This window comes from Primulina tabacum, chromosome 12, assembly GCF_025594145.1.
Source record: "Primulina tabacum isolate GXHZ01 chromosome 12, ASM2559414v2, whole genome shotgun sequence".
In the NCBI taxonomy this organism is placed as follows: domain Eukaryota; kingdom Viridiplantae; phylum Streptophyta; class Magnoliopsida; order Lamiales; family Gesneriaceae; genus Primulina; species Primulina tabacum.
The window spans coordinates 38,574,603-38,636,018 of record NC_134561.1 but is presented as its reverse complement, the minus strand read 5'-3'; the positions used below and the strand labels follow the sequence as shown (position 1 = coordinate 38,636,018).

Sequence of the window (61,416 nt, the reverse complement as noted above, 5' to 3'; positions counted from 1 at the left end):
CGGACCACTCTCCCATAAAAATAAAAAATTAAAAAATTAAAAGTTTAAAAGTTTAATTGAGCAGTAGTAAGTCGCTGATAAGATGTTGGTACGAAGAATTTCGTCGTTATTATTCAAAAGTAAAAATTTGTGTGAGATGATCTTACGGATAGTATTTTGTGAGACGAGTCTCTTATTTGAGTCATCCATGAAAAAATATTGTTTTTTATGCTAAGAGTACTACTTTTTATTGTGAATATTGGTAGAGTTGACCCGTTTCCTACTCTTATTCAAAATTTCATTTCCATAAAAAAAATTAAAAGTTTAAATATCTTGTAATTTTTTTAATATTATAAATTTTAGGTGAGATATTATAACATGTAAAATATCTTACAGAAGATATAGTAAAATAAGAGTATTATATATATATATAAATAATTCTTTGAATTATTCTACTCAAATTAAAAACTGTGATATATCATGATTTGATCGTGTCGCCAACTTCTCAATAAATATTGTATAAACAAATAATTAATTAATTGAGTAAAAAGTAGAGCCATGTTTTGTAAATAATGATGCAACACCTAATCTCATAAATTAAATGCTTAATTATGTAAAATTTTCTTGATTATCTTTTAATTTCTTGCTTGAGTCACGTAATTGTGATACACAACTACGAAGTTTGGTAAGATGTACTTATCATCTATATACCAAAATACAATATTTAATTTAATTTATTTTGTGCTACTTTTGGGCAAATACCTTGTTCTTGACATATGCCAAAACTCTATATTTTATGATAAGAGAATTCACGACCGTTATTTTTTATGTGAACATGGTCGTCTTCATAAAATTGGAAGACCCTAATCTAATTTTTAGAGTAGTAGGTCTCTTCTGAGACGGTCTTATGAATCTTTATCTGTGAGACGGGTCAATCCTACCGATATTCACAATAAAAAGTTATAATACTCTTAGCATAAAAAGTAATATTTTTTCATGGATGACCCAAATAAAATACGACTAGTGAGACCGTCTCACAAGTTTTTGCCTTTTTGTTTTATGTACAATTTATATATCAATACACGAACACAATATATGTTGAATAATGCTAAATATTTAGTAATTTGTAATTAAATTTTGATAAATTAAATTTTTTGTGGATAAAAATTATAGATATATTTGTTTGTGTATACTTTCGAAAGAAATTGTCTAGATTTCAAATATCAACACACAATATCTTACAACATATGAATAAAGGTTCCGGGCATGTTTGGGCCAAGATAAGCCGATGCACATTATTAATACGTGCAAGACAAGTTTGGGATTCCAATATCTCTGAGAATGAACGACTCTTGTCACTGTTTTACATATATATATATATATATATATATATATATATATATATATATATATATACGACTCTTGTCACTGTTATATATATATATATATATATATATATATATATATATAAGAGATCAATAAGTATTTTAAAATACATTAAAATATTTAATTTTATAATTAAAATTTTTATCTTATTAAAATTTTCCTCAAATTAATTTATATTTTATATAAAAAAATCTAAACAAAATTTGCATGGGACCCGTAGATTCAAACAAGAGATTGGTTTCTTAGAATTGGCTCGGAGATCGCTTCGTCTTCTTCCTCCAGCATAACTTCTTCTATGAGTCCGCTGCCGGAGGATGCTTGAGTCGATACCTACCGCAAGTTTCTCCCTCAGTAGCCAGCTTTTTCCTCAACTACCTGGGTAAACCTATTTGTTTCCTCTTATTTACTTGCGGATTGTTTTAACTTGTAGTTTTTGAAGTCGTCTGATCAGTTTGATGGAATTAGTCAGCTGTGTGCAATTTTTGTAAATGTGGATTTTGCAGATTTTCATTGCCTGAATACGTATATGGCAGCTTTTCTTTGTTTATTTGGATTCTCGTGTTTGATAAAAGACTAATATTTTGAGCCCGTGACTTGCATTATTGCTACAAAAGTCAGATCTTGTTCTTGGATAAGCTTGAATGAGCTTGTTGGAAGTATTTCGTTTAGTGGAATGAAGGATAGAAACTCACCACTGCCTATGCAACAGCATACCCATATGGATTTTGCTCATCATCTTAAATGGAACATTAGGCAGTACGATGCCATTCAATGCTTTAACATGTTAAACTTTATTTTCATATAGAAAAAATTCATGTTTTGAAATTACCTCGGAGTTCCTTCATTTGTGGGTTCTTGAATTGGACATCAATGTTGGAAGAAATTATGAAACAAGGCATCTTAACTGTCCGAAAAGTGAAAATTGAAGGCTAAAATTGATTTATCAATTACCTTGAGCATGGCCATTCTCAGGAATATGCTTATGAATGATAATTTTCTGTAGAAATGATTTTTTTTTAAGATTGAAACTTGGACCTAACTCGACCCCAGAAGCTAGCTCAAGGTGGAGGATTGTTCAAGTCCATATATACAACTCACATGTTATTTATCCAACTGACGTGAGACAATTAACATACCCCTCTCACGTCCAAGAGGGTTGTTCAAGATTGGAACTCATAGTCCGGGTTCCACCGTTATGTGTTGGACTGCCTATAATTAGGCCACCCGTTCTGCCCATAATTGGGTCATTTATAAACTCCACGCTCCAGATGTTCATTCCTTGGTGTGAGAGGTGTGTGTTAATTGTCCCACATCGGTTGAATAAATAACCTGGGAGTTGTATATATGGGCTTGGACAATCTCTCCGTGAGCTAGCTTTTGGGGTTGAGTTAGGTCCAATTTACAATCTTTTAACATTTTTATTGTTTCCTGCAACAACCATTTGACATTGAGTATTTTTTCGAAAATTTAGTGGTTGTTATATTTAGTTGAGTCTTTGAGCCTCTTGCTTTTAATACTTCAGTTTACATGCGCTTGTACTTTGTAGTTAGAACTGGGCTAGAGGGGCCGGGATTAAAACTCATACATATCCTCTCTCAAATTTGATACCCCCTGAGAAATTGTGATGGCAAACAAACACCACTTCAGCTATGAGGATTCTCATTCCCAAATCATTGAAAATCTTATGCAAAGCTTTCTTGTGATATATCTTTCAAAGATTTTATTTCTATAAGCTTTATTATACAAGTTAGCCTAAGGAGTGTTTGCTGCTAGTATTGACTCGTCATATATACACAGGTACAGAAGTCTCATCGAGAGATCCCTGAAAGCTAGACTAGTGTATGGAAGTCCTCATATGAATCGATCTCTGAGCTTTGAGTACATGAACAGCCAGCTGGTGTGGAATGAATTCTCGGTGATGTCCCGCTCCCCTTATTCCATTCAGTTAAAAAAAGGAAAAAAAAAACACTCTTTTAACGAATCGATATACAATATGCTTCTCCATAATCCCTCTCTACCTTTTTTATGGAAGTCGCTGGTAGTTTTTCACTCAGATTATGTATTTTAACTAATTTATGAAGGATTTATGAATTATGTTTCATGGTGCACTTTATTCTACTGTTTTTAATTGTTTCATTATACGTTTAGAATCCCAAGAAAAATGGTCATTTGTGGATTGTAACTGCAAAAAGATTTTAATTAGCTTTGTTGTATTATATTTTTCGTAGATAAAACATGATTTGTTTATTGATGGGTTTTTCTGATCATATGAATGAATTGAGTGTAGATATGCTAGGAACGTCTGTCTCCTTCACGTTGGCTATAGCCTTTAATATTTACATACTGAAGCGTGAAATATTATGCAGGAAATGTTGTTGTTGCTTCTTCCGCTGCTCAATTCATCGTCTGTTAAAAATTTTCTCCGTCCATTCTCAAAGGATAAATCATCAAGTTTAGAGAGGGATGAAGCTCTATGCCCCATTTTCCAGGCCACCTCAACCACCCCATTTTTAGCTCTCCCATGTCAGCACAGGTAGGTTGATTTTGTTAAAGATTTTTTTGAAGTATATGTCACAATCTCTCGCAGAGACCGCCCTTCTCAGGGAACACTACGTTATGTTTCGCACCTTCCAGTACGGCTACCTTGTTACGACTTCACTCCAGTCACTAGCCCTGCCTTCGGCATCCCCCTCCTTGCGGTTAAGGTAACGACTTGGGGCATGGCCAGCTCCCATAGTGTGACGGGTGGTGTGTACAAGGTCCGGGAGCGAATTCACCGCCGTATGGCTGACCGGCGATTACTAGCGATTCTGGCTTCATGCAGGCGAGTTGAAGCCTGCAGTCCGAACTGAGGACGGGTTTTTGGGGTTAGCTCACCCTCGCGGGATCACGACCCTTTGTCTCGGCCATTGTAGCACGTGTGTCGCCCAGGGCCCACATTTTTTCCTCTGGCTTTCTGGTGAGGGATACATAATCTTTCTATTTCGTTCACATGGTAGAAGTGAGCCATTACAGAATATAACCTGAATGTTAAAAAAAAATCACAGTGATTTGCTAATTTCTAAATGCAATGCTCAGAATCTCAGAAAACCACTGCTTCAATCATGTCTAATAACTGCAACTTGTTGTTTTCTTTTATCACTTTGAACTATGGAGTTGTAATACTTGTGGTTATTTGTGAGATTTTGTATTAAGTTGGACACATACACTTCGATCTCTTTCAGATCCCTTCGTTTTTACCACTCAAATCCATGCTGATGTGATCACTGTTTCCATTCTGGCAATCTAACCTGCTTATATATCTTCTGTGTTTTTTTGCTAAAACTCTTATGCTAATATAATCTTGCCGATAGGTACTGCTACTACTGTCTATGAACTCGCTGCTCTGCTTCTTCGGCCTTTCGGTGCTCTAGTTGCAATGAACTTGTTATTGCTATAACTGCATGGGGTTACTGTCAACAAAACTACTAAGAATTCCCAGTAATTATTACTCAAGGTTAACGAAATATCAAATATTACCACAACTAAAAATGCTCCTTCAAAAATACCAGAAACTGACATCATATTAAAGTTCATTCACTGATCGTACCCAGGAAGGATCAAGTCGTTCCCCATCATATTTGTGTTTGTCGATGCAATAAGTGTCCTTTTGTGTGATGAATCCGTGTTCTTTTTTTTTTTGCTTGCCATTGTATACAACTTGTGGAATTTTTTCCCTGAAATTGGAAATGAAATGCCAACAAAAAGAATCCAAATTCAATGATGGATCATGTTACATATACACGTTTTCCCATGATTTCGATTCGTCCAATGTGTGTTACATGTCCATTATCGGGTAAAAACCAAGCATCTTTTTTGTATCCGAAACATGTGGCGTGTCCTATGAATTCCTATTCGTGAAAAAAACGATATAATCCCATTATGCTCGTGGATTTGTGGTCAACTTCTTCTTTAGTTTGAGATACCATTCAGCCAAGATAAATTCATCATTACATCACATATCATATTGGGCTGATACATGTAACATGTCCCATGTATTCCTTATTCTTTACAAGACTCACCTAATTATTTTATATATTTTTTTTCTAAAAAATAATTATTCCATACGCCCCAAAAGCTATTCAGAATCCACACAACCTTTTGCAAGAGGTTAGACAACTCTTTGGAAAAAACACATAGTTTCATGATGTGTTTTCATGAAAGGATGCATTGTTTCATGAAGAGTCGCGTCCGTTCTGAATCAATGTTTCATTTCTATAAATATGACATCATTAGTTCAAGAAAAGCACTTCAGATTCTGATTTGATTTAGTCACCTAAAAAAATTCAGAAAATCTCCATTGTATCCTGAGAAAAGTTTTTCGTATCCCTGTGACTAAAGCGAGAGAGAAAACATTTCTTAAAAGAAAGCGTTGCAAACGTGCCTTGAAGTTCATTCACATACTTTCGGAAATATTCTCACAACATCTGAGCTTTCTCGTTGGCATGGATGATTTAAGTTAGATCTGCTTCAACTATCGGACTTTCAAAGTGATTCTCGACCGGAGAATTCTGGCTATTAAGGAGGAATGGCGGTATTAACATATTTATGCTTATCAAAATAATGGAAATCTAAATCGAATTATTATGGAACCTATCTCCGTTTTCCCCTACCCAATATTATTACGCAAGAACATATTTATTTATTATGTTTAAAAGGGAGGAATCCAATGAAAGAAGCCGACGCTCCAATTTGATTCGAATTTTTTAAAATGCAAATTCGGACATAAAAATTATTAAAAAAAAGAAACTGATTTGTGTCAAATCTAACTTAAAAGTAGGTTCACATAAAATTTTAACACAAAAACTCTTGTGAGACGGTCTCACAGATCAATTTCAATGGTCGAATATCTTATTTGGTTCATTCATGACAAAATATTACTTTTTATGATAACGATATTATTTTTTATTGTGAATATCGATAGGGTTGATCCGTCTCATAGATAAAAAAATCGTGAGACCGTCTCACAAGAGACTTGCACAAATAATGAAATTTAAATGAAAGAATATGTATTTTTAGAGGAAAAATGAAAAAATCAATTAATTTTTTTTACAATTAATATCTCAAAAATTTTGAGGGGGAAATAAATTCTTAATTCTTGAATCCAACATATATATTACTGGGGAAATTTCTTCATGGAGGAGACTAAATTCATATCGGGAGTGGCTGGTGGGTCAGCCCAAAAAGAATGTTACATTTTCCTTACAATAGTACAATTATAAGTTAATAATAATGCACTAAGTACTATAATATAAAAAAAATACAACTTTAAAATTGTAATAATTAAAATAATCTCAAAATCCCCTTTAAAGATTATTCTCCCTCAATATAAAAATATACACAGTAGATTGGCAACAACGAAACTTTATTGTTGTTTGTTTAATCTTGTAAGGTCAACAAGAAAACGACTCCCAACGACATAGAAAACTATAAAGCTAAGCTTTTTTCTTCATTTAATTACTCAAACCTAATCTTGTTCCATTTCATTTCAAAACTTCTCTACTTAATAATGATAGGAAATTAAATTCTCTCCGTGACACACACAATCACAATTAGCCACTCACGCTTCGATACTATTCACAAGGGTGTCCGAGTTGGTGTGGGTATGTTAGTATTTGACTAATGTTTATGAGTTCGGATATGTCACTCGGAGTTTGCCTAATGTGGTTTACTTGACCAACATGATTTGTATACTGCTACGTTAGTACGGGAGTTTATCCGGCATGTACAGATGTTTGAGACTGCGAATTCCATCTTCGTAAACAAAATATTCATAAATCATCATAAATTTTGAAAATAACAAAATATTTATGCTTCAATAATTATTTAAATTAATATCAAAGAATTTCATGTTGTATTTGGATCGATGAATTTCATGTTTAGGATTTCAAATTTCAAGTTTCAAACTAATTATTTTTTTTGAGTCGTGTGGTGGATTTCAAATTCATAGTTTTTTTCAAATACTCTCTCAAATCCAAATTCTTCGTTAATCCAAACGCAAACTTGTAGAAAATCATCTCTAAAGTTCTTAATTTTAATAAAATGTCTAGTTTTTTAATACAAAATTTAATTAGCACCAAAAAACATGTCAAATAAAAAGTAATTTACATTCAGAAAAAAATGAGGAAGTAATTACATTTTTTTTTGTATATGCACGCGCGCGTGCGCGCGTGCGCATATATACACACGAAAAAATTGTAAGAAACTCGAAAATTTGGATAAACCTAAACTGAGAGAGTGAGACGATAGACATCTTTCTACTTGATTAATCGAATTCCTTAAAATCCTCTAGTTATTATCAAAGAACGATGTTCCGTGGGAAGAATAAATTCTGTAATTTTCTCAAAGTAATAATCTTTTCTACATATATGGAAATGTTTTATCGTTGTTACTTTACTAAACTTATGGGATTGTTACATACCCATTTCTCCCAAATACAATTATTAGTGAGATTAACAATTTAATACAAATACGAATAAAACTTATTTCTTTTATTTTAATTTTTTTCTTATTACAACAATATGGGGTGTGCGATCTGGTTTTGGCAGGGACGGAGCCAGGAAATTGAATTAAGGAGAGGCGAAAATAACTTTTTATCGGATGAGATAAAGTCGAGGAGGGGTGTGTGCAACCACGGCTCCATCCCTTAAGCCGTGGGATTCGAACTCCAGCCTCTCTCACGGTGGAGACGGGGAGAGGCCGGATTTTATATATATGGAATTTAAGATTTTTCATTGAAGTAATCTGTTAATAAAACATTATATTAAATGTGAATCTAAGCATAAATTTAACCTATATCACTAGCAATTCATAGTTAGCACCCCAATTCAAGGAAATAAGCTCCAAGGTCCTTTGTTTTTTGGCCTGAAAACACTCCCCATCAGCTTTTTCTGTCCCACTTTATGACAAAGTTAAAGCAAAAATATATAAAAAGACAACATATATATAATAAATAGACTAATAAAATCAAAAAAATAAAGATTGAAAGGTGAGGAAACAAACAAAAGGCTTCCCCAACCCCACAAGTATAAAATACTCTTATTTGATAAAGACATGGGGTTTCTTCAACCTCTTCTGAGAAAGCATACCAAAATTCTGAAGCTTCAAACAAAGGCTCGTTTTGGTGCCAAAACAAAGAAGCTAAGATGTCAGAGAGATGGAGAGAAAAAAAAATAGATAGATTTTGAAGAAGATAAAAACAACAAAGAGAGTGCTAGGTTAAGAAAAAGGGTTTCATTTTCTTTTAAAAATTTGAAGAATTTTGGTTAGTTTTGGTGGTGAGTTTTGCCAGTTTTTAGTGACAAATGATGGCCGGAAACCCTAACTGGTGGAGCATGAATGGCATGCATCCACAGTTTTCTCAGTTTGTATATGGCTCTAATATTTCCTCAGTTTCTTCCAACCCTTCTGAATCTGATCATCATCATCCTGAACAAGATTTTCCTGTTAGGTCTTGGAGCCAACTTCTTCTGTAAATTTCTCTACTTCTCTTTTTACACGAACAATTGAATAAATTTGTGAAATATCGATCTCTAAGTTCTGTGGATGTATAACGTATATGGATTCACAGAATCTTATTCTTTAATTACTAATTAGCTAGTACTTCTTTGCTGGTATCAGCTTATCCTATTTGCACACACATATTTTTAAATCTGCTGTTTAGCTTTAACAGCTTTTTCATGTGAATCTTAGCAGCCTTATTATACGATTTTTTAATATTTACCCCATGTATCCATGCTTCTTGGCTGTAGTACATATCTAATTAAGAACAAATTGTTTAATTTTTACTGGTACATGTATATGTATGTATTGGTGATGTTACTTGTTAACTCCGGTGACTTTATGTATTTTGAACATGGTCAGAGGTGGATTATCTGGTAATGAAGAGGAAAACAGGTTTGCTGGAAGTCTTTTTCTGCAGCAAAAGAAGTTGGAGAATTGGGAAGACCAAGTTTTGAATTTGAACCCAACTTTTACAAGGGATTGTGCTATTAATCTTGATGTGAAGCAAGAAGTTTCTCAAGCCAACAGTTGCCATCTTTTTCCTGGGCATCTAGATTATGATCATTTTCAGGCCAATAATTCACAGACATCTAATTCTAGTTGGGCACATCATCAAGTCATGCCTGTTTCTTCTCCCACGTCTTGTATAACAAATTTGAGTAACAGCTTGTTGAATTTCTCCGGTGGAAAGGGGTCAGCAGCCACCACGGAGGGAAAGAATAATCGGCATAATCAAGAGCATTCATCTGAGGTAAGAAATTAAGCAAGATGGATAGACATACATATAGATAGATACGCACACATGAATGAGACTCTCGAGTAACGTTAACCACCTGATGTAACAACCTTATGCATGTTTCTAAAAATATCAATTAACGAAAAACGTAAGGAATCCATAAGATCAACTCAGGATTCAAAGTCTTTAGCTCGATTTTAATGTCTGTGCAACCATTATGATTATGTGTTGATTATATACATGAATCCTCTATTTCTGATCATAACTGGAGTGTGTGTATGAACACTTGGGGTAATAAATTGTAGAAAAAAAGAAGAAGAGATCTTTAATGTCCAAAAACTCGTTATTACCACATGAAAACACATAAAGTAACAAACTTTATGATTTTCTTTGCACGCTTCTATGATTTAATTATTAAACACATGCTTTACTAAGAACCCTTCAAAAAAATTTGTATTATTCTGACGCGAAAATATAGTTTTTTAGCTGTAAGATTCTCCTCCATGGCTTGTCTTCTTGATTGCTATTCTTTTATGTTTCCTTTGTCAAAAGTGCAACAGCACTGGGACTGGTGGGGTATCTAAGAAGGCTAGGGTTCAACAGTCTTCATCTCAACCAGCTTTGAAGGTCAGGAATCTCTCTCTTTCTCAAAAATACACCATCTGATTGCAATGGAACAATAATGGTTAAATTTTAATTCTTGGTTTCATTTATAGTTAATCCATCAGATTCTTGAGAAAAATACCAAACTCAAATTCTATGCAAATTTCACAAATTTTCCACAGGTGAGAAAGGAGAAGTTAGGAGATAGAGTTACAGCCCTCCACCAAATTGTTTCTCCATTTGGAAAGGTAAATGAAATCCCACCAACTTGTTTATATCTCTACTGGAAAAAACTCATTATCATTTCATAACAACATTCATTTACTTTAAAGGCTGTTAAATGAATACTAATTAAAACATAAATAAAACTGTGCAAAAGCAAAAAATCTGGTTTTATTAGCATAAGCCCATAAAGAAAACCAGATCACACTTACAAAAATAACCCAAAAATACCAAAAATATTCCTCTTTTCTTTAAACTTTATTTCTCTCCCCATCTAGGGTTGTCTTTTGAAATTAAAGTAGAGCTTTGATAAAAATAACTTTGGGGGTGTTGTGGCATGTTTTTCTTTTGCAGACTGACACTGCCTCTGTCTTGTCAGAAGCCATTGGTTACATTAGATTCCTTCAGAGTCAAATTGAGGTAATATTATTTCACTCTTTCCATTACTCCTTCTAATTATTCTTAATTTTAGCTAATAAATATCATTGAATGCATGTTGTTTCATTTCAGCGAATTCTAGTACCAACCTTTCTTGGAACTATTTGTTTTTCTTTCATATTAGAATTAAATTGGAATGGTAACATCCCATTGAACAGCTAAAAGTTTTAGAACAAATTATATAATCTCTTTCCCTTTCCTTTTTTTTTTTGGGAAATACAGGCGCTAAGCTCTCCATATCTGCGCAGTACTTCAGGAAATACCTCACAGCATTGTGCAAGTAATCTTAGAATGGTAACATATTTCATGATTCAGTTGAAATGACTATTTAATATATTTTTTAAAAAATAAAATTTGTAAATCCGTGTATATATATATATATTATATCGTGGCCGGTGATGTTTGCTCATATAAAAACATTTTTACACATTTTCCAATGCGAGACAAAGATTTTTCACACGCACAAATTTCACAGCACACACACTGTGTTGCTAAATAGGAATGGGAATGTCGAATAATGTGAATTTTTTTCCCCGAATATAATAATATGATTTTCAAGAAAGTTGATTTTTTTTCGCTAGGTTCAAGAAAGGAATTGTTTATTTCACGAAGAGCCTAGCCAGGTATGCTTTATTGGATCCATAAATTCCCTAATAAAGAGGAATTTAATTAATTAATTATTAAATTAGTATATTACTTGTTCTAAAAGATAAAATTGTCTGTGAAAAAACAAGCATTTATGCTTTTTATGCTCCGGTTTGCTTAGAACAATACGAAGATTATTGAGGTTTATTAATTTATTGACATAGAGTTCGTATATATAAACTTTGGTTTTTTATTAAAATTATATTAATCTATTTTGCGACATTCAAAATTAGATTAATCGATTCATTTACATACAGGAGTCACAAGACCGAGGAGGACTGAAGGATTTGAGAAGTAGAGGGCTTTGCCTGGTTCCCATCTCTTGCACTCAACATGTTGGAAACGACAATATCATCGGAGCCGATTACTGGGCCCCGCCGCCACCTGCACTTGGCGGTGGCTTCTGACTTTCCGATCGATCGGCACTGCCGGAAATGCATCGTCGAGTAGTACCCCTTTTGATTTTCTGTAACATCAGAAGCAGTCATTCTCCAAAACTCCTATGGCTCTGACTGCTTCTGATGCTACAACTCGCTGTATTACTATCAATGTCTGTGTATTTTCTTGAAAATTAATTCACCTTATAAATAATCTGTTTGGTAGCTAACTTATTAAACATACATGCATGCATGTTTAATCTGCTAGCCTTTTCATGTACTAATTGTGTTTCGAAATTTCACGAACGAATCAAGAACGCATACGTGCATGTATGTGTGTTTTTAATTTGAATAATTATTTTCCTTCTCTAAATCATGTTTAGTATACATATATATATGTGTGTGTGTGTGTGTGTGTGTATATATGATCGTATATATATTCTTCAGGTGTTCGGGGCAAATTATCGAACTACTGAGTGAGTTGAAATTTATGGGAAATTAAAGATAATTAATATAATCAATATTGTACACCAATATTATATATCAATGAATTCACGAAATAAATCTTTTACACCTTATTTTCCGAATGAAATTGTTTAGGAAAAAAATTGTTGCGTACGTACAAAGTGAATGTGTTAATTTATATTGCTTAAACTCTAAGCAATATTCTTCCATAAATATACCTAACATTCTTTACTCACCATTCAACTATTAAGTTTGTACTTTGGGATTTCCATGGAAGCAGCAATTATATATATATATATATATACTATTTTATTAAGTTTGAGATACTTAGAGTAAGTAACTTTGGTGTCATGGTCTGTTTTAATAATTATATATATTAATAAAATGTTAAAAATTTAATGCAAGTTATATGTAGTTCAGTGGATAGAGTTATTGTTTTCTGGGTTTAGGTTGTAGGTTTAATTCTTATTGAAGTCATTTTTTATTCTTTTATTTTTCAATTTATTTTTTAATATATATATCAAAATTACAGTGTAGTTCCTTATTATTTCTTATAATTATATTTTTATCCTCATTTAAATATGAATCAAATGAATTATAAAAAATATTATACAAACACACGCAACGCGTGCGTCGGTGTACTACACATATATAGATAAGACAGTCCTTGTTGCACATTTTTGGGGGTGTCCAGGAAATTCTACTTTCTCAGGCATGATTATGAGATTTCCATTTTTCTCTCTTTGTCTGTGAATCTATGTATTTCACAGCTAAGTTAGTTTACTATTTCTTGACGCAATCCTGACGGCATTATTTCATCATCCCACTCTTTAAATTTAAATTTTGGATTTGTTTTTCACTTTGCTTTGTCTATACTATTTAATAATCCACTTGTTCTCCACTCGCTGAAAGGCTATTATTGATACGCAAATGCCATTTAGATTTATGTATAAATTAATGATAAACATAAGAAATTATAGTTTGGAAGAGATATCATTTAAATCAACCAAAATCATGTCCATTGCGCTAAAATATCAAAAACTAAAACAAAAATATTGTCTTTAGCATTTGAGATGAACATAAATTTGATAAATTATTTCATTTTGATTGAGACGATCGATCGAGTCATTTTGTTTAGCAAAATGGTATATGGTTAAGAAAGTGGATAGGTAAGGTTGCTGATGGTTTGTAACACATCTAACGTTAAGATCACAAGTTTCGAACGAAGTAACGAGTTTGAGATCCAATTATTGTAACAATCTATCCAAACTCAACCAAAGAAGAAAAGAAAGTGGGTAGGGTCAATGGGAAAATAAAATTTGTGGGTAAGCAAAGGTCAAACACAATCATCCATTCATCATCATATACTAAAATAACAATAAGATGGGGTTGTCATTTTTTGCTTTTCAAAAGAACTCTTACATCTTTGTTTCATTTTTGTATTATGGTAAATGTAGAAAGTCAAATACATGTTAGGACATTGGGAAATGGTTAGAATTATGTAGTAATAAATTAGAACTTAAGTCTATTATATTAAAAACCGAAAGTAACCATTTTCTTAAAAAAAATTATTTATAAAATAAGAATATTTATTTGAAATGACATATCATATCGGTTCCTTTCTTGTGGAAGCCAAGGTGTAGGACTAATTGGTCGGGCCAGTCCACTTTCATTATGGCAAAGAAAATATATTAAGAAAGGTCCAACAAAGACACAATATTGGGCCTAAAGGATGATGGTTCAGAGTACGAATTTGGGCTCACACACCCAAATTAAGCCCAACCCAACATAATATGTGGTTCATATTTCAAGTATAGAAAGTGAAGTGCTAGAAAATTTCAAGAAACAAAAATATTGTCTAAATTTTTTAGCATAAAATCGAAAATGATTCGCTCGAATCACGGTTCTTTACGTGTTAGTAGACGTAAATGATAATGAATTAATCAACTTTTTCAACATATTATATCGTTGAGCGACACAAATAAGATGCAACGAGTGTGCGTCGATCGCTTGTTTTGCATTTATTGAACACACTAGACAAATAAATAACTATCATGAACATACATGCCATGAAAGGGGAAAAAAAATAGAAACACACGAGAGCTCGTAAGATTGAAAATTCGAGATTCGTTTGTTCTTAAGTGGACATATTTTGAGCTGGTGGAGGAGTGTTCATCGTCTGGTTTATGCGTTGCATTTCCATTTGAGCAAGGATTCCATTCCATCCTGCAAATAATACCCAAAAAAATAAACCTTAGTTTTCCCATAAGTCGGTGTAGTGAAGAAATATAATGTTAAAATTTGAGAAGATGTTGGTAATATACTGATCTATACATGTCACAAATATCATATATATATATATATATATATATATATACATATATATACCTTGTGAGGGATCGAGACCTCTAATCTTGAGCTCTCTATACTCTTGACAAAGAGAACAACATGCGCAAAAAATGTGAGAAATCACATCTTGATATGGAGCTTCTACTAGATGATATCTTGCCCTTAGTTTATTTCTGTACTTTGCCCCCATCAGCCATTGGGAACATAAAGCAGGCATCATTAACAGATATATGAAACTTCCCATCGGACAAGCTGCAATCATTCATTCCCTCAAGCTGTTAGATCAAGATAAATAATCAAGAAATAAAGGATTATCATCTTTGAAACCCGGAGAAAGTTTGAGCTAAGAAAGTAGAATCTAGCCCGTCGTCATAAATTATCGATGAGAAAGGTGTATTATTATGGGAACAGCTCAATGAAGTTACATCTTCCGGGGACCGGACAGTGTAAGAGAAATCATGGAAATATGAATTCTTGATCAGATGCCTCAAAATACTATAAGAAGTTCGAAATGGACAAGGAAAATAAGAGCATGCATGTGAATTAAGCATTAGAATATGAGGGTTTACTGAGTTCTCCTTGATCCATGACTTCTGCTATCTGTCCGAATGTCACGCAGGGAAGAAATGCTGTCATGATAGCTGCAAAAACAAGTCTTGCGTGGTAAGTATCTAAAAAAGTGGAGCAAATGAACTTAAAAAGAATATTAAGTAAGAAAAATGACTAAAATTACCATTAGTTTGATCCAAATGGCAATCGAACAATTGAGTGCTCCATGGGAGTCCAACGAATGCGGGTTGTCCTGTCTGATAATTTTGAGGATGAAAGGTCGGCTCCTGTTGAGGTGGGTTCTCCACTCTAACCATTTCCAACAATTTTCAAGCTTTGGTAATTCTATTCAAGAATCAAGCTGATCTTTAACTTGTTTATAATTTGTAATCTTTTTAATACATATATAGACACACTCACACACACACACACACACACACAGAGGAAAGGAAAGGAAAGGAAAGGGAAGGGAAACTTAGTAGTGGGCATTGGAAACTAGGAAAGGTCAATTATTTTACAACTGGAATTTCCAAATTCAACCACTATTTTTTTCTTCGTATTAACGCGTAAACGTACACAAACCTTGGAGGAAGATTTTGTCGTGATGTAAAGTCAAAATGTATTTAGCATATAAAGCCGATGCACACTGAATTACTTTGCAATTATATTTTGTCGTGTTAGGCTAGTTGAGTGTAGACTTCATTTAAATGCATGTGCACGAATTAGCAAAGATCTCATTCATATTATCCACCGGTACCCAAGTCTTAATTTGCAGCCTTCACGTCAAAGATCTTACGTTTAATTTCTTCACTGGATTTTTATAAATTGCAAGATTTTCCAGTTGCCCACTTCGTAAAAAGAAAAGAAAAGAAAAGAAAATGTATGTCACATAATAACATATTGTATGTTTTTGGGCTAGATAGGCAAATTCCGGCTAGATCTAAATGAAACACGTTGAGCCAAAGAATTAAAAGTGTATTGGATAAAATTATTTAAGTGCATTCAAAGCAAATCTTTAGCCAATGATTACATGTTAGTCTATGCCACTTCGAGAACATTTCTTTCTATTCCGATACATTTGATCATATCATAAAGAGATAAATGTACCATAAGATAATCCAAGTACTTGAGAAAAAAGTGAGAGGGCTTTACCAAAGCTAAGTCGAAGAATATGAAAACTAAAACTTGAATAATAACTACAATTTTTTCCTCCTCGATACGTGGTCAACTTAAAATCAATGCAACTCTATCAAAATTACGGACACGCTTGATTAATTAATATTTGGTGTGAAACCTCGAACTCAAATTTCAGCAAAAGCAACTAAGGTCATCAATTTCTTTCACGTTGAAATTAATTTCGAAAATCTGGAAAAGAAACATGCTAAAACTCTCTCTTTCTGGGGTGGGTTCCTCGGGGGTTCCAGCAATAGCACCCCTGCTATACAACAGTAAACTATAAAATTACAATACTTTTAGTTGATGCGTGAGAGGCCCCTTCTGTTGCCAAAGAACATGAAATATCAGGCAACGCCAACAGACGAACCCAAAGTTTGAATCTGCGAAAAGACTCAATTTCTTTCAACTTCGTGCGATTAATTGAAATTATCATTACCGGATGTAAACATCTTTGGAAAATATTAACTTTGTACCTTATTCACAAGTAAGTTTACTTGCTCTCTGTACATCTCTTTTACATCTGCAATATCGGCACGAAGCTCTTCCAACTTCACATAATATCCAGTTTTACGGGTTAGAACTGAACAGCTAATAAAAACCAGAGTATTTAACAAGCTCGAACTCTAGGCAGTTTTGGTCAGTATTGCACGGATCAAGGGCGTGCATGCTTTGAAGTTAATATTCTTTTGGTTGCTTTCTGTTGTTAACTATAACCAGAGACTGGGGAAAAAGGAAAAGGTATACCCCATGCAGCTGTGCTCGGGGGTATCTATTGGGAGGAAGGAGCGGAACCTTGAAGAGAGGACACTGTTGTAAGCAAGGACAGTCACTCAACACCTCTCACTGAAGAAATTTCAGAAGTCATGTTCAATTATTCCTAAAATCTCGGTTCGACAAACAAAAGTACATTAACTCACCTCCTCATATGACAATTTTAAAATTTCATGTTTAATAGTTCTTCCCTTCACCCCAACAAAATCCTTGGGTCGAAGATCACCATCGAGAGATGTGAGGAAGGTAAGATATAACCACCACAGCATTGTTAAGCAGAGGGCTATTTCCTAGACTTTACCAAGTTAATTCTAATGCAGTAATGCCAACGTTTTAAAAATTTCGGCTAAGAAGGAGAAAATGAACTACCTCTTCATCACGCTCCCCCATCAATTCCAGTGCTGCAGAGTGTCTTTGTCTTAGTGCTTCTAGTTCTGCTCGTATTCCAGGAAGAGTAGCTGCTTCTGCCTGTAACTTTTCACACTGCAACATGTACGGCAAATCAATAGGTAAATATGTACCATCATAGAAATTAGAAATGGAGAGCGCTAATATCATACTTGAATAGTTGTCACAGTTAAATTTCCTAAAGTAGCATATATATTTGTGATATTGCAACATGCAAACCAAGTAGGTAGCATGAGAAAAAAAAAAGAGGCATATATCCTCTAGGTGTCCAGGGGGTGAGAAAGCCCACAAATCTACCTGTGCAGTCATTTTAACCAACTCCTCGGCAAGAGAGTCGCGAATAGATTCCATAGATGCCTGAAGAGAATAAGAAACCATGATTATGGCACTTGTAACATAAACATGAGCAATGTTGGGATGCAAGAATCGTCTCCAAGGGTTACTCCACGAATTTGAGTAAATTAATTTCAATGAGTCAGAAACTAACCAATCTAGACATATAAGACGCAAGCTCCCCCTCCTTTTGGCGTAGGGCAGCTTCAAAAGTACTTGATGTCACACTCTTCATATAATATGGACTCATGGTACCTTCTACAACACTTCTACGTTCAGCGAAATTCTCAGACGAGTCCAAAGTTGATTGCAGAAAATAGCTTTCTTCCATACTGCTCAAGCTGCTTGCACTTGAAATCTTACGAGACAAGTTTCCTGTTAAGGTAGATTATCATATGCAGCAAGAGGATAAACATGCGAATCAATAGAACACGTGGGAGATGAAGAACCGTTTTCAAATGCAGCTGATTTTTGTCTTGCTATGAGGATTTGATCAGGTACAACAGAAGATGGAAGGCGAGCAGCCCTTTCCTGTTCCAAACGAGTAGCCTTTTCTCTCTCCAGTTCCTGTGACATTATTAATGAACTTACTCAATAAACTAGGGGATTATTCATAGAACTATAACATGAAAAGATTAATGGTGTGGACAAACATTTGGCTGAAATGAATGGGAAAACAAAATCATGCACGCTACCTGTTGCAGAAACTCTTGATGCATCAATGCTTCATGCAAGTCATCCTTGTGTTTTCTCCTGAGTTCACTAATTTCTTCTTCAAGCTGTTTAACACGGCCTTCACGAGTGTCAGATTCCTCCTTTAAAGCAAGATATTCCTGCCTATTTTCAGCTGCCCTCTGTCTCTCCTTCTCAAGAGATCTCGTTAGCTGTGTCTGCTCCGCTCTCAGGCATGATAACTACAAAATATTCATGGCATACACGATCACTAAAGTAAGACTTATATCAATAACAAATTTAAGTAAAATCATTAAAAACCTGAGCTTCAAGAACATTTATCCGTGAAAGAGTTTGTGTTAGACGTTCATTGATAGAAAGCTCTTTTTCCTCTGCTGCTGCAGCTTTGGCTTCTGCTTCCTGCGCAGTTAATAATCAAGATGTCATTAGATGTCTAAAATGCCAAATAAGAGAATAAGTTCCAATAGAGACCTGAAGTCGTGAGTTTAATGATCTTTCAACAGCAGCCCAAGCTTCAGCCCTTCTAGCAGCAGTTTCCTATAGTCAATGGTCAAAGCATAGCAGTGAAGTATAACCAAACAAAAACCAAGAAATAACACTATCGAACCTGAATAGCTTCAATCTGCCTTAAAAGAGGCCTAGTAGATTCAGGGACTTGTGTAATTAACTCCTCGCACCTTCGCTCACTTGCCTAGGAACAAACAATTTTGTATGACAACAAAAAATCAAAAACTTAATTTCAAAGAAAAGATATTGCATCGAAGGGAAAATACTACTTGATATCGCTTTTGAAGATCCTCAATGTCGCTGCGAAGCATTTCTTCTCTAAAAACTGCCTGCAACAGGATGACAGATGCTTTCGTAGAATTAATACGTAAATTAGAAATTTAATATATCACAAAAATAACCTGCTGCTCTTTTCTGCTCAGAGTTTGCCTTAATTCTTCAAGTGTTTGAACTAGCATACTTTCGCGGTCTTCGGCCTCTCTTAGACGACTTTCTAGTTCAGTTCTTGCTTCAGTGTTTGCACGCGCCTCTGCTAACGCTTCAGCTTCCTTTGCTGCGTTCAGTGCATCAGTGTAGTATTCCTTTTGAGTTGCAAGTTCAGCTTGGTGTTTCTCCACTGTTTCTTGAAGCAATTTTTCAGTTTCTGCCTTATCTCTTTTCATGCTTTCTACTTTGTTCTCTTCTACCTGAGCATAACTCAACATATCATCGTAAATTTCAAAGGCTAGCAAAAACAAAAGGCACAAAATCCCAAAAAAAGAAACAGTAAAAGCAAAAGATTGTATAATTAGGTATCCAACTTCCATGAGTGATGAAAGAATGAGCATCATTATATTATGGAGAAGAGAAAAAGCATTTGAATATATGAATGACCACAGCCAAACACCATTAAAATAGCTGTCAAAACCTAGAGATAACATGCATCAAAGTCAAGCCTGGGTACTTCTACCACTATTCTTACTATAACAATCGTGAACATCAATGCTAATTGCCAATGAAAGTGGAAAAGTAATCAGGTTCTACGGAGCAGGGGTTTGCAGTTTCAATGGAAAATGTCAACATGATAGAGATCCAAGACCTGATTACCTTGGAGAGAGGATAAAAATGAACACGCAGCTGAATCATCTTGAAGTGTGCAAAATAAATGCAGAAGGGAAAATCGTGAAAGGAATGATATAGTGCAGTCAAGAATCTGTGCTCGAATCAAACCAAATACAGGGGAAAAAGATCTACCTGCAGTTTGGTAAGCAATCCTTTCTTCTCTTCCTCAAGTTCTCTGATCTAGCTTCCAGGAAAGTAAAGATGAAGGTAAAATAGAACAGACTCATGTTAAAAATTTAACAATGATATCAGGCTCGAATATAAAATATTGATCATTATAGATGTGCATACCTGTGACCTTAACTTTCTAATTTGAGATTCCTGAGCAGCTTGCTTTTTTGAGAGCTCTTCACCTAAAGTCATCATAGAATGGGGAAAATAGTATCACTTTTCAGCCTAAAATTTGAGGATCCATACAAGTCAAGAGGACAAACATGAAATATAAGTTTTCTACAGGAAAAAAGTCTTCCTAGTAAATTTTGAATTTTGTTTTATGCCAAGACCATGTAATGGCAAAACAAATCAGCTGTTCAAAGTAAATTATCAGAACCAATTCATCAGTAAAGAACATAGCCAATAAGTATGCTTAAGGTTGTGTTGACAATCCATCCTTTACCACTGTCATTTTTTTTACTGCTTTTAGTTTATATGTCCTCGTTTCCTACTTGTAAACGTGAATTACAGCATATTAAGCCACTGGTTAATGCCTAATCACTGACTAGTGCCATGAGTCTATACAGGAACCTGAATCCCCGCAGACACATCCTAGCTACCCCTGTACTGCTTTCTACTCGAGTGAATGCACATTAGTGGAAGATCCATGACTGCAGCAAAGACGACACACATTTAAAAAAGGAATCTGTAATGACATCCAATATATTTACAAGAGAATATTGATTCAGGTCCGGCCTCGGTTCCAATTTGTTAAAATGGATCTAAACCATTTGAAGTAGTTCACATCCTACCCATGCTCAAAGAAGCTCTAACCTGGTTACTCACAATCTTTTCAAACCATCCTGCCTAAATGAAGTTTTTGTTTTTAAAAAATTAGAAAGGTATTATGACAATCCTGAAACAATAATCAACCATCATAAACATCAAACTAATGACCTCAAACTTCTCAGTCAGTTTTTTCACGTCAAACAACTTTTGGGTTGCTTAAAAAAAAACTTATTGTTTTGGATGAATGTGATGTGAGACATGAAGAGATGGGCCACATTGATCCAGAAAGGCCCATGGACTTGTTCTTTCTTCTGGTATATACTGATGTGATAGAGGGGCTTTCTAAATGTGGCCCATGTCTTCATGTCTCACATCAGGATGCTTAATGAAGAAAGAGTTACTTGGCTAAAAAATCAATTAAAATATATCACCCTAATATACAAAATGGAGTAACTTGAATTGGACAAATGTAGGTTAACTATAGCATGACTGCAGGTTTATTTTTTGGATAAGAACTGTGTTATGCTTGTTCACCTTCGGCCATCACTTGGCTGATTATTTCATCCTTTTCCTTCAAAAGAGCAGCAGCATCACTTTTTTTACTCTGTTCTCTTCGCAGTGTATCCCTCTCCTTAGTAAGAGCATATACCTGAAAATATACATGTGAACCACTCGAATTAATCACATCAACCTGAATAAGTCGGCCAAATAAAGACACTTTTGAAGTCAAGAACTCAATAAATCAGCCAAAATTCAGTACGCTGGTCGCTGTTCAAGAAGAGATTTTAACATCCCTGTACGATATCAGTCTTTTAAACTAAAACAGAAATCGATAAAAAATGTGTATGCCTACTCATCAGGATTCTACATTTAAATTGATTTTTGAAAAAAACTGCGCTGCTACTTGTAGTTATAAAGATTCATATCATTGATAAGATTCTTCAGTTTCCCACCAAGCTTGCCTTTTGCCAGAGAAGAAAGAAAAACTAATTTATTACCAGAATGGGTGGTTAGAGTTAAAAACGGATAACATGCCCTCATTAAAGCAAATTGATGAAAAGCGCATTCAAGACCAGACCAATTATTTCGAGCTGTTTGCCAAATCAATAAGAAGGCAATATACACTGCCCAAATGCCTAAAATCAAGGCATGTACCTGTGGCTTTTCATTTCTCAATCACCAATTAGAACAAACAGGATATCATCAATGCATGAACAAACAGACAAGTTGGGAAAACAAAAAAAAATAAATAAATCACAAGCACATAGAAAAGTTCCACGGAAGCACTTCGAGTTGCTTGACAAGTAGAAGGGACATGCATGTGTTAATATTACAACTCGAGTAAGTTTGATAAAATAATGCATAAAAGTACTTCGAAGCTATATATATATTTCAATGAAGTCGATGATGCAGCTACTGGAAGGAACTTCCAAGGTTATACAATTCATGCTTGAATTTTTAACAAGAAATAGCACCTGCAGAGTGTACCTTTCTCTCAAGTGCTGCCACCCTCTGATGATATTCCTCCCGTAGAGACTCAATTTCGGCTTCATTTGTCTTTCTCTGAAAATGAATCCCCCAGTTAATAATTTTTATACAAACAAGTATATATGTTTATGAATAAAAATGGATCAGAGAGCATTTGGGTCTTGGCATATCATCTGTCCCTATAGATGCACAAACAAAAGATCGAGATATAAGCTTATACATTCCAGCATCCTGTTAATCATTTGTGGTAATGCCAATTTTCATAGTAAAAATTTTGGATGCTCTCCTAAAAAAGAATTCAATTGTTTCATCCACGTTAATTTTATTTTACAAAAGTGAATTTTAAAATTTCCATGTCCACCAAGACCCTCTTTCTTCGTGAAACAATTTATTTTCATTCAAATTTGGGTTAACCATTTCTCAATTTGCAAAAAATAAAACTCCTTAGCTGGTATAAAACTCAAATATTGTTCCTTTTCAACAGCGAGTAACAGATGAGAACAAAATTCGAAGTTCAAACAAATGATTGAATCTTAAAATTACTGTTCAACCATCAACTTCACAAGTTCCACTATGTCACTGCCATCAGATCAGACTATAATCTAAATGAAAAAGGACAATAAAAAAATAAAATAATATAGCATGAACCCACCCTAAAATCATCAACCAAAGCTTTTAGCTGCTCATTTTCATTCATCAGCTTTGCAATTTCATCAGCCTTTGCCTGGAAGGAAACAGCAAAAAACAATCAGATTCACACTTCCTTCAGTGTTATAGAAAAAAAAGGTTCTCACAAGCATGACTCTTAACAAGGAAACTTATCATAAATTACTGTTGCTCCTTATATAATTTATGTATAGATAAAAGGTTCGATTAAACAATGAACAGCAATTGACGACTACGTGCCACATGATTGCTATCAAAGGAACATGATAAAAATATAAAATATAGTAAAACAACAGAGAAATCTAATCCTTCAATCTTCTCACAGTAACGGTACTAAACCCGTTTAACTAAGCACTTTTCCTGAGACACTCTGACTCACTCAGTAAAAACTAAATCTATGACAGCAAGTCTGTTATATTTTGATGCAACTCTTGAACAGATAGGCCCCACTATTTTCTACATGTTAAAAAATCTACTGGCAGAGAGACACAATGGCCGTACTCAAGTCCAAGGTAAAGCATCAAAACTTAAAATACCTGAGCTTGTCTAGCAGCTCCTTGCAATGCAGTTTCCATCATTTTCATTTCCTTCTTCACTTTCTCCACTTCAGCTACAGAGTTAGTAACATCAGAAGAGTTGCTTCCAGTGCTCAAACGTTCTTTTACGTCAGTATCATTCATTGAGTGCTGCTTTAACTCAAATGGTTTAGTGAAAGGTTTAGCAATAGCCTCAAAGGCTGATTCTGATGCCTCGGCATTAGTATGCAGTAAAATGGTCGAGTTGTCTCCAGAATCATCTCCAGTTTTTTTAATAGGAGAATCAGAAGCAGATGATTCTCTGCGTTCAATTAGGCCTTCAGGTGACATATCCTGAGCTTGAGCTGAAAAAACTTCGACGACATCTTCTTGTGCCTTCTGTTCGTCTACTCTCTCAGGCAATTGATTATTATCCTCCTTTTTAGGCACAGAAGCAGTATGTTCAACTTGATCTATAGGACTTGTTGCTGCTGGTTGTTCTGACTCCAAAGAAGACGTAGACTCTTCTTCTGATCTCTCCTTCTCCTGAAGTTTTTTTGAAGATTCTGTTTGTATATGCCCAGGATTTTGTTCTGAAGCTTCAACAAAAGTCGTAGATAAAACCCCCTCTTCTTCATCTCGATCTTCATCAATGTTATCATTTTGCTCCTTTCTCCTATATTTTATTTCCTCCACTGGTTCTGCAGCTACACCTGCTTTTTTAATTTCTTCATTAACTACTTCTGCAGAATCGTTTGCAGAACCATCATCCTCAACTTCTTGATCCTTTAAGGGAGACGAAGGCTCTAAGGAATTGGGATGTTCTAATGATGCAGCAGTGCTCCCCTCACCTTTTTGCCCCATAAATCCCATGATGGGCTCAAATAATGCCTTCCGATCTGTCGTGGATGGCCATAATGCACCTGATGCTGTAAAGCAGAATTATTAGTAAATATTGTTTTGATCAGCACATATGCTCCATGGTGAACATAGAGATACGACTGCATTATAATTACCTTCATGAGCTTTATAACTAGGAGAAAATTTCAAGAATCTACCTACATGTACATATAAATGGATAGTAATCACAGACAGAAGTCATCATGCTCCTAAAAACCACTTAATGCCTAGAAGGACCGAAAATTATGATAAAGGTATTGACCAAGACGAGTGCCACTTAGAAAGTCACAACGTCCAAGTCAACACCCTGATTGGCGCAAGATTTTGTGATGAGAGCAGAGGCAATGCAATAGAATTGGCATGAGCAAGAAGCAGTATGCGCTCTCAAAGTTTGTTAGGATCCAAAAGCTATCGAATTTATTTAGGAAACTCGTTTCTCTAACACTTTATATTGACTTTGTGTTACAAGCAAACATAATTTTGGGGTATGGACTATGGATACATTTTAACAAGCATCTTATCTTATCTCCCCACACTCTGCATTACTTCCAAATTTTGGAGCATTATTCAAGCTCTAAATTGCTTAGCCGATCCCCCATCACTTTAGGTTTCGTGACACATTTTGGTGAATTAGTATGCGGTTAACTAACATCACACGAGTATTTAACTGAATGCAGATGCCAGACATTCTTAATTATTAGGCAATTCTCAAACTTTTCCACGAACATCAAAAGCACATTGTAAATCACATCCAAAAATTCTATTTCTAAATTCAAGGCGAGCAAAAGTTATTATATCGAAGAATCCACATGCGACAAAAAGAAAACAACACTGGTACCTTCACTGCCGCTACTGGTAGCATCTGATTTCTCCTCAAGCCCAAGGGCACTATCAAAATTCTTCTCGATATTTTTAACACTCTCACTCAGCTTATTCACCGCCCCTGCAAAATCCGGGAAATTCCCCAACGAAACTTTCCCGCTAAACCACGCCATTTTCACAATCACCCAGTTTGATCCAACGATAACCAATTATCACATACCCCGCACATGCAACAAAACCCTACCAGATTAATCAAAATCCATCATTAAAACCACTCCCGTGCTCAATTAAGCTCGTTTCTCGTAACAAAAGCTCAAATACGAAATTTTGCAAATTTTTTAGATTTGTGAAACGATTAACTGTTTGATTGAGAGATGATAGAAGCTTTCAAACCTTGAAGATCCGTGATCTGCAATGGGAATGAAAGGGATTGATCTGAGCTAGGATTTCGATTTGGATTTGCAGGGAAGAATGAATAATGGTGTATATATGACCTGAATTGTTTGTTGAACTGTGAGAGTCTGGGTGACTAAAATGGAAAGACACCGTCTCACGATTTTTTTCAATGATACGAGTAAATTTTATCGATTTTTATAATAAAAATAATATTTTTAACATAAAAAATAATATTTTTATAGATGACTCAAATAAAATATCTATCTCACAAAATATTATCTGTAAAAACATCTCACACAAATTTTTGCTCATTTATTATATATATTTTGGATTAAGACTTTTATTGTGCAATTAATTAATTTTAAAATTATTTGAAAAAAACTTTTGCACATTAATAAAATTATTATTATTTTCATCAAATTCAAATATTTTTAGTAAAAAACTATATTTTTTTTAAACATACTTACTATCGAAAATAATTTTAAAAGAAAATATTAGATTGTAATCGAATAAGTTTCTAGATATTATAATATAATGAAATTATTTTTCCAAATATAATTCTTTTTTATTTTATTAGGAGTAAATTTTTGTGAGACTATCTCGATTTATATATATGTGTGAGACGAGTTTATTCGATCTATATCTATGATGAGAAGTGACAATTTTGACATAAAAAAGTATTACGTTTTCACGTATAAGGTTGAGTTGGATATCTGTTTTCTTAGAATTGACAGTCAAAAAACGATCTCATAAAAAATTTGTGATATTACAGTTTGTTTTGATATTATTATTATTATTTAATGATGTGATAATATAACTATTTTAATAATTAAGCATAAATAACTTTATTAAACTTTCAAAAAATATAAAAATTATTTTAAAGTATTTTCCACATATAATATTTATTTTTCTTATTTAAATATTTTTCTATTTCATTTATCAACTGTCAATAAAACAACTAAAATTCAATTTTTAAAATATAACAAACAAAAACACCGAATTACCATTTTGTCTAGTATGCGACAAAGTTGAAAGGGCTTGATTTATTTGTATGGGTTAGTATTACACTAAAGCCCATCGGGTTAGTTATACACTCACGAGGCCCATTCTAAAGCCCATTGTAGTATTTAACTTGTTAAAAAAAAATTAGTTCGAAAAAAAATTATTAAATAATATTTTATTTATTGCATATTCACATTTTACTTTGTAGAGACAAAAGGGGAAAATATCATTTAGCACACTTGAAAACCAAAAATAATTATATATAATTAATTTATTAAAAATTTCAAATATGATCAATATTTATATATATATATATATATATATATTTTTTTAGTAGGTCTCTTGTGAAACGGTCTTACGAATCTTTATCTGTGAGACGGATCAACTCTACCGATATTCACAGTAAAAAATAATATTCTTAGTCTAAAAAGTAATACTTTTTTATAGATGACCCAAATAAGAGATATGTCTCACAAAATACGATCCGTGAGATCGTCTCACACAAGTTTTTGTTATATATTTTTAATGGTTATCGATATTTATAATTGATTAAACCAATCCGTACAAACAACTTTAGCATTTATACGTAAAAGTTAAATGAATGAAATGTGCATATATAATCTAAATAATGGACCCCGTCGCCCTTGATATCATTTATTACTTGACATTATATGTCCCATTTAGTCCTTCTCACCTAATTTAATTGCTTTTTTTTTGCAACAAGTCGACAAGATTTTTTTTATTTTTATTTTTATTTTTTACTTGATTCTATTTCCATTTATTATTTTCTTATATAATAATAAATTTAATTGTATGATTATATTTATGAAAGAAATCATGGAATTATTTAGACCAATTATAATATTATGGAATTGTTATATATATGTATAAATTTTATTTAAAAAAAAATAGAGAAGTATATGTCTAATGTGAGACGCTCTTTTATATATATCTATATAAAACGAATTGACATAATACATATTTTAAATGAAAAATAATATTTTATATAAAAATTATATAAATTAAGGATATTTTTTTGTTGTAGTAAAGATGGCCGATGGATAAGAATGACACCGTTTCTCTGAAAAATGTGACAGGCAAAGGTTCCCACATAATAAATTTCAGACCCCCTTATTCAATAAATGCATAAACGTATGTATCATTATTATAATTCAGAATATACATACATACATATATATATATAATATGTCTCACATGTCTGTTTTCATGAGATTAATCAACTCGATAAATACTTAAAATAAAAAACAATATTTTTAGCAAAAAAAATATAATATTTTTTCATGAATCGAGTTGGGTTGAAAATTTGTATCACGAAATTGACTTATAAAATCGTTTCACACGAGTCTTGTGATATTGTCCAATTTGACGGTGCCTTGTGGTTGCCTCTCCTCCACAGCGGTACCGCCGTACATCCCATCCCTCCTCCACCACACACACAGCGGTCCTCTGCCTACGAAAGTCGTGCTGATCAATTTGCATGGAAACAACAAAGCTTTACAACTCATTCTTCACTAGTTTTTTGTACGTACAATGGCCCCCACCAATTATATATCTCCATTAATTATTCCAAAATTTCTATTTTATTTTATTATTTTAATTATATACATTGATAGATAATTGCTCGACTGAGTATTTTTGTATTAAATTCCAAAATTAAATACCCATACATCATTTATCCATTAAAGGAGAAACATTCTTGAGATCCACGGACTGGATTTGCTTACATTACATATACGATATATAATTCAACCTTAATATATAACAGATAATAATATCAAAACCTTGTTTCTTATCGCGAAAATGGATATGTGATCTAAAACGAGTTTAACCGCTCTGTCGATCGAGTTCGAAACGAGCACCTGCCGACGAAGGGTAGAATGAGCCTTCAAACAATCGGAACAAGGGAACGATATTGATTTGGTTTGTTGATTGGAGCCAATATATTATCTATTAAATGTTGTTATTTTTTTAACTTATTTCATTGGCTGTGGACCTTTTATTAAATAGAAGCAATTATCCCCTTGAAAACTTATATATTTGGTCTATTAGTTTGTATTTTTTTTTTTATTTTAGTCATTAATCGGATCAGACACTCTACCAATATATGTTGTCGTATCATCATTTTTCGGTGATACACCATCATTTTTCTGGTTTAATGTTAGTACTCTAACGTGAAATGACTAAAATAAAAAATTTACAATTTATTTCACCGATAACATGACTAACTCATATGACAAAAATATATAATTTCCCCTTATCCACTCCAATTGAATTTCTTGGTATCAAAATTGTAAAATGGAAATTTATTGAGCTTTTAAATGTGGAATTTATTTTCATATGTTTTAAAGAAAATCATGACCTACGTCCGACGAATTATATAATTGCGTACCTGATTTTTTAAGAGCTAATTGCAACGGACTCTCACGTGAAAAATCCAATAAAAGACAAAATCCCTTAAAAAAAATCAATAAATTTAATGAGTCGGTCTGTTGTGATACGGTCACACGAATATTTATCTGTGAGACGGGTCAATTTTACCGATATTCACGATAAAAAGTAATACTTTTAGCATAAAAAGTAATAATTTTCGTGAATGACCCAAATAAGATATTTGTATCACAAAATATGACCCGTGAGACTGTCTCACACAAGTTTCTACCTAAGCTAATATATCATCCATTTTTTTAAAAAAAAAACTCAGACACATCTATCCAATTTTTCGTTTCTGAAGCACAAATGCAATAATTGCGTACCTGAAATTTGAAGGGCTGTATTTTTAAATTAATGTAGAGTGTAAAAAATAACAACTCACTGTTGCGAAAGATGTGGTTACGTAGTTTTTTTTATATAAAAAAAAAAAAAAAATGCACGTTTTTGTTGCATGTTTTGAAAAATGTTAATGTATGTAATAATGTCCACATATTGAAGCGATCCTTTGAACTTTCAACTCTTATCTTCTTTTGTTTTTATATCATTAATTTTAAAGACACCCCACCACTTTTGTCACGGCATGCATATACATAGTAGTACCATACACAAAAAACTTATTATTATTATTATAAATTTTATAAATTGACAAAGCGTTCGATCATATAAATATATTTTTATAAATTTAAAAAATGTTAATTTTTTATTTTTTGTATCATTTTCTCCATATGAAATAATAATAAAAATTGAGTGAAATAGGAACTAATTTTCAAAATTATTGAAATTAATTTATTTCATTATTAAGTAAGAATCGATGATAATAATAATTTGATATTAATACAAATAATAAATAAATAGATTACTAGTATTAATAATAAGTAAAAACTTGTGTAAGATGGTCTCACGGGTCATATTTTATGAGACAGATCTCTTATTTGAGTCATCCAAAAAAAATATTATTTTTTATGTTAATAATATTATTTTTTATTGTGAATATCCGTAGGATTGACTCGTCTCGCAAATAAAGATTCGTGAGACCGTCTCACAAGAGACCTACTCTAATAATAATATGAACTAGTTGAAATAATAATATTTATCACATAAGAATAAATTAATGGTGATAATAAGTAAAATAATGAATGATAAGAAATAAATCAATATTAAAAATATTAATCATAAAAAAATAAATTAATAATAGGAAATGATAATAATAAGTTATGATGATGATGAGAATTTCTACATTCAACCCGGCTATATTATATTCGTACGATTTTTTATCTATATATACTTATAATTGTATTGGTCTTTTTTTTTATTAATTTGTAATAAGACAAAATTTTAATTTTGGTTGTGATATATATTTTTATATACAATTTATTGGGTCAGAGAAAATAATGATATAATTCGTTGGGTAACTGGGTAATCAAATTAGTTGAATATAATTATTTAATGATTTTATTATAAAATATTATGAGGGTGAAACTAATATATTTACTACATGACAAAAACTTGTGTGAGACGGTCTCACGTGTCGTATTTTATGAGACGGATCTCTTATTTGAGTCATCCATGAAAAATTATTATTTTTTATGCTAAAAGTATTATTTTTATTGAGAATATCGGTATGATTGACACGTCTCACAGACAAATATTCGTGAGACCGTCTCATAAGAGACATATTTTTACTATTGTTATATCTAGAATTTTAAAATATGTTCAAATATCTTTATTTTCACTAAAATTACATTATAATATTTATCATTTATTTTTACTATTAATTTAAATTATACCTACAATTTACAATGTGATATTAAATCTAGGTTTATATAGTTTGTTATCGATTAATAATAATATTATTAATTTTTCTTATTCATATTATTATTATTAATAGAATTTCAATTAACTTTAATATTATTTATTTAATTATGTTTTATTATGATTATTTTATTTTAAATTTAATTTAGTAGCTTAATTTACAAGAATTGATGTGAGGAAAACTTCAAATTGAAGCGATCAATTTAATACTCTTTCAAATCCCCAAATCACATCAATATCTTAATTTCAAACGTCAATTATAATTTTTTCCACTTTACTTTTCTTAAATAATATATATCTATTTATTTATTTACCAATTTAACATATATACCATATTAATCTTGTCATGTACATTAATTTTTTAATTTAAATATAATTTTATGTATAAAATTTTTTTTATGAGAACTTAATTACGATGGACTAATTTATTTTATAGCAATTATATTGAAAATAATCGGTTGATATATATTTTATTTAGTCCAAATTTCATTACACATTTGCCTGTGGGGTGTATGTATATATATATATATATATATATATATATATAGGGTTTCCACGTGGCTGAATGTTATTTGGTCTATATATTTAAGGATACAACGTAAGTAATATATATTTATTATTAAATAAAAAAGTGAATACATTTTCATTGGCCCACAAAACAAATTGATTGAACTTTATTCTCAACATAATTTATTTATTTGCATTTTAATTCTTTCATTTTCCTTTTTTTTTTTGTACAAAAAATCTCTTATTGTTAGAAAACAAAACAAAAAAAAAAAAATTAAATGGGGAAATACAATCATAGGAAGGATGAAAATATTAGAAAAAATGTTGTGAAAAATTGATCGGATAAAATGAAAGTAGCTCGACGTGCCTGACATCGTAATACATTGTAATTAAAAAAAATCAAGTACTGATATTGGAAGCTTACCCTTTTTTATTTATAAATATCCGCACACATATCGTGGAAGATGTGGAACAAAAACGGAGATAATCATCGGAAGGACGCGCACAACTCATCATCAATAAATCAAATATGAAATTATCTGCAAAATTAGTTCTAGTTTATCAATTACATCGTTCAAATTCTAGTCGTTTCTATCTTTTAATTAATATGAGAATAAAACTTTAATTACGTTCGATATGACATGATCAATTTCACGTCATTCGGGATTCACATAACTTGCTAACGATCGACTTAATAGGATGTAAAACCGATTAAATTATAACTAACGATCGATTCGGAACTCACGTCATTTGCTTTAGAAGTACCATTATTCGTTTGGCACGATTTTGTGCTTGCACGCTGTCACTTTTTTAAAAAAAAAAAACATTTTTCTTTACTCTACTAAAATCGAAATTAATCTGATCCAAATGTTAGATGAAAATGATGCCGATATTTCATAGGGTTGCTCGTGGGATGACGAATAATTAAAAGTCGGCAAAAACTTGTGTGAGACGGTCTCATGGGTCGTATTTTGTGAGACAAATATCTTATTTGGGTTATCCATGAAATGTATTACTTTTTATGCTAAGAGTATTGCTTTTTATTGTGAATATCGATATGATTGACCCGTCTCACAGATAAAGATTCGTGAGACCGTCTCACAAGAGTCTTACTCTTAAAATGGTTTGCAAGAATTGATGTTACCAATGAACAAGGCCTAGATAACCATTCTATCAATTATAACTGATTGAATATTAAATCTAAAATAAACAAAATTAAATTAAATTTTTAAAAAATGTAAAATTAATTTTTAAAAGTACTTAAAATCGTCTTTTTTTTTTTTTTTTATTTATCAAAATAATGACAAGGAATCAAATCAACCTACACATACAATGATTAACATGTGGTGGCATCGTGGCCATGCAAATTAATCGACAAAAGCAGCTCTGTTCGCTGATCCAAATTTGGTTGAATTTCATTATCAAATTCTTGGATTATGATTTGGTTCAATTGGGACTAAAAGGCAATATATATCACCATTCTCAATAGATTTTAACCTTTTTAATTAATGGGGATTAAATGTAAATAAACAAATACAAAATAAAATATATATATATATATATATATAATCCACGGTTTAATTTTTGGGGCAGACTCGATCGCATCCAGTGTGACAAAAGTTGGATCCAATTAACAATTTAATCCTTAATAAATTAATCTTCACATTTTCATAAGATTGAATATTTCAAATAAGTGGTCACAACGAGTGTTCAAGATACCAAACCACGAGTAGGTCTTTTGTGAGACGGTCTCACGAATTTTTATCTGTGAGACGAGTCAATCCTACCGATATTCACAATAAAAAGTAATAATCTTAGCATAAAAAGTAATATTTATTTTATGGATGATCCAAATAAGAGATCCGTCTCACAAATACGACCCGTGAGACCGTCTAACGCAAGTTTTTGCCTCAAACCAAATATGTGTTATTAAAAGATGCACATGCGTTATATGTGTTATTATTAGTTTTAATTTGATCATATAATACTAAACAATTAACACAAAATAATTTTCAATTTAGAAGAGTTGTTCGATTTATAAAGAAAGTTTTTTTTAGATTTTTTTTATATGTAAAATATGGAGTGATTTGGTGAGGTTTTTGTAAGATAAGAATGGTAATTATAGAATTAAATATTATGTTGTCCTCTAAAATAATTACTCCTAAGAATCTCACACTTAATAATATAGTATATATATTATATAATTTTGATAGTACGTGCGTGTGTTGATGAACACCAACAAGATGATAACGTGAACATCATATAAGTATTTAATACATTCCACAGGCATGTTCACGAGGTGTGTGTCCATCAACATGCACATAATATCAAAACTATATATATATATATATATATATATATATATATACACACACATTGGGCAATTTTGGGGTAACTTTTAGGATTTGGGAAAAATCAGTCTCTTCCTTTTGTTCCATACTCTTAATTAAAAGACCCCACTCCCAGTTGTCGTTTTGTTCAACACAATCAACAGTCTAATAATACAACCTTAAAAAGATACTAAAATAACAACCCATTCTAACACCAAAAACCTTCAGAAAAACAAAGACAGATCGTCATATTCCTTGTAATCAAGCATGTCGAATTCTCCCAACTTTCATCGTGCCAGAGATTTTCTCGCCACTCCACACCTCTCCCTTTCTCTCGTATGTGGTGTACTCTCCATTTTTCGTTCTACTTGTTTTTTGTTTTTTGTTTTTTGCATGAAGCTGGTTTGCTTTTATTATATATGACCCTTTTTTTCTTGTTTTTGTCTGGTTTGTGAAAAGGCTGGGATTTTCAGGGATGCTGGAGCGGCGGAGGAGGAGGAAGTGGGGGAGAGGGAGGAAAGGGGCGGAGGGCCGAGGGTGGAGATGAGCAGCGAGAATTCCGGCCCCGGGAACGATGATTTCGAAATGGCGGAAGGGGAGCAGCAGCAGCAGAATATCGAAGATGATGAAGACGATGAAAGCAAAGAGAAGAAGAGGAAGAAATATCACAGGACACACTCCCAGCCAAATCAGAGAAATGGAAGCGTATGGCTTTGTTCTTTTTCTTTTTCTTTTTCTTTTTTTTTTCTTTTTCCTACCAACACAACCACCAGTCTTCTCATAATTGGGTAAAAAATGTATAATTATTTTACAAAGTTTGAGGTAGAAGCACCGGCGGAGTCAAAAACACTGATTCTGTTTGGATTGGAATTTTAAACTTTAGAATCTTTTAATATTTTAAATTGATTTATTCAAACTAATATCAGTATTATTCCAAAATTATATCAAATTTATATATATAATATATATTTAAAAAAAATTGGACCACCAGACGCATTGGCTCCGACCCTGGGTACAAGAATGGATTACCTTCTGAAATTAACCATTTTTTAGGAAAAGAAAATATCAAATTATTAGAGGTTTTGGTTAAATTGTAGGCATAAATCTTGGACCACCGACAAAATCTTATAATTTCTTTATCCTTTTCCCCTCAAAATAGTGGAATTTTGGCTACAACAAAATGAATTTTAGTTAATTTTTTTTTTAAAAAAAAAATTCAAAAGAGAAGTGTTAGATATTAACTAAAGTATGTTACATTATATTAGATAATAAAAAAACATTTCTATATATTTATGTATATTATATAATATTGTATGAGCACATTTTTCTTGTGTATTATATTAGCAAAGGTACATCTCCAATGAATTATTGAATCTCAACTTGTCCATTATCCAATGAATGAAATACTTTTTAGGGGTTGACACACTAGTACCTGATATCCGATTCTTGAACGAGACGGTTTAGTATAACCGGGTTAAACTTATTCGATATGCTTGAGAATATATCTCTGAAGTAGTTATCTAGTGAGACATACTCATAATCTTTATCTGTGAGATGGTGTCACGAATCTTTATCTGTGAGATGGGTCAATCTTACCGATATTCACAATAAAAATTAATACTCTTAGCAAAAAAGATATCTGTCTCACAAAATACGACCCGTGAGACCATCTCACACAAGTTTTTGCCTATATTTTTTCGATATATTTTTTTACTTCTAACTAACAATTTAAGATGCAATTAGATAGAACAAATTGAAAAAAGTTTAATTAATGTAAATGTATTATAAATAAAGTTCGATGAAATCAACTACCTAGGAGATAGTTTTCAACGGTTAAATGACGAGATTAGTTGCATGTAATATTTTGTAGTTTGTTTAAGGAATCGCCTCATCCAGATGAGAAGCAAAGGCTCCATCTAAGCAAGAACTTGGGTCTTCACCCCAGGCAAGTCAAGTTCTGGTTTCAAAACCGTAGAACCCAAATCAAGGTAATTCATTATATCTTGTCTGCTCATAATTATTATTCAAAAGTGTATCATGGAACTGGTTGCCTAATTCAAATTATGGTAAAATACTCTAGTTCTAACAAATGATGGAGTAGCTTAGGAATTGAACCAGCTCACGAGCCGACTCAAATAGATTTTATTTGTACGTGAAGTTATTTTGTTTGATAGTTCATTATGCACACCTGGTGAACAAACTCATGAGCTCGAACTTGAATTTGAGTATTGTTTGACATAGCTTGATGAATCGGGACTAGAAAGTTTATAATTCTTGCAGGCCATACAGGAACGACACGAAAGTTCTTTATTAAAGACAGAAATCGAAAAACTTCGACAAGAAACCAAGGCAATAAGAGAAGCAGTTAAAAAGTCATCTTGTCCTAACTGTGGTTTCTCTAACTCCGGCAAGGATGCCATGACAGAAACAGGAGAAGAGCAAAAACTAAGAATTGAAAATGCTAAACTCAAAGCAGAGGTTTCAAATAAACTGGTGGTTATAAAATCACAAATATAGGTTATGAAAAAAATTTCCCTAAAGTTTTTGCAAACATGACTGTGGTATGTAGGTTGAAAGGCTTAGGACTATGATCGAGAAATACTATGGTGGGACATCTCCTAATAGCTCTTCACATTCTTCGGAAAATGATCAAGGAAACAGAAGTTCATTGGAGTTCTATAAGGGTATTCTTGGCTCTGAGAAATCAAGAATCGTGGATGCTGCAAATCAAGCAATGGACGAGTTACAAAAAATGGCTACCTATGGAGAACCACTGTGGGTTCGAAGCTATGAATCGGGGCGTGAGATGCTTAATTATGACGAGTACAGGAAACAGATTTGTGCCGAAAACTCCAGCAGCAAAATGCAGGCAAAAAAATCAGTAGAGGCATCAAGGGACTGTGGGGTTGTGTTTGTTGATCTTCCATGGCTGGTTCAGAGTTTTATGGATGCTGTAAGAATATTTATTTTGTACATTAGGTTTAATTGATATCCAAATTATATATTTTTCAAAGTCATCATTCATTGGCAGAATCAGTGGAAAGAATTGTTTCCTAACTTGATCTCTAAGGCAGACACGGTGGATGTTATCTGCCATGGAGGTGTTAACAAGGATGGTGCAGTTCACTTGGTAAGATGAATTATCATTTTGCTTGCATTTATTATGCCTTAATTGCTATCTCAGACCGAGCCCCAAATCCCACAAAATGCAACTTTAAAAGTTCGACTTCTAGAACAATTAGAAGTTTCACAAAACTTTCCTTTCCTTTCATATTCAATATTTGATTACTATAGCAGATTTTTGCAGAGATCCAAATATTGACACCAATGGTGGCTACTAGAGAAATGTATTTCATTCGATACTGCAAACAGTTGAGCGCTCATCAGTGGGCTATTACAGACGTCTCTATAGACAAAGTTGAAGATAATACAGACACCTCTGTACTGAAATGCAGAAAATGCCCATCTGGCTGCATCATTGAGGATAATTTCAACGGCCACTGTAAGGTTGTACTTGAAATCTAAACTTTACAAATTCTTGTCTATAAAATAATGAATTTATAAGGTATTTTGATCCTCGGCTGCCAAAAATATATACACACAGAAAGATGTATCCTGACTAATTGAACATGTCAAGAAAAAAATTACTAACCTGTTCGATTTTCATTTTCAGGTGATTTGGGTAGAGCATTTGGAATGCCAGAAAAGCACAGTCAATTCTCTGTACCGTTCCTTAGTTAACAGCGGCCAAGCCTTTGGTGCAAAGCATTGGATTTCAACGCTGCAACAGCAATGTGAGCGATATGTGTTCTACATGGCCACAAACGTTCCCACTAAGGATTCAAGTGGTATTAATCCTTTAAACTTCTGCACTTCTAATCATCTTCTCAAATATGTCAAATTGAGATTAAAAAGAGGTTTAACGAGACAGGTGTTACGACTCTTGCTGGGAGAAAAAGCATGCTTAAATTGGCACAAAGAATGACGGCGAGTTATTGTAGAGCACTCAGCACATCTAGCTATAACTCATGGAACAAGATAGCTAGTAAAACAGGAGATGATATTCGGGTGGCTTCCAGGAAGAATGTTAATGATCCTGGAGAACCTAATGGGGTAATCTTATGTGCAGCTACTAGTGTGTGGTTACCTGTGGCTCACCAATGTGTTATTCGACTACTTGAGAGACGAAAATCGGAGGAAAGAGGTATGTTAAACATGCTCTATCCTCATATACAACACACTACCTTGTTATGTTAATGGATAAAATCCTGTTTATAGACTTAACACCATAATTTCTGTCAGGGAGCAATAATTGCTCCCTCTATCCTCCGGCGCTCCTATATTATAATAACAATCGAAGTGTGCCACCTGGTCTGTTTGCAGAATTCAAAAGATTTGAGTTATATGGTGGACACTAGACACAACTTTTGATACTGCAGCAAACCCATTTCACCCATTTTCTTGCATGAAATTGCAGTGGGATATCATGTTCAATGGAAGCCCAGTACAATCAGTTGCAAACATAGCTAAAGGGCAGGCCCGAGGAAATGCTGTAACAGTCCTGGTAAGTTCTACCCTACCAAAACAAAGCAAATGTCACCAAAATCTTTAAACGTCGCAATTTCAAATTCGCAGTTCTTTTTAACCTGAATACAGGCAATGAAAGGTGATGAACACAACATGTGGGTACTTCAAGATAGCAACACAAACGCATATGAATCAACAGTAATTTACGCCCCTGTGGACATCAATGGCATGCAATCAGTTCTGACAGGATGTGACTCGAGCAACATAGCTATCTTACCTTCTGGTTTTTCAATTATTGCTGATGGGATTGAATCTAGGCCTTCGGTTATCACTTTTATGCCAGAGGAGAAGTGCACAGAAGGTGGATCGTTGCTAACAATGGCCTTTCAAATCATATTAAGAAACTCTCCCACAGTGAAACTTTCGGCAGAATCCGTAGAATCAGTTAACACCCTGATATCTCGCACAATGCAGAACATAAAAAGAAGTCTGCAGTGTGAAGATTAATAACATTATATAGGTTCAAAGACTTGATTTATGTTTTAAGCATTCTTTTTTATCCTGATTTTTTTTAAAGTAGTAGGAAGATAGGTGACGCATCGGTTTCTTTGCCATATTTTTATTGGGCAAAGAAAATGTAAAACTATTATTTTGATGACATCATTACATTTGTATTTGTTATGTAGCATGGTCATTGATTGAAATATATCAAGGGTAAGTTTAAACTTGGAGAGTTTGATTATGAATCCAGTGTGGCTCAGCAAAGTATAAGCCAAAGATGCGTCCATTCACCAAAAGAACAACTCCCTTTATGATCGATTAACATGAAACAGGACAAAGCTTAAAAGTTTCATAAGCAAAAAATAATCAGAGAGAAAATTATACTAAATCTCAATTATCTTAATCTCTTTCATGTCATGAGATCTTGACAAATGCTGTAACTCATATGAAGTCACAAATGAAGTTGTAGTGCTATGGCTTCTGGCATTTACAACACCAAGTAAATTTGTCTGTATGAACCAAGGAACACAGAATATTTCGAATACTTCTTATGTTCAATCTCATGGTTGAGCCAGAGTCGAAAATAATAACACAGACTATCGAGCTAAGGCAGCTATCTTCCAAAAGGCATGCGTTCTCGAGCCAAGTCAGCTTGTGCTTATCTACTATTCAATATAGAAAACATGTACTGATGAATTTCAGTCAAGAACTCAAGATGCTTTGTAGCAATCTAGTTTGTCCCAAATTCGACAAAAGATGATTTCAAAGATGTTTGAACTCGGGTTAGGTTTGGCAAGTATATTCGAGTTCGAGCTAGCTTTTTGCACCTGAATGAAATGGCATGCTCAGATTAAATTGTGTGCCACAGTCACATCCCACAACCATCTCCAAGCCAAGATTCTCACTTTATGCAGTGAAATCACATACACTAATGAACAATAAACAGTAACCAAATCTGTGGCCATAAACCATATAAACAAAATTATCAATATCACAATTGATACGACAAATCAATTCAGAATACCAAAAAAAACAACACTTGTACTTTCTTCAACTCTCAGACTCCAATGGGATCCCCAGCTCCTGCGGCGCTTCGGCACCATCCTTGGGCCTAGACCGGCCGGGTACAGGGACGGCCCAGAAAGTCTTGGTCTTGCTAATGGGGCGGCCTTTTTCTAGCTGGACAAAGTCCCCAACTTGGAACTGGTTCAATGGGTCATGGGCCTGGAATGTCTTCTTCTTCCTCACCCGGCGCTTGTACTTTGGGTGTGGGGCTAAACGTATAACCTCCACGGCCACCGTCTTGTCATTGGTGTTGCACACGACTTTCCCTTGCATCGTCCTCATGGCTCTGATTACAGGCAGCACGGCGGGGGAAGGTTGAACGGAGGACGAAGAACTCAGCTTTCTGCCGAGGTGGGTGGTCGTGGCGGCGGCGCCATGGAGGAATGGAGTGGCGGCGGCGAGGGATTTGATTTGGAGAACCGGTGGAGAGATCAGAGACATTTGTATCGAGGTGTTTTTCCGGATAAGACGATGATGCTAAGTAGTACTGCGGGTTCAAGCTGTAGTCGCATTGAGCAAGTGCGATTTTAATGCTCAGGTTTGAATTTGAAGCGTCTTTCTATTCAACATTAAATTTAAAAAAATTCAATTATGTTTATTTTTTTAAAACGAAGATTTTTAGAACATTTATAATTTTTTAAGCAAATTCCTTTTCCGACAAATTTAATTTATGGATGAGTTTGAGGTATCTACAATTAACAAAAAAAGTTTAATGTAAACTTTTTATTAACCAATGGATTAAATCAAATAATGCTACTTCGAAGCCCAAATTTTCGAAAACATGAGTGGCCGAGGTATGTAGGGGTGTTACTCAAGTTCTTGATACTGGGAGGTGGCTCTACACTTGATTTTGTGAGCTCCCAAGCGACCGGGGACGTTCTACCAATCGTTAAAAGTCCTCAACTTCCTCCCAAACCCGAGCCCCATGGCCATGGAAGAATCTAAGTCCTAGGTTCGTATCTGTGCATAATTTTTTTAACCTTTTATCGTGCTAACGAGCAACAATCTTTCATAAGTACCGTTATTCGTCATGGAGACGCCGGTTTGGAACTCCATCCGTGTACTGATTAAGCTAAATAAGTTAGTGAATAATTCGACTAGTAAAATAGCAGAAATGTTCTGAGTACAATGAACTAAGAACTACTACTATACGGGGAAGTCATTTAATTTATGGGAAATTCTGTATATATCTAAAAGGCCTTCCTATTACAATAGAAGCTAGAAACATACATATATAACTCTGATAAGAAACTCTAAGATATGACCATTTTGTATGTACATCCAGGCTTAGGTTCTTGCAAAATTTTCTGCAGTGGAATCGTGCTAGTGTCGTGCACGTGGGCTCCTTAAACCGCCTAGATTCTCTAGCCGTTCTATGTAGGATATTTTCTTGTTTGTGTTTATCGGTTTGGTGAGGTTGTCTGAATCATCATCTCTGTGAATCCTACCGGTAGAATCTTTTCTCATATCCGTCTCTCCTTGATCCATATTCCATCCCATGAAATCCAACAGTGTCATTGACGATGGTGCTTCCGATGAATTCAACTTCTCTAATTCTTCCTGAGCATTAGGGAATTTTTCTTGGACTGAGTGATCTTTTAAAGGGCATCTTTCGAGTTCTGCATCGGGGTTTCTCGCGAGAGAGTCGGCATGCATTACATCTTCTATCCTTGACAACACTGTAAATGCTAGGCTCTCTATGATTCTCGAATAGCTTTCCAAGATTGCCTGCCCCACATCCTGCGACATAATTTTTTTTTTTTTTGAGTTTAGTCTAAAAATCAAGGATACGGTCCCCAGCATGTAAAAAATATTGTTTGATCTCAAGAAAATTGAATTTTTTACTCTGTTGAATTGGATCTTGCTGATGTCTAAACCAGACTGAGGAATCCCGGGAAATCGATGCTTTAGGATCAGAAGAATAGTTTCTGCTCTATCTTCGAAAAGCTCCCTCTTCTCCATGCTCACAGCTGAACTCCAAGAAGATTTGCTGTCTTTAGAATTCATCTTCCTTTTCCATATCACTACAGATGCCTCAATCTTATTTTTAAGGTCAAGAATCTTGTGTTCTGAGGACAAGTCCAGAGTTGAGAGAAGGAAATTGGGATCAAAGTGTTCGTCTGTGATGCTCTTGTATATCGAGTCTCCAAGGCTCGCTCTTCCATTCTGTGGTAATAAAATCGACAATAGAATTTTAGAACTCGGAAATGAAAAGAATTCTAGAACATGGGGATGAATACCTTTTCCAGTTTCGTTGTACCTTAGGGAGAGAGTCTATGTAATTTTCAGGAATCTCCATCTCAGATAAGACCTGAGCATTGATAGCCATAGCTGCTTTGAGCACCTGGTTCACAGAATCCTTCTGAAACTGTAGCCATTTCCTTGTAACTTCGGACAATCCGTTTGGGGGAACTTTTGGCGTTGGAATCCACCATTTATCATCTTGTCTAGCTTTATCAGAATCATCATCGTTCTTTGACGTGTAGTAGAACTCATTTTGGTCTTTGAAGTTCTCCAGACAATCCTTTTGGCCAAAGATAGGCAAACATGTCAGCATTGTCAAATGAAATGAGACCTTCTGACTTTAACCAAGAACTAAGAATTAAAAAATGACATGTTTCCCTTACAAGGAGCATTGCGTCGAGTTTTCGTAAGGCTGGAATGTTCATATGGAGATCGGTTCTCTGATTCGTCACCATTATCTAATAAAGTACACGAACTCTCGTTAAAAATCGTTAAAACACAAGCTTCATTTATCTGAAGCAGGAGTAGAGAAGTTTTACCTCCATATTGGTTCCATCTTTGGATTTTTGGTTTGAAGGGACAAATTCAACAATGTGGTCCGTGACAGATAACAGCCAATCGATCTCCTTTCTCCATCTGGCTTTGGTCTCTGCTGCCATTGGCTCTAATCTCTTTTGTTCTCCAAATGCAGAAGCTGCATAATAACAGGATAAAATAAAGAAAGAAATCTAACTTTAAGCATCATGCAAAATGCTAGTAATACTGCGGGGTTATCACATATATTTTGGCTACATAATGAAAAAGGTTGATTTACCTGCAAGATTTGTAATAGCATTTGACAGAGCCAGAGCAGATGAAACACCTTTCCCCCCACCAGACATATCCTCTCCCAGAAGCAACTTTGTAAATTTCTCCTTCATAAGTTCAATATCTAAAAATCATAAAAACATTCAAACAGGCTTAAAGAAAACCAAATTGAAATGAAAAATAACTCTAAGAAAATTAAAGATCATTTCTTCACTGGTTTCTTGCCTGAATGTTGCCTGTCTCTAGCATTTGCGTTGGCCACACTTCCATCCATGGACAATCTGGACGTGATATTCTCGGTCCTATTAAGAGCACATCCAATCTTAAGCTGTTGATCTAAAGGCTGATGATCATTCAAAGGAATGGAAGCATGACTTCTTGATGTCACCCTGTCTTGATCAGCGGATGACAACGAATTATCGTTTTCGAGGATCAAACTCCGGGAGGTCTGTTTCCCTCCATTTTCTTGCATTCCCTTGAAATATCCTAGCCTGGATTTGTAAATTTCTTGTTCTTCTTCCAGGGCTCGAACCATTTTTAAATTTTTTTGAGATGATTCGAATCTAGATACAACGTATTTATATGATGGAAATGGGAGAAAAATTCATATATGGAGAGGGAAAGATGACAAGATCAATTTTTTTCCCTCCCTTTCCAATGATTTCTTCAATGGAAAGAGATGAGGAAAGATGAAAATTGGAGACTATGATTTGTGTCTGGTTGATAGTTAATCTTTCGTTAAATGTATTATTTGCCTTTGTTTGTAGAAAAAAGATGGAATGTTGGAGGAACGTGGGGTGTATGTTAGAGACTGGAATAGAGAGATCGTGTAATGATATTTGTAAGGCTATTAATAATTTCAAATGTATGTGCTTATGTTGAGCACTGATTTGTTTATCAAAACAAAATTTTATTAACAAGTGTGCATTTACTTCTTGACTTTGATCTATCTCGTTTTTGGCTCTTACTGAAGTCACGGTCCATAAATCTTTCTCTTATCATCAGTAAAACCTTTGTCTGCTTCGAAGTTACCAAACAGTTTTTCTTATTCTTGCGTCGACTTTCTTCTTCGAGAACCGCAGTTAAGACATCGTCGAATTTTAAAGATCCCATAAGCATATTTTTGGTCAAGTTGATGATAAATTGATTATATGAACTGATAAACTTTGAAGTAGAAGCTTTGCAAGTTCATTTTCCTTTATTTTATATCTCATAGAAGTGAGTTGAGTAAATAAAATATTTAATATGTTGATATGATCGGTCATCGATGAGGATTTCGTCATCCGAAGAGTATAAAGTTTTATCTTTAGAAAAGTCTTGTTGTGCTTTGACCTGACCTCGTATATTTTTGTCAGAATTTCCCATATACTTTTGTCGTTTTTATTCCTGAGATACTTGACAATACTCCGTCTTCTATAGCCAAATATAAATTAGTAACAACATTATTATTTATCTCATTCCACTTTTCATTATTCATCATTTTCCTCGGTCTTTCTTCAATAGCCGCCAAACGATTCTCATTTCTTAAAACTGTTTGTATCTTTATTTTACACATCATAAAATTACTACCGTTGAACTTTGTTATCCCGTACTTGTCAGTCATTGTGTCTACAACAATTAGGTAGACTGGAAAACTAATCATGTCTTAATAAAAAAATCTAAAAAAAAATTTCTGATGTGAAATATTATTTTAGACTGCAACCACGTAACATATTCATAATTTTAAGAAATTTTAAACTAAAACTCTGATATCATTTGTTGATATCAAATGTGATATGGTCTTACGTATGATATCTGAGATATAAATATAAAAATAAAGCATAAAATTTATGCGAAAAACTTATAAAAATTATTAATATAAAAATCACTGACAAAATGAACGAGATATTTTAAAAGAACTTAATTATACATCTCATTTCACTAAATTTGCATGATTTGCATGCAGATTAACAAGATCTGAATTTTTTTGTCACGATTATGACAACTCATCGTCTCTGTCGGCCATCATCTTCCACCGTCTGCATCTGCCAACCATTCACACCATTCATTATAAACAAAGATCAATTCTTTCTCACCTACGCACCCTCACCTTCCACCGACGCTCTTTTCATAAAATGGAGGCGATCGGAGTTCTGTTGATGTGGCCCACGAACGATTACTTGGAGCAAGAGCTCGACAGGCGATTCAATCTCTTCCGGTACTGGACTCAGCCTCGGCCACGCGAGTTCCTGGCTCAGAACTCCGATTCCATCCGCGCGGTGGTCGGGAACGTATTCGCCGCTGCCGAGGCGGAGCTGATTGACGCGTTGCCGAAGCTGGAAATAGTTTCGAGTTTCAGCGTGGGGTTGGATAAGATTGATTTGAACAAGTGCAGGGAAAAGGGGATTAGGGTTACCAACACTCCTGATGTGCTGACGGATGACGTGGCTGACTTGGCGATCGGTTTGATGCTGGCGGTCTTGAGGAGGATTTGTGAGTGTGATAAACATGTGAGGAGAGGAGGTTGGAAATTTGGTGACTTCAAGTTGACGACTAGGGTATGCTGGTTTGTCCTTTTACTTTGAATTTGATAAATGAAATTTTTGTATTGATTCGTAACATTATTCTTTTTTATTTGGGGAATCTTGTTATCGATTTAAGGTGATTTAGTGACAATTGAGACAATGGTTCACGAGTATAGCTCATCGTATAGCTCATTAGAAGAACAGAGAGAGCACTTTTAATGGTAAATGTTGTTGATATTACTGTTGGATTATAATGTATCTTGAAGATTTTCTGACTAACGACAAAGTTTAACCCTTTCATGTTTGATATTTTATGTGTATCATCAAAGTTGGATTGAGTGGGATAGACCAATGGGAGCTTCCTCACAGTCAATCTCAATTTACTATAATTTTAGCGTGCATTTGGTGGCTTATTCTACACTGGAATTTTATTTTTTATACCGGTGTTGGGTGGGGTAGCAAGAAACACCTAGAAGAGATGGCCCTATATTTTTTTTCCATTTTTCTAGCGTTGCCTTCTTCCAGCTAACCATTTGGAGGTGCTCCCCCTCAACCTCCAGAATTAGCTCATACTCTTATAGACCTTGTAGGGTGCAAAATGCCCCAAGAACTGTCAAGACTTCCATAATTTATTTTGCCTTCCCCTTTTTCATGTTTAGAGAAGTTTATGCTCTCCCATTCCCATCTCAGTGTGATCATCTCCAAGAATGCTGATACCTTCTCGCGGTGAACACTTTTTTTCCGTCATTTTATAGTTTCAAATTTGCCGTTCCTTGGTCCCTGAGTCCCTGACTGTTGTTTGTCCAGCACTGTCTTCGAATTTATTTGTTAGGACTGCTGTAATTAGAAAAGTGAGATGTATCATTCTTTGCACCAGTACCACTGAACCAGAAAACTGGACGGGTAAATTCAATAGGTGCGGTATTCCACTTTTGAAAGGGGGAATATGTGCTTAAATTTTAGTTAAATACTGTCTTTTGGTATTTGAAGTCGAATGCATGTTTGGTTCTCAGAAAAAGAGTACGAAGTGCGAAGTATTATTCTTGAATTATTTTGTAACGTATCCTTATCTCTTTTCCCCCCCTTTTTTTCCTTGTAGTTCAGTGGCAAGAGAGTGGGCATTATAGGATTGGGCAGAATCGGGTTGGCAATCGCCAAGAGAGCAGAGGCGTTTGATTGCCCTATTAGTTATTACTCAAGATCCAAGAATCCAAATACAAACTACAAATACCATTCTACTCTTGTTGACTTGGCTTCAAACTGTGATATCCTAGTCGTGGCATGTGCTCTGACTTCCGAAACGACTCATGTTGTCAATCGAGAAGTGATGAATGCATTAGGCCCTAAGGGAGTTCTCATCAACATTGCAAGAGGCCCACATGTTAATGAAGCCGAATTGGTATCAGCTCTTGTGGAGGGCCGTCTTGGTGGTGCTGGACTTGATGTATTCGAAAAGGAACCCCACGTTCCAGAAGAGCTCTTTGGCCTGGAAAATGTCGTACTTTTGCCTCATGTAGGGAGTGGCACAGTGGAAACACGGATGGCCATGGCTGACCTTGTTCTTGGGAATTTGGAAGCTCATTTCGCCAACAAGCCGCTGTTGACTCAGGTCGTTTGACAACATTTATGCGGTATGAAAAATGTGAATACAAACCATTTAATAGTCTCGTAAACATTAAATATTGGTCCTGAATTTAGCAAACTATTTCATATGAAAGGGAAGACTTTCTTACATTTTCTGTGTTTCTTAGTCTCTTTACTTAGTTATAAACTTATGATCATGATAGATACGTCGATCGCAATTTCACATGCATTATTTCTACACAGGACAGAAGCTTCAAAATAATTAGACAATCTTGGAGTCGAATGATCGTCTGGAAGCTTTGTTTATTGGAAATTTGGAATTACACACACGGCGCTTCGCCTTCATTGCAATGATTGTATCTCGTCTTGTCTTATTACCAAAATTCTTGCATCAGTTTAAATCATATGAATCGATTCAGTGCATTTGCTTCGCCCACGCCTTTTGCAACACATTTCAAATATTATCCATGTGATATATCTCACGCTGCACTAAAATACAAGAAACTTGTATAACCAACATTTACACAATGTAACAGTTAAAATAAAAAAGTGGAGAGGAGAACATGCACCTAGCGATCACCTTATTCTTTTTCCGATATATACATCTCACATCTTTAGCAAGAAGACCTTGAAGAGGCACCTTTGAAGATGAGAAAATTGAGGGATTCTACTGTAAAATATATGACAGCAAACTTTGATATTAATAATTTTCAGAGAAAAAAATTTATAATAAAAAACTAAGAAAGGGCTTCTTGAAACCCCAGATATATGCACATTGACTAAATCTTCTTCTCACCCACGAAAGGACTTCTTGAAACCTCAGATAATTACCTCAGCAGAATTTGCCACCTTCTTGATGTGTGCGGCGAGGGATTCGCAGTCCAAAACATCATAAAGATCCAAAGCTTGGGAAGCAGAAGCCATAGCTTGGATGGATCTGCATCTTCATTGGCATATCTGTGTCCTCTATCAAAGCTTTTCCTTCCAACATCGTTGAATTCCAAACAAACCTACAAAATTCCACTTCTTTTTTTATATGCAATGCATGAAATCTTGAGGAACTCAAAAGGAGAATTCGGTTCTGGTTTTTTGCTTTCTTGCCAAGAAAAAGATAGATATTATATAACGAGAGTTTTGTATCAATCTCTCGTATGTGATAGATTCGTTCGAGATAATATTGACAAAAGAATCAAACTTCTAACTTCTTAAAAAGTGTTTACACACTTTACCAACTCAAACTATTGTCGTTGATAGAAAAAAATGAAAAATGTATTTTTTTTTATATGGAATAAAGGCAAAAACTTGTGTGAGACGGTCTCACGAGTCGTATTTGTGAGACGGATCTCTTATTTGGATCATCCATGAAAAAGTATTACTTTTTATGCTAAGAGTATTACTTTTAATGTGAATATAGGTAGGATTGACTCATCTCACAAATTAAGTCCGTGAGACGGTCTCACATGAGACCCACTCATGGATGAAAAGACTCAAATATTTAAGGTAATCAATGAATTTGAATATGAGTATATCAAATCCAAATAAACCTGTCTTTAAATTTTCAAAATAACCAATTTTCTTGATAAATTTATTATAATTTTATTTCAACTTATTATTTAACTAATTTTAAATTACACTTAAAATCACTTTACTTAATATTTATTCTTTTATCTCGAATAATTGTTGTTGATAGAAAAAAATGAAAAATGTATTTTTTTTATATGGATGAAAAGACTCAAATATTTAAGGTAATCAATGAATTTGAATATGAGTACATCAAATCCAAATAAACTCGTATCTAAATTTTCAAAATAACCAATTTTCTTGATAAATTTATTATAATTTTACTTCAACTTATTATTTAACTAATTTTAAATTACACTTAAAATCACTTTACTTTTAATAATTATTCTTTTATGTGACCCTGAACATTTTTTTATGAGTACTCTATACTCAATATCTTCTTTTACACAAGTTTATGAACTATATGTATTCCATACTGAATTATCTTTCACCCCCATTATCACACAATCTTTCACCCCCATTATCACACAGGTATTCAAGATCGACGACAACTCGAAAACATGGTCTAAATAATTACATCGGAGAATGTCATGGACAGCATTCAATAGGTAAAACATTATGGTTTCATTACCAAAATGCAGAAGCCTGTGTATATTCAAAGAAATTCTTCAAATAATCTATGGCACATATTCACAGATGTTGTAGAACCACAAGTATTCATCTCCTTGCACTTTTCCAATTACGTTTTCTATGCCAACCCAACCTGCCAAAGCAAAGATGATCACGCAACTGGTTCATTGGTGAGGATACAAGATTTTAAAGCAGTGTAAAAACCATGAATATTGGTCCAACACTTTCACATACCTAGAAAAATTGCACTTATAAAGATAGTGAAAGCCAAAATGAAGATGATCAAAGATGCCCTCCGGAATAGACTAATCATCTTCCGCACCACGAACTGACCTACCAATGCAGCAATGATAGCCACAGCAACAAAATAAAGGGCTGACAAAATGGAAACCACATAACATGTCATCAGATGTATATGCCCAAAAAAAACTGGAGAGGAATGGTTGGGTAATGATACCGTAGGATGGGGGAAAGCGTTTCAATGAGTGGTACTGTATGACAGACATGGATGATGAAAATGCCATGACGAATGTAGATGTGGCACTTGAGACCTGGCATTGGATACATCCGAACAAAACATATATTACTCGAAATTCATGACAGTCTTCTTGGTATTGTTACACAATTCTTCATGAAGAAAGGAATGCACCTGGGGTGGAATTCCAAGTTCTAATAACAATGGACCAATAATGAATCCTCCACCAAGGCCTAGCAGCCCACCTACAATGCCAGACAACATTCCACAGATACAACAAAGAATTAACTTAGGCACTGTCCATACAATTTTTGTGTCTCCTGTAGATTCTACAACTTTAAGCCCCTGGTATAAACAGACTGCCTGGTATCCAAACGGTCCGATGGCAACAGGTATCTAAGAAACAATGAAATTACGTAGAATCATCACCTGTGCCAAAAAAACTCAGGCTCGTATTTTAAACAATGATGGTGGAAATAAGTCACCTGCAATAAGGTCACCGTCCAGTATGTTGGTGAACAGAGAGCCGTAAAGTCCTGGAAAAATGTGATAATAGTAAAGTTCCTAACATAGAAGAAATGGAGATTTAGAAATGGGTTTTGAGGATAAACCTTGCTAATGTGCAGTACGAGAATGATGGTCCAGACAGCAAAGAGAATTCCGACTTCCTTCCAGAGTACATTTTTGCTAATTGAAACCTGTAAAGACTTTTGAATCAGTCTTGGAAACTACTTGTTGTCTTGAACTGTTTGGCGAAAAATTTGTCACCTTCGATGGTTTCATTTCATTAATACGCATTCTGGTTTCATTAGTCGGACCTCCAGGCAGAAGCTTGTACAACTCTTCATTTCCAGTATCTAATGTTTTTGAATCATTAAATTAAATTAAATAAACCTAAGATTGTATAGAACTTTTCAGACTATTTCCGGAGTTTGAAGCAGAGATAAGCTTACGCACAATCAGATGCCAAGCGCCTTGCAGCCAGCTCCTAGATCAGGAACATATAGGGTAAATATAGCAGATCAAACATTTTCAAATTGAATGTACAAAAAAATTGATACTGAAATTAGTAAATGTTTAGACCACCTTCTTTAACATGGTTTCTTTCTTCCAAGTTTCGACACCCTTGAAGAATGCCTTCGTAGAAGTTCCTGCAGATTCACAATTCAGTAAATATACGTTTCTAAGAGAGAACAGCAGCAAATTGTAATCGATATTTCGGTTACCGATGAAAAGAACTATCAGTAAAGCTATAACCATCCATTCTGCGAAAATAACATTGAAAAAGACTCCGATACTGATCCCAAGCACAAGCATTGGTTGGAAAAGAAGAGCTAGATTGTAATCAATGATGGGAAGATCAAGTGTAGGATGACGGAGCTTAAGATTGTAATAAACGCTAGCTAGAGCAGAACCGGTTATCATACCTGCAGTGTGAAAAAAGAAAAGAGCTAAAACTAACTGCATACAAAGCCAAGATTCAGTTCATTCATCCTTTCCACAAATATGTAAGATTAGGGATCTGAAAATGATCCTATTTCCAAAGTTTTCGGCCTAAACTTGCATTCGAAATCATAAAAAATATCAAATCTTTAGTACATTTTGATACTGCAGTGGATGATTTGGGATCAAACCCAATGACAAGAATGAGCATGGGCACAAAAATGCCGCCCCCACCAACGCCGCCCACACTCCCAAGTGCAGCACCAAGGAACCCAATCACTGTTCCCAATACAATCCTCCAGCCAAACTCCAAATCCTGTCAGACCAATTTTCAAGAAAAAAGGAATATTTTCCCCTCGAACTGTTCGAAAAGAACAATCTTTATCTGGACAGTTTCGTAATGAAAATTCACTCACAGGCCAGGCATGTGGGAAAATCATATCCCGACTTCTCCGCAAGAAACTGATTATCCTGGTTAAGTAACCGGATTCAATTTTTTCACCGACATGCTCCAAACCCTCTTCTGCGGCGACAAATATGCAAGGTAGAAGAAGCAAACTGGTAAGAATCAAAGTCCTCTTGCATCCTGCTCCAATCTTGGCCATCGAAAATTCTTCAAACCCCACTAACTATTCACCCTGAACAAGATCGACAGCTGCTAAACATGTCATCATAGGAATTCAAGAATCCCAGTAAAAAAAATGGATCAAATTCTTACAAGAATAAACACAAAATTACCTGATAACGTGTCTCGTTCACCCAAAACTCACCAATTGTGGGAAACGATGATCCGGACAAGCACTAAAACATCCCTCTCACATGGGTTATTAAATTTATTAATTAGGCGATGACCGGAGCAGGAATAACAAGTAACAACGCAAGAAGTTAAAAAGGACGAGTTATAGCATACCCAAGATTTCAGATTAAAGGTTCAATTTGCAGCTACCAAACATAATTATCGAAGAAAAAGATTTAATGCCATATTTACATGGAACAGTGGATTATAGGATCGAGTGGCCACAAACACGTGATTGATTGATTGAATGATACGCTGCATGCAGGGGAAATTAGGTAATTGGGAATTAGGTTCTAAATCCCAAAAAAAAAAAAATTAATTTTACTATTTTTTCGATAAAAATAAAAACTTAAATTATTTGATTTTAACAAATATATGTAAATATCATCTTGTACTTTAAGGTATTTTTTTATTAAATTAAAAAAAATCAGACTTCATCCAATTAAAATAAATTAACAAATAATTATATATATTTAATGATCTTAATATTTAATAGTTTACTATTGCATTCAATGTTACAAAATATTTAAAAATTATATTTATTTTTGTATCCAATGCAAGAGGTTCACATGTGTAATGGATTGGGCTCTGACAGGCTGATATTGGAACCAGTGAAACGAGTCAACAAGCTTGGCAGCCCATTTATTATATATATATATATATATATGAGAAGTGATATTCTGCTCACATTTTAACGAGCGATCATGGGCAGCAGTAATTTTCTTTTTCTTTTTCTTTTTTTTTTAAATTAAAAAATATGAGACTCGTCACACGCTCATATTTCAGAAACAAATTGGATTGCTTGAGTAGTTTTTGACCCACGCTTTTTTTGGTCGTCCCATGCTTGGTCGACCAAAGCCCATTGGTCGACCCAAAACTTGGGTCTATCCAAGCTTAGTAGACCAAAACATTGGTCAACCCATGATTTGGTCGACCCAAGCTTGGATAGACCACTGTTTTTTGGTTGACCAGTTTTTGACCCACGCTGTTTTTTGGTCGACCCATCCTATCCAAGCAACTTGGGTCTACCCAAGCTTAGTAGACCAAAACATTGGTCGACCTATGTCTTTTGGTTGATTCCAAGCAACCCAATTTTTTTCTGAAATTTGAGCGTGTAATTGGTATCATTTTTTTTAAATTTTTTTTACAAAAAAAAGAAAAAGAAAAATTACAGCTGGCCGTTGGCATCATGGTCGCTCATTAAAGGGTGAGCAAGAGGATTTTTGTATATCCTTACCAAAATAATCTCAAGATTAATCTTTTTATATATTTTATGTGATAAAGTTTAATTGGTTCTTAAAATAAAATAAATAATGCAACAATAAATAAAGTCGGAAATGTTAGGACTTATGTCTAATTAAGATCTTGAATAATAAATAAATAAATAATAAAAATAATAATAATAATAATAATAATAATAATTTTTGGCATTTGATTGTGAATGAGACATTGATATTATCTTATCATTGCTTAATGCTACGCCAATTGCATCGGCATCCACTGATTAAGGATGTGTCTTGTGGAAGGATCTGGAGAAATTTATGCGATGAATTTGAGATGTGGATTTGAAATCATTTCTATTCAAAATCATTGAAATTTCGATTCAAATACAATATGAGGAACATTCTTGGAAAATATGGTTGAATTGTTGGGTAGTTGGGATTGACCCTACAAAGTTGATAAAATGTACAAGTCTGTTACATTAATAGAATACAGATTTTTTAGGTAAAAAATGTACCTGTTCGTAGATTTTTATGGAATTTTTAATTTCTCAAAATCTATATGAAGTAAATGAAATATTAATATATAAAGAGTGACACTTAAAATGTTTAAATTAAATTTACAAATACTTGCTAAAAACTTGTCGAAGTACATCATTGAGAGAAGAATTCATGTTAAAGATTAAAAAAATATGTAGCAATAGAGGACAATAGGTAATTGGAAGTCAATTAAGTTCTTTAAAAAAAAAAAAATCGAGCCATTTTAGTTTTATTATTTTTCCCACAAAAATAATAACAAATTCATCAAATTTAAAACTTCATCTCAGACTCAACTCAAACATAAAACTCCACCTCAAAACCTCATCCCAAACTCCATCCGAAACTCCACCTCAAATAAGTAAAACTTGACCTAAATATAAAAACATTAACTCAAATATGAAAACTTCACCTAAATATGAAAAATTCGACCCATATTTAATATGTATATAATTATTTATGTAAATATTCAATCAAACATGACATAATATAATTGTAAAGTGTCTTGCAAAAACAAATGATTCGGATACAATTTGGATCAAAATGAGATATTATTTTATTATATTCTAACAAACATATATAAAAACTATCTTGCACTTTAAGTCGTTATTTTGACAACATAAAAAAAAACAGACTCCCTCTAAACAAATTAATGGAAAGTTATATATATTTTAATGACACGGAACTTATAACCAATGGAGCCATTCTATGGAATATTTTTCAGAAAAGCTTGAAATACAAATGAGAAAATGATTGAACTTTTTTAATAAAAATACAGACAACTGGGCTTTTTACAAGATTATACATTTATACCATCTAAAATAGAGACTTCTTTTTAAGTAACATTTATTTTATTTTCTTTCAATAAATCAAATAACGAAAAAATAAAAATTTGCTTGTAAATTATTTTTTCCAATAACTTTACTAACATGTAGAAAAAACTAAAAAACCAATATATTTTGGACGAAAAATTATTTTTTTGTTTCTACAAGTTTTTCTATCTACGATATTAATCATTATGTTATCAGATTTTATTTTTAGCCATTTTTTTGACAATTTTAATCTTTTTTCCGACATGTAGATGTACAGCAAAAATGAAAAAAAAATGCAGTAACTACCAGTCAAATGAGCTACACAAGCATTAAACCAGACCATCTCAAATTCAAGAAACTTAGTTCAAATGGAACACCTTCAGAAACTCCAAAGAATTGGAAACCAAAGCTTAATAAGTGTATAATCCATCTCTATCAAAACAGCCAGGTACAGCAACAAAAACTTTATCCAACTAAGTATCAAACAAGGCAAAGATCCCTTCGAAGAAATTCCCAAAATTGGATTGTGTTCTCGAAGCTTCAAAAATACCAAAGAGAAGTACAGTTATGAGTACCGACTTAATTAGGTTATCAAGCAGATGCCGTCGCCGCCGCCTTCTTCCTTGGTGCAGCTTCCGTACCTAAATCCATCGGCGTAAATTTAAAGAACATGAATGAACCCTCAAATTCAAAACAATTCAAAATATAACATTAAAAAGCACGGTAAAGTTGACACCTTCTCTAAAGTTGGTCTTGAATCTGCGGGGTACATGGCGGAGATACCTCATCCGTCCAGTTCCAGTAGTCTTTCTACGAATCGCCTTCACACTCCAGTTATCTGAAATATAAAATTTGCTCAAATAACCATTTCAATCAATCATTATTTTAATTATATTTGTATCAACTACTTACCGATCAATCATGAGGTGACTACATATTCAGATAAACAATTAAACATGTTTGGTCCGTAGTTTGTAGCAAAGATAGCATTTTTAGAGGCAATACTTCCTCAAAATCAACAATAAAAGAAACAAAAAAAGTCAAAATTGAGCAAATTGCTCGAACCATAGATAGATCAATTCAAATGAAGCATCTTTTGACCTCATATATAAAGCTTTCTCTAACAATCAGCTCAATCAACAATCAACAGGAACCATCTACAGAAAAAATAGTAAACTGTTTGCACCATATATTTACTGCAAAGACAGGATTTTACATCTGATATACAAATCAGCTCAAATAATAAGTCTAATCTGCCATCAAAAGCAACAATCTACAATTAACTGATTAACGCTTACCATATTTTTTCGCAAAGGAACATCATTTTTATTTTCATCCACTCAATTTCAATCCAAATGCAGCCAAAATATATATGTAAATAAAAGAATACTGTACATGTTCTCTTGCGAGCGGCAGGATAAGCACAGGCGGAACATCGGCTCTTCTGGAGGTGGAAGCTGCGGCGGCCACACCTCACGCACAGTGTGTGGGTCTTGTTTCTCCTTTTCCCAAAGCTCCCCGTCCCCTTACCCTAGAACAATTCACACACAATACACATACTACCAAAAATTCACAATAACTATACTTAAACGAAAGCTCGAATTGAAATAAACTTAAAACATAGAAGCATGAGGATTCAGTCACAAATTTACCATAGCTTTGAAACTTGAGAAACCCTGATTTTATTGCTAGGCGCAGATCGAAGATGCACTGCGGCGATGGAGGGAGTATTATATTAAAGGCCAGTGCCAAGGGAAGAAGTGGTGAAAAGTTAGGGTTGGGCTTTGAAGATAATTGGGCCAAATGGGCCTACGGAAATCTGTTCAGTGATATAAAAGACCATATTGATAATGGATCTTACAGCTCGGGTCCATCAGACGCTATCTTAATCAAGTAGTAACGAAATGACTCCAAAAGTATCATGCTAAAATAAAATGGCTACCAATTTAAAGCATGTATCGAGTTCGAGACTCAATTGCAACAAACTTAAATCCAACTATAAAAAAAAATATTCAATGTAAGAAAGGGTTAGTTAACCCAACTAAGTCGGGGCAATATTTTTATTGAATACTCGAGTAATTTTAAATACACACGCACACACGTTTTGTATGTGTACAAATGAACTCCAAATATGATTTGCATATATTTGAGGTTGTGACTATTTTTATTTGGGTGAGTTTGAAAAAAAGTGGAATAATATAATTTAATGAAATTTTAGAAGATGCATCACTTTTGGACAAAAATTTGTGTGAGACGGTCTCACGGGTCGTATTTTGTGAGACATATATCTTATTTGGGTCATTAATGAAAAAATATTACTTTTTATGATAAGAATATTACTTTTTATTGTAAATATCGATAGGGTTGACCCGTCTCACAGATAAAGTTTCGTGAGACCGTCTCACAATAGACCTACTCTCACTTTTGGCATGTATGTGGGGAGTGTTGTAAGCACTAAACTGTAAGAAAGTGACTACACAAATAGTGAAATTATGACATTATCTCTTGGTTTCAATTAATTTGGTCCTGGCTTTTATCCCACTTTTCAACTAACATGCTCTCAGGTAGGGGCCCTGCCATAATGTAACAAAATTGCCTTTCTTTATGGCACAACATATAAATAACAGTCTTATTAAAAACATGGATTAGCATTTATCTTAATGATTGGATATGGTTCGTCATTTTTGTAATAAAAAATTCGGAGATATTTGAGAAATAACTTTGGTCAAATTTCATTTTTTAAAAAAACGACATTTTCTAAGTATATTTGAGTGTTTTCAAATGCACATGAAGAAGATTATTTTGCTTACTACCTCTAGAAAATTATCCCCAAGTTTCATTCTTTTATTGCTGTGTTTGACCCTAAAACACTGCTTTTTCACACTTCTCGTAACAATCTTGAATTGAATATTTAGATTATATCAAGTTGTCAAGAAAATGATATCTCCATTAATTTTTTATGTTGTTTTCTAAAAAATAATTGTTTTGTTTTGTTTTATTTTGGGAATCAAAAGCCAATCCCACAATAAGTCCAAAACACAGCAAACTAGTGAGTCAAAATCTGATAAAATCTGTCCTTTCCTCATTGCCATTTGTCTTCATCCAGTTTCTTTAATTACATATAACAACACTTGCAGCCCCCTAAACCAGAATGATCCCCACTAAATTTGGAGCTTTCTAGTCACCACAGATAGGGGAGCAGATATGAGAAGAAGAAGAATCAAACAAACCCTTCACATGACAAACAAAATCTTCCAAAAAACACTCCAAAATCTCAAATCTGTTCTATTACAGAGGCACGAAAAGCAACCTGAAACTCCTCTCCTGAATCCCATTTTTCCTAGTGAGCCAACAAAAGGAGATGAACTACGTAGCTGTGAAAAGAACTCCAGGAATGCAGCAGATCAAAAGGGATTCAAGGGTTCAAAAGATGAGAAGAAGACAATCACATACTCTGTAGTGAAACAAGAAGAAACGGGTTTCTTGGCCGTGCACGCGTTAGCTCGAAAAATGAACGATTTGGAATTGATGGACGTGAATGATGATGAGGACCATGTCTCGGATTTGGAAGAAGTTTTTCACTTTTATTATCTCATTACATGTCCGGCTTATCTTGATATTGTTGATAGGTTTTTCATGGATATGTATTCGGAATTCATTGTTCCCCACCTGTCGAAAAGTGTCGATAGTTCGATAAGGGAGCTGGGATCAGGCAGCGTTCACGGTTCAATGAGGAAACTTGGAGGATTAGCCAGCGCTCACAGTTCAATGAGGAGTCTAGGCCCTCTAAAGCTGTAGAAAATTATGTTCATTTGATTCTCTTTCTTCTTACTTCCATATTGTTACTGTTTTATTAGCAAAACAATTGTATCTTAAATGAAGTTCAGTGATGAGTCCACCGAGATCATTGTTTCTTGGTAGAAAATTTTGGACATTGATAAATTGGCCAGCGAAATCCAAAGGCTAAGATACAGAATAGAATGGAAATTTCAGTAAATGAATCATGAAATATAACATTGAAAACCAACTACAGAATTCAGCAGATTTAGTGTACACAAAATTTTAGTTCACTTTTCGGCAATTAAGCCGGACCTGACCCATCGGTGAGGTCCGAACCCCAAGATCAGAAAGCTTGATCATTGTGAGGCCGAAATCCCTCTGAAACAGTGTAATATCCGATGCATATGCTCGAACCCAAGTCTCAGTTTCTTCCCCAGATGTCATCTGCTGATCAACAAAGAGCAATCCTTTGCCTTGCAGAAGACTCCGGTAGTATAACATACCGAAACTTTTTCTTGGTCCCTCGTAATCCATCTTCATCCCCGGATCTTGAAATAAGGTGGTGTTTGATAAAATATGCAATGCTGAAGAAGGAGAAGGCGAAGACGACGGTGACGGTGATGGTGCCGGCAGGGCATGACTTCGATTGCACGTGGACCTTAGCTGCTCAAGAAATTCGGTATCTAGAGAAGGGTCTGGTCCATCTGTTCCACTGAAGTTGTAGAGCCGGTTGAGGAAGAACTTGCAGTGAATTGTTCCAGTGCTGTGGGCGCCTACAACGTATCATGAAACAAGAGTTATATAACACCAAACAACCTGTGATTTTAAAGAAAGGATGTGAATTTAATATAGTATACCTAATAGACTGACAGTCTCTCTCTCATCAAATCCTCTAGTCGAAAACGATTCAATGGTTTTCGAGAGATGATCTTGAGGACTAGGTAGCTCGTATGTCGCTTCTTCGAAAAACGACACCGTGCTGTCTTTTCTACCAGTGTACAGAGGGTAGAAAGGGCCACCAGCCTGAAATGTCAACATGTAAGAGATGAAAAAAAAAGATTCAAATATTTACAAAAACGCAGTCGCACATGTATTAAAATCACAGGGGAAGGCTTACAAGAAGAACACTTTCTCTAGCTGACAAAACAATAATATCCGCGCAAGAAACGACTCCGGGGCACGATTCTTCGAGCTCGGATTTGATAACGTCGATAACATCAAAGCCCTTTAAGGATACATTTGGTGGAGAGTCTTTTTCACTCTCCATTACATCAGTAGCATCCAGTAAAACTGAGGCATCGCATCCCTATACAAAAATTGGGCAGAGTAACAGTACATACATTTTTTATTAAATGCAAACATATAATCGCTGCTCAAGAACAAGAACAATGGGAATCAGGGAGGAAATCGAAAGAAAATCTGTTGCCAAAACAGTGAAATCTTCATTTCAAAATCAAATAAGTAAAAATAGAAGAAAACTTACCTCCACAAAGCAATCATGAAAGGCAAGTCTTAGCAGAGCCGGGGCGACATCGGGCCGCAGCTCATACAACTCTCGAACAATGGACCGGATTATCTGTTCAGCGAACGGGCAAGATTCATTATAGTAATCATACCTGAGCCATTCATGAGGAGGGTCCCCTATTTCATTTTCTTGGAGCTTTCTATCGATGGATATATCCCCGAGAATCGAAGGCGGATCTTCTCGAGAGTAATCTGCATTCTGGAACACACCCTTTCTATTAGTTTCCGCACTTCGGTTCTTGAGAGAGATCAAAACACACAGCAGAAACACAAGAAAACTCAGTTTTCTAGTGAAATCCATGCCAAGAACTTCAACTGAAAAATCCCACTTCTCAATTTCTGCAATGGAGTTTGCGATTAATTTTGTTTTCTGTGCAGAAGATTTGAGTGGCGGAAATGAGTTTAATGGGACTTGTGAAGCCAAGTCGTTATTCTGTTGAGAAGCGGGAATGGACAAAGGTGAATTGACTTAGGTGCCCTTGTGTTATTGTAAACAGAAACGCGAGATTGGAGGAGTTATTCGACAAATTACAAATTAGTGGGATATGATTTATATATATATATATATAAGTGGAAATTATTTTTATGCTGGAATTTATCATTTCATTTTTAAAATGATATCGGGCCCCCTAAGTATTAATATTTTTACAAAAACTCTTATATGATTGTCTCACGAATTAATTTAATGAGACGACTCTCTTGTGCCAACCCGACTTATGAAAAATATTAATTTTTTATGTAAAAAATATTGCTTTTACTTGTATATATGGATTGGATCTACACATCTTGCGGATATACATATATGATTAAGAACAACAATTTACAAACTTTTGGAAGAAATGAAACGAGCAAGTCTCTCGTGAGATAATTTTACGAATATTTATCTGTGATACAGGTCAACCATACCGATATTAAGAATAAAAAATAATACTCTTAGCATAAAAAGTAATATTTTTTCATGGATGACCCAAATAAGAGATTCTTCTCACGAAATTGATCCGTGAGACGGTCTGACAAGAGTTCTTGTGAAATGAAAAAAAGAGAAATTAGAAGCAATTGGATTTATTTTAGTTATAATTATTTGGATTTTAATGTGAATGCGAATACATTATTTTTACTTTTGTATTTGGACGAGTGGATTCAAGAAGTTGAATTTCAAATCCATTCGAAAAAAATGTCAAAGATGTAATCTATACAAAATTTTAAAACTTTAAAAACAGTGCCAATATTGTAAATTGGTAATTTTTTTGAGTGATCACACGTAAACATCTAAATATTAAGATCGATCAAAACAAGGTAAAAGGATAAAACCAAATCAATGAAAGATCACAATCC

The 61,416-nt window shown here is 34.1% G+C and overlaps 12 protein-coding genes across 24 annotated transcripts; 5 read left to right on the top strand and 7 right to left on the bottom strand.

The window, feature by feature from the left end:
• Positions 1-1,587: 1,587 nt before the first annotated feature.
• Positions 1,588-5,125, top strand: LOC142521200 (peroxisome biogenesis protein 2-like). The gene is made up of 4 exons (XM_075624426.1): positions 1,588-1,744; positions 3,163-3,280; positions 3,732-3,898; positions 4,719-5,125. Exons 1-4 carry the CDS (start codon positions 1,680-1,682, stop codon positions 4,738-4,740), a joined length of 372 nt encoding a protein of 123 aa, XP_075480541.1. The 5' UTR covers positions 1,588-1,679; the 3' UTR covers positions 4,741-5,125.
• Positions 5,126-8,442: 3,317 nt separating this feature from the next.
• On the top strand, positions 8,443-12,295 carry LOC142521090 (transcription factor bHLH68-like). 2 transcript variants are annotated; one of them, XM_075624279.1, is made up of 8 exons: positions 8,444-8,875; positions 9,268-9,658; positions 10,196-10,270; positions 10,429-10,494; positions 10,823-10,888; positions 11,129-11,200; positions 11,488-11,529; positions 11,809-12,295. In XM_075624279.1, exons 1-8 carry the CDS (start codon positions 8,709-8,711, stop codon positions 11,956-11,958), a joined length of 1,029 nt encoding a protein of 342 aa, XP_075480394.1. In that variant the 5' UTR covers positions 8,444-8,708; the 3' UTR covers positions 11,959-12,295. The 2 variants fall into 2 exon arrangements, with proteins under 2 accessions (XP_075480395.1, XP_075480394.1); XM_075624280.1 differs by lacking the exon at positions 11,488-11,529 and having other exon boundaries at positions 8,443-8,875.
• A 2,094-nt stretch (positions 12,296-14,389) lies between these two features.
• Positions 14,390-15,705, bottom strand: LOC142520747 (protein PLANT CADMIUM RESISTANCE 8). The gene is made up of 4 exons (XM_075623854.1): positions 15,476-15,705; positions 15,312-15,383; positions 14,782-14,994; positions 14,390-14,619 (listed from the first exon to the last, which is right to left on the bottom strand). Exons 1-4 carry the CDS (start codon positions 15,606-15,608, stop codon positions 14,531-14,533), a joined length of 507 nt encoding a protein of 168 aa, XP_075479969.1. The 5' UTR covers positions 15,609-15,705; the 3' UTR covers positions 14,390-14,530.
• An 881-nt stretch (positions 15,706-16,586) lies between these two features.
• LOC142520085 (golgin candidate 5-like) lies at positions 16,587-26,138 on the bottom strand. Its single transcript, XM_075623050.1, has 19 exons — positions 25,630-26,138; positions 23,913-24,820; positions 23,363-23,434; positions 22,711-22,785; positions 21,757-21,871; positions 20,572-20,633; positions 20,413-20,460; positions 19,581-19,865; positions 19,449-19,508; positions 19,280-19,363; positions 19,144-19,209; positions 18,973-19,071; positions 18,675-18,893; positions 18,429-18,546; positions 18,134-18,354; positions 17,944-18,003; positions 17,608-17,721; positions 16,941-17,015; positions 16,587-16,847 (listed from the first exon to the last, which is right to left on the bottom strand). The coding sequence occupies exons 1-19, from the start codon at positions 25,784-25,786 to the stop codon at positions 16,812-16,814; spliced, it is 2,874 nt and encodes a 957-aa protein (XP_075479165.1). The 5' UTR covers positions 25,787-26,138; the 3' UTR covers positions 16,587-16,811.
• Positions 26,139-34,225: 8,087 nt separating this feature from the next.
• Positions 34,226-39,375, top strand: LOC142521430 (homeobox-leucine zipper protein GLABRA 2). Its single transcript, XM_075624632.1, is given in 13 exon segments — positions 34,226-34,447; positions 34,571-34,783; positions 34,785-34,816; positions 35,982-36,099; positions 36,392-36,589; positions 36,681-37,064; positions 37,143-37,241; positions 37,409-37,618; positions 37,785-37,959; positions 38,043-38,266; positions 38,268-38,315; positions 38,589-38,675; positions 38,768-39,375. Coding segments are annotated over 13 exon segments (2,235 nt in total). The 5' UTR covers positions 34,226-34,378; the 3' UTR covers positions 39,146-39,375.
• A 669-nt stretch (positions 39,376-40,044) lies between these two features.
• Positions 40,045-40,699, bottom strand: LOC142521431 (small ribosomal subunit protein uS17c). The gene has a single exon (XM_075624633.1). The coding sequence runs from the start codon at positions 40,643-40,645 to the stop codon at positions 40,190-40,192; it is 456 nt and encodes a 151-aa protein (XP_075480748.1). The 5' UTR covers positions 40,646-40,699; the 3' UTR covers positions 40,045-40,189.
• A 574-nt stretch (positions 40,700-41,273) lies between these two features.
• LOC142521352 (rop guanine nucleotide exchange factor 12-like) lies at positions 41,274-44,139 on the bottom strand. The gene is made up of 7 exons (XM_075624562.1): positions 43,481-44,139; positions 43,263-43,379; positions 42,988-43,142; positions 42,832-42,906; positions 42,465-42,728; positions 42,050-42,370; positions 41,274-41,944 (listed from the first exon to the last, which is right to left on the bottom strand). Exons 1-7 carry the CDS (start codon positions 43,788-43,790, stop codon positions 41,528-41,530), a joined length of 1,659 nt encoding a protein of 552 aa, XP_075480677.1. The 5' UTR covers positions 43,791-44,139; the 3' UTR covers positions 41,274-41,527.
• Positions 44,140-45,213: 1,074 nt separating this feature from the next.
• LOC142520040 (hydroxyphenylpyruvate reductase) lies at positions 45,214-49,629 on the top strand. Of its 4 annotated transcripts, none has more exons than XM_075622998.1 (3): positions 45,214-45,792; positions 46,859-47,390; positions 49,396-49,629. In XM_075622998.1, the coding sequence occupies exons 1-2, from the start codon at positions 45,370-45,372 to the stop codon at positions 47,375-47,377; spliced, it is 942 nt and encodes a 313-aa protein (XP_075479113.1). In that variant the 5' UTR covers positions 45,214-45,369; the 3' UTR covers positions 47,378-47,390; positions 49,396-49,629. The 4 variants fall into 4 exon arrangements, with proteins under 4 accessions (XP_075479113.1, XP_075479114.1, XP_075479112.1 ...); XM_075622999.1 differs by lacking the exon at positions 49,396-49,629 and adding an exon at positions 47,587-47,766; XM_075622997.1 differs by lacking the exon at positions 49,396-49,629 and adding an exon at positions 47,587-47,766 and having other exon boundaries at positions 46,859-47,401.
• LOC142520039 (sulfite exporter TauE/SafE family protein 3-like) lies at positions 49,415-52,445 on the bottom strand. 9 transcript variants are annotated; one of them, XM_075622990.1, is made up of 14 exons: positions 52,323-52,414; positions 52,151-52,213; positions 51,829-52,067; positions 51,569-51,728; positions 51,196-51,396; positions 51,056-51,120; positions 50,927-50,957; positions 50,738-50,826; positions 50,581-50,667; positions 50,455-50,505; positions 50,144-50,365; positions 49,952-50,045; positions 49,729-49,869; positions 49,415-49,627 (listed from the first exon to the last, which is right to left on the bottom strand). In XM_075622990.1, exons 3-14 carry the CDS (start codon positions 52,015-52,017, stop codon positions 49,542-49,544), a joined length of 1,416 nt encoding a protein of 471 aa, XP_075479105.1. In that variant the 5' UTR covers positions 52,018-52,067; positions 52,151-52,213; positions 52,323-52,414; the 3' UTR covers positions 49,415-49,541. The 9 variants fall into 9 exon arrangements, with proteins under 9 accessions (XP_075479105.1, XP_075479108.1, XP_075479103.1 ...); XM_075622993.1 differs by having other exon boundaries at positions 51,829-52,050; positions 52,323-52,410; XM_075622988.1 differs by having other exon boundaries at positions 52,151-52,225; positions 52,325-52,386.
• A 2,684-nt stretch (positions 52,446-55,129) lies between these two features.
• On the bottom strand, positions 55,130-56,526 carry LOC142520661 (large ribosomal subunit protein eL37x-like). The gene is made up of 4 exons (XM_075623741.1): positions 56,430-56,526; positions 56,173-56,308; positions 55,514-55,615; positions 55,130-55,418 (listed from the first exon to the last, which is right to left on the bottom strand). Exons 1-4 carry the CDS (start codon positions 56,430-56,432, stop codon positions 55,369-55,371), a joined length of 291 nt encoding a protein of 96 aa, XP_075479856.1. The 5' UTR covers positions 56,433-56,526; the 3' UTR covers positions 55,130-55,368.
• A 1,488-nt stretch (positions 56,527-58,014) lies between these two features.
• LOC142520440 (uncharacterized) lies at positions 58,015-58,575 on the top strand. The gene has a single exon (XM_075623415.1). The coding sequence runs from the start codon at positions 58,015-58,017 to the stop codon at positions 58,573-58,575; it is 561 nt and encodes a 186-aa protein (XP_075479530.1).
• Positions 58,576-58,839: 264 nt separating this feature from the next.
• On the bottom strand, positions 58,840-60,417 carry LOC142521163 (putative Peroxidase 48). Its single transcript, XM_075624390.1, has 4 exons — positions 60,041-60,417; positions 59,675-59,863; positions 59,415-59,580; positions 58,840-59,330 (listed from the first exon to the last, which is right to left on the bottom strand). The coding sequence occupies exons 1-4, from the start codon at positions 60,380-60,382 to the stop codon at positions 58,840-58,842; spliced, it is 1,188 nt and encodes a 395-aa protein (XP_075480505.1). The 5' UTR covers positions 60,383-60,417.
• Between the last annotated feature and the right edge of the window lie 999 nt (positions 60,418-61,416).

Coding starts and splice junctions, on each gene's coding strand:
- LOC142521163 (XM_075624390.1), bottom strand. CDS start 60,382: ATGGATTTCACTAGAAAACTGAGTTTTCTTGTGTTTCTGCTGTGTGTT. Junction 59,581..59,674: donor CTAGAGAAAGTGTTCTTCTT/GTAAGCCTTCCC, acceptor TTGACATTTCAG/GCTGGTGGCCCTTTCTACCC. Junction 59,331..59,414: donor AGAGACTGTCAGTCTATTAG/GTATACTATATT, acceptor GATACGTTGTAG/GCGCCCACAGCACTGGAACA.
- LOC142520039 (XM_075622996.1), bottom strand. CDS start 52,017: ATGGCCAAGATTGGAGCAGGATGCAAGAGGACTTTGATTCTTACCAGT. Junction 50,958..51,055: donor AAGAAACCATGTTAAAGAAG/GTGGTCTAAACA, acceptor TTCCTGATCTAG/GAGCTGGCTGCAAGGCGCTT. Junction 50,366..50,454: donor GGACGGTGACCTTATTGCAG/GTGACTTATTTC, acceptor ATTGTTTCTTAG/ATACCTGTTGCCATCGGACC.
- LOC142521352 (XM_075624562.1), bottom strand. CDS start 43,790: ATGGTTCGAGCCCTGGAAGAAGAACAAGAAATTTACAAATCCAGGCTA. Junction 42,729..42,831: donor AACTCGACGCAATGCTCCTT/GTAAGGGAAACA, acceptor TTTGGCCAAAAG/GATTGTCTGGAGAACTTCAA. Junction 42,371..42,464: donor ACATAGACTCTCTCCCTAAG/GTACAACGAAAC, acceptor TTATTACCACAG/AATGGAAGAGCGAGCCTTGG.
- LOC142520440 (XM_075623415.1), top strand. CDS start 58,015: ATGACAAACAAAATCTTCCAAAAAACACTCCAAAATCTCAAATCTGTT.
- LOC142520747 (XM_075623854.1), bottom strand. CDS start 15,608: ATGGTTAGAGTGGAGAACCCACCTCAACAGGAGCCGACCTTTCATCCT. Junction 15,384..15,475: donor CCATTTGGATCAAACTAATG/GTAATTTTAGTC, acceptor TTGTTTTTGCAG/CTATCATGACAGCATTTCTT. Junction 14,995..15,311: donor CATGGATCAAGGAGAACTCA/GTAAACCCTCAT, acceptor GAATGATTGCAG/CTTGTCCGATGGGAAGTTTC.
- LOC142520085 (XM_075623050.1), bottom strand. CDS start 25,786: ATGGCGTGGTTTAGCGGGAAAGTTTCGTTGGGGAATTTCCCGGATTTT. Junction 19,866..20,412: donor GATTGCTTACCAAACTGCAG/GTAGATCTTTTT, acceptor AGTTATGCTCAG/GTAGAAGAGAACAAAGTAGA. Junction 19,509..19,580: donor TGAGCAGAAAAGAGCAGCAG/GTTATTTTTGTG, acceptor ATCCTGTTGCAG/GCAGTTTTTAGAGAAGAAAT.
- LOC142521431 (XM_075624633.1), bottom strand. CDS start 40,645: ATGTCTCTGATCTCTCCACCGGTTCTCCAAATCAAATCCCTCGCCGCC.
- LOC142520661 (XM_075623741.1), bottom strand. Junction 55,616..56,172: donor TGCCGCTCGCAAGAGAACAT/GTACAGTATTCT, acceptor TTTATATTTCAG/ATAACTGGAGTGTGAAGGCG. Junction 55,419..55,513: donor CAAGACCAACTTTAGAGAAG/GTGTCAACTTTA, acceptor CGATGGATTTAG/GTACGGAAGCTGCACCAAGG.
- LOC142520040 (XM_075622998.1), top strand. CDS start 45,370: ATGGAGGCGATCGGAGTTCTGTTGATGTGGCCCACGAACGATTACTTG. Junction 45,793..46,858: donor ACTTCAAGTTGACGACTAGG/GTATGCTGGTTT, acceptor TTTTCCTTGTAG/TTCAGTGGCAAGAGAGTGGG.
- LOC142521090 (XM_075624279.1), top strand. CDS start 8,709: ATGATGGCCGGAAACCCTAACTGGTGGAGCATGAATGGCATGCATCCA. Junction 10,495..10,822: donor TTGTTTCTCCATTTGGAAAG/GTAAATGAAATC, acceptor TTTCTTTTGCAG/ACTGACACTGCCTCTGTCTT. Junction 10,889..11,128: donor TCCTTCAGAGTCAAATTGAG/GTAATATTATTT, acceptor TGGGAAATACAG/GCGCTAAGCTCTCCATATCT.
- LOC142521200 (XM_075624426.1), top strand. CDS start 1,680: ATGCTTGAGTCGATACCTACCGCAAGTTTCTCCCTCAGTAGCCAGCTT. Junction 1,745..3,162: donor CTTTTTCCTCAACTACCTGG/GTAAACCTATTT, acceptor ATATATACACAG/GTACAGAAGTCTCATCGAGA. Junction 3,281..3,731: donor TGGTGTGGAATGAATTCTCG/GTGATGTCCCGC, acceptor AATATTATGCAG/GAAATGTTGTTGTTGCTTCT.